A 72,089-nucleotide genomic window follows, 5' to 3' on the forward strand; every position below is an offset into this window, starting at 1 on the left:
ATCAATAACACATGCCTTTTCATTTAATCAGATAGTAACTTGTCAAAAGGAAACATCCCCAAAATTAGTCTTGGGGAAAGGTTTCTGTTTTTGTCTTTTAGGAGAATGAAGTTTAAGGAATCTGAAGAACACTGGACAAATGAGACAACTGAAGAAAAGGGACAAATCATCTATCCCAAGAAACAGAATGAAATGGTGTATGGGTATATATTATCTAAAAAATTTTATGTCTTCCTAAATGTTTTTTTCTGCTTTTCTCTAAAGATTTAACACTATTTGTCTTCTAATAGTCCCAGTTCAATTAAAATTTAAAGCTGACTTTGGAGTTGGAGAATGGCTCTCTCCTTCTTTAAACTCAAGCATGTTGTTAAAAGGAAAATGCAAACTCCCTGTATCATGCCAGAATGAAAGAGCCATCTTCTGCTATGGTACAGGACAAAAGCCAAATTAATTAAGGGACTATTCTATTACTAATCTCAACTCTTTGATTCTATTCTGATTCTTTAAACTTTTCTTAAAGTATGAATTTTATATCAAAATTTACAAGATTAACATATATAGATATACAGATATATATACATTTTAAACTTTGTTAAGATATGAATGGTCATATAGAGTACTAACCAATTCTAGAAAAAAAAGGCTTCAATTAGCTGCATATATATGTCTTTGTGTTCGAGTCTCTTATCAGTTTTCTTCAGGAAATCACGGTCAGGCCTAACATCAACTGAAGTCTCCAGAAAGAAGATGGGGCCCCACAACAACAACAATTCCACGTGGACAATAATAATATCATTAAGCTGACAAACATCATCCACAGATCAGCTTTGAACTACAAGGTGCTCAGAGCAATTTTGAGATGACTAGCTGAGATGATCCAGTCACAAAGACTATTTGAATAAGGACTTGAGATAAACCCTGAACTTTGGCATTATACACAGACTGGATAATGAAGGATATAGTTACCTTTCCTAGAATTTGACAATTAACCTAAAATTTTTCTTTCAGGATAAAGAAAACTTCGTCCATACCCAGCAGGAAGCAATTTTAAGAATATGACGCCCACATTCCCAAAGAGGTGGTGTGGGGTGGGTGGTTTTTTGGTCTTTTTAATGGGTTTTGGGTCTGGGATAGTTTTCAGTGTTTAGGGGGTTGGTTACAAGTTATTGTCAAGGGTTAGGAAAAAGCCTAAGCAAAGGAGATTAGATTTAAGGTTCTTATTAATAAAAAAAAAGAAAGAAAGAAAGAAAGAAAAGAAAAAGACAATTACTAGTTTTAAATACTTTACATTGGATTGGATTGTTTTATATTGTATACAAATTTGAAACTGATATTGTTAGAAAATGCTATATGTATATTTCTAATTGTATTTATACCATTCATTTAACAATGTAATGCAATTTTCTGATCCCTGAATGTTATTATTACCAACAATTAGGATAAAAAGAAATGAAAGTTAGTAGTTAGACATTACAATAGAACTTGTAGTCATATTAGATATGTTTTAAAAATTGAGCAGAGATGTTTTAGACAGGTCATCTTCAAACCCTTCAGAGATCTACAGAATATGGCATTTAAAATGTTTTAATAACTTAGAAAATTTTTCTTTTTTGATACATGTCGGCTCCTGGCAGTACCTACCTACTTCAGAGAAAATATGGGCATTGAAGAAACTGCATATGGAGTCAATTTTCATTGTGGCAAAAGTTAGCCACTGGACAACAAAGTATCCTCGAATCAACAGGACAAAATGGACAGACAGAACATGAAACAAAGGACTACTGATTCTTGCCAAAACAAGTGTGGTTATGGCTTTATCAAAAGGCATCTTCTGAGGCCAGGACAATATGGCCCCATCCCTGAAGTGACCTTCACAATCCGGAAAAGGTACAGTGCCCTTTTCTTCGAAGGCAGCTTAACAGGCAGAGGGCCGATGGCTTCTGTTGTGCAATGGAACAGCAGCTGAAAGCTCATGCCTCTCGAAAGTAGACTGGCATTTAATAGAGGGATGTAGAGAAGAAGGGGATGCTGAGATGAAGCCATATATACACAGCCAAGAAGAATGGACAGCTGAATTAAAAAACTGTCAACAATTTCCAGAATTTAAAATCCTGAATCATGACAGGACACTAGTGGAATTCAGGTGTTTCTGGTACATGGACTGCTCTCACCCAATGTGAGGTTGAACTGTTGACCTTGTGTACATCCTACTTCACAAATGAGTATGCCAGATACACTAAAACTATAGGCTGAAGATGATGCCCCAACACTGCGGATAAACCTCAGGTGACTGCCCAGGTAGCTGGCTGTTTCTGTCAACTCACAAATTTTTTGGAAGTTGCTTGCATGCACTTCCTGTTTTTATTTTTGTTAGCTAATATTATTCCCTTCTTGGGTCTCTGAGGGAGTTGAACATTAGTTAGTTATGGTTGAAGATTAGTTAGTTATAGTTGAAAATTAATTAGGATAGAAAGTGCATTAGATACATCTTGGATTTACCAAAATAGGATAGATAATGGAATTATTTTCTCTGATTTGTCAAATACCTGTTTAGGTATTTATTACTTGTATATATTGTATATAGTTATTGTACTTTTGTATATAGTTTTTCTTTTGTTAGTTATAACCTTTTGCTTTTTTTTCTTTTTATTAAAATAGAAAAGGGGAAATGTAGTGGTATTCTAATTGTACTAAAATGTGATTTTGATTGTATGTTAATAAATAAAGTTGCCTGGGGGTCAGAGCTATTAGAGCCATAGACATAGTGTGGCGGTGGTGGCACACGCCTTTAATCCCATAGATCTCTGTGTGTTCAGGGATACAGCCAGCATTGGAGACATATGCCTTTAAGATCTAGGGGGCTGTACATTCAGACAGTGACGAGGCAGTCACGTGTTTGGGTTTACAACCAATGAGAAGGCAGAATGACTAGAAAAATGACTTACACACAGGAAATAGCTCTCTTTCGAGAAGCTGGGACACAGCAGGAGGAAGGGTGAGATTTTAGCTCTGAGCTCTGACCTCTTGGCTTTCTCTTTTACATTGTTTCTGTGTTTCTTATTTAATAAGACGGTTGGTTACATCTACACTCGCTAACTTCCTGTGTTGGTTGAGCTGTGGCAGGTCTGCTCATGTCCTCTTGACCTTTCTGGGATGTCTTCTGTCTAGGTAACTCCCCTGTGACCACCCTGTCTTTCCCTCTGAGTGACACCAGGAGGGAAGGGACTGTCAGGAGGTAAAGTAGCATCCTCAGAGACATGGAAAGAAGATGGAATGTTAGAGTAGGCTTGTGGGAAGAACCTCTAGGTGTTTGGACTGGTTGGAATCAGGTGTCTCAGTTAGCTTTCTATTGCTATGACCATGACAAAAGTAACTTGGGTAGGAGAGGGTTTCTTTTGTCTTATGGTATAGAGTCCTATGATGGGAAGTCATAGAAGGAACTGAAACAGAGGCCATGGAGGACTGAGACCACCTGATCAGGGGTGGCATTCCTCACAGTGGGCTGGGCCCTTCCACATCTATTATTAATTAAGAAAATGTTCCACAGACTTAACTACAGGCTGTGGGGATCTCTGCAAACACCATGGCCCACAGAGTAATGAACAATGTGAAGCAAGAAGGAAATCCTGTTCAATAGGACTCAGGAGCCTGTGTTGGTTCAGACTTCAGAATTCTGGCCCCAGGAAGATTATTTGAGACTGTTTAAACATAGTACAATCTGGAAAAAAAGTTTCCTGGTGTATCATAATTTCATATGCACAAGGAGACATAATTACATTGAAACTCTTTTCAAAGCACATGTCACTCACAGAGATCTTCCTGCCTCTGCCTCCCGAGTGCTGGGATTAAAGGCGTGCACCACCACCGCTAGGCCTCCCCTTTGTTTTAACTAGAAAAGAGGAACTTCTAGCCCCACAGTAGAAAAGTCATTTTCTCCTCCGCCAATCCTATGCTTAAATCTACCAGAAGTTCCTGGTATTAAAAAAAAGAACCTCTGGCTCTCCATCCTCTTCAAAATTTATGAGTGATAAGTCTTATATATTATTTTGTACATGTTTACAAGTTTCTATTTTTTATACTGGTGACATTTATTAACCATCTTATGTTTTTTATATTAGACAGAGTGTTCTCTTATTATTCTCTCCATTAAAAGACTGTCAGTTCAAAAGTGTTAGCTACTATTGGTATTGTTGGAGGCACATGGCTGGGAAAACTCCTATAGAAAGTTCTAAATATATCCTGCAAAACAATGTGCCAACCCAAAAACTGCACCATGGAGTTTGGGTATACCCTCTTTAAGATACACAGAAAGTGGATGGTGGTGGCCCACACCTTTAATTCCAGCACTCGGGAGGCAGAGCCAGGCAGATCTGAATGCGTTTATGGCTAGCCTTGTCTACAGAGCAAGTTCTAGGACAGCCAGAATTGTTACCCAGAAAATCTCTGTCTTGAACCCCCCCCCCAAAAAAAAAAAACCCGACATGTCCATTTTTATCATGTGGTAATAGAGCCCATATTGAAGTCTCTTCTGAGTCTCCCAATTCCATGATCCATTAGGAATACAGAAGATGAAATTAAAATGGAAAAGTTGGAAGAGGAAGACTGGGATGTGTATCTGACTGCCTGTGGCACAGAAAGTCCTAGGAGTGCAGTGATCCTCTGAGGGCTCTCAATACTGGAAACCATTTCAATAGTCACTAACCAAGATAATGGCCAAGTCACATGGTCACCTCTATCTTGATGAAGTCACCAGCCAAGATGGCAACAAAGTCACTTGTTTTCTTTCTGTGTGGTGAGGTCAGCTCATGATAAATGAGCCCACACTTCACAAGGGCATGAGTCCATGGGGAATATAGAAATGTGGGCGGCCACTGCTTTATTTCTCAAACAATGGATCTCAAGCATGGATATAACAGAAGAAAGTACCCAGAATACAGGTGTGTGGGCCCCAAAGAACAAAGTAAAGACACAGAGGAGGGACCGCCATGATCTTGATCCAAGACAGGGTATCCATATATGTCAGCACAGAGGTAATTATGAATGCAAAGTGGTCTAATTTTGATTTTCCTTTGATCTCACTGAGCTCCTAGGTAGAAACTAGGATCCACAAGGCCCTCTGTAGGACTTTACTTAGTGGTCACTGCTCTGTGTTTGTGTACACGCCCTGCCTGTCCCTCTATGCCTGTGTATGTGGGTGGTGATAGTGTTGGTGGTGATGGTAGTGATGGTGGTGGTTGGTGGTTTGCTGGCATGTATGTCTGTACTTTGTGTATATGTCCGGTACACCCTGGGGAGAGAAGATGGTATCAGATCCCCTGACACCACAGTTACAAAAGGTTTTTAGCTGTGTGGTTGATGGGGATCTGAGTCCTCTGGAAGAGCAGCCATGTGCTTATATCCACCAAACCACCTCTCCAGCTTCTATCCGTGGCATCCTTTGAGTTGCTCGAATGTATGAAGTCAGGTGGGAACAGGCATCTAGTCTTCCTGGTCAACTAGGTTCTTTCATGATGCACCCTTTTCAGTCACTACTCTCCTGTCACAGCAGTGGGGCAGAGGTGTACAGGGAGACAGATGCAATTAGAACAGAGGGCCCCACAGAGCTAATTGTTGACAAGAACAGGAAATGTGAGCAAGAGAGGAATCTGGAGTATGTGATAGGACACTGGATATTCCCCAGTAGGAGAAGGAGCTAGTTTCGGGGAGCTAAGGAGACAGTAGTGTGTGGGAGGAAGACCTGAGAACAGAGTGGGCAAATGTCAAGGAGTGCTTTATGTGCTTGCTGAAGGCTTGGCCACTTAGCTTTGTGGGACTAGAGAACAAGTCACAGCTGAGAGGTGAAATAGAATCCCAAACAGACACGAATGGGAGATAGTGTCTCTCCATCATGGAACTGCAGCTGTGACCAACCAAGACAGTTCCTGTTTGCAGGACCTTGGATTTCATGACCCACCATGTGTACAGCAAAAATCCCATGTCAGGAAATAGGTACAGAGTGGCTGCCACTGGACTCCTAGAACTGTACACCAGCCACTCTACATTGTCATCCTTCTGAGGGCAGAGATCGCATGCCAGGAACCTGCACACATCGTCACCTAACTGTCAGAGGACTTTCCCCAGTGGAGGTCATCCCCTACCACAGCCCATTTTTCTCTGCCAAAGCCAGTTTTCTGGTCACTACTCAGCTGGCTTCATGGCTACAGTGGACTTTGTAAACCTCTCTTGCTCTGTGGTCTAAAGGGTGCAATCCCTCACCAGCAATCCCTTCCTGCTAGCCACCGGCTACCCAATCCATTATCTGCCTTTTCTCTGCTGACTCTGAAGGCTGGGGTTGCAGGATTGTGTCCTTTGGGGCCTCTCCTCCCCTTTCCCCCATAGCGAGGGGCAGGAGACTGGGAATACATGAGCAGCAGCTAATGGCACAGGTCCCATTGCTGTGTTTTTACTTCAGAAGACAGTTGCTGTTGCTGGTGGAGATGGGAAGACTGAAGTTATAGATTTGGGTTGCAGGACATTTTTCTTCAGTAAATAATATGAAGCTCCATCCACCTGAAAAGTATGATCATACAGTCAGTCTCAAGACAGAGAGAGATACAGAAACAGAGACAGACAGAGACAGACAGACAGAACATGGGTGCATCTCAAAGGACAACTTGCAGGAGGGGTCTATCCTTTCACCTAAAGGTTTGGGGAATGAACTTAGGTGTCAATTTGTAAACTGCACTTTACACACTAACCCATGTCTTCTGCCCTAATCCTGGTTTGTGTGTGTGTGTGTGTGTGTGTGTGTGTGTGTGTGTGTGTGTGTGTTGGTGTGAACCAGCTCTCATGTAGCCCAGGGAGTCCCCATGTTCTCCAGGGACCAAGTGCTGTGACCACAGGTGTGCTCCACTGTGATTCTGTGGATCAAACCTAGTCCAGGGGCAGCCATGCAAGCACTCTAGCAATAGGACTACATTTCCAGGCTTTAAATTCTCTAAGTGACCATCTCAATTGCTAAGAAGAATATAGGTTACTATGTGGCTGGAGCCTTCTGGAAAGGAACAGAGACACACAATAGTCCCCTCCTTTATAGTCAACCCACATGGTCTGTTTGTCCTGCACAGAACAACATCTCATGAAGGCCTCCTGTGCCAGAGACTTTAGAAGACAGCACCCGGCCCACTTTAACATGCAGCCCGTGGTCCTGGCCATTGTCTACTCTCGCTCCTTGAGAGCCTTTCATCTGCAGTGGCCCTTTGGCCAATGTCCACCCTCACTGTTGAGCATGCCTCTGTGGTGATATTGTATTCCCTAATATATCGTGCACCCTAATAAATTTATCTGGGGTCAGAGAACAGAACAGCCACTGGACAGACATAGAGGCCAGAAAATGTTGGCACTCACACCTTTAATCCTAGTCTTCTAGAGGCAGAGATCCATCTGGGTCTCTGTGAGTTCAAAGCCACACTGGAAACAGCCAGGCATGGTGACTCATGCCTTTAATCACAGGAAGTAAGCCTTTAATCCCAGTAACTGATGTCAGAAAGCAGAAAGGTATTTAAGGCATGAGGACCAGGAACTAGAGCTGGTTAAGCTTTCAAGGTTTTGAGCAGCAGTTCAGTTAAGATCCATTTGGATGAGGACATAGCGGCTTCCAGGCTGAGGAAACAGGATCACCTGAGGAATTGGCAAGGTGAGGTGGCAGTGGCTTGTTCTCCTTCTCTGATCGTCCAGCATTCACCCCAATACCTGGCTCCAGGTTTATTTTCATTAATAAGATATTTTAAGATTCATGCTACATGCCTCCATCATTCTATAAGAAACCTGCCAGTCTCCTACATGATAGGATGCCTCTTGTCTGAATCCATCTGCCAGACTACAAGGGACTAGGATGCTGGGCAGAGGAGGGAGTGAGATCCCAGAGCCTGCACTTCTGACTGGTTGGAATGGAGTCTTTCCTTTGAAGGCCAGAGCAGGTTCAGATGAGAAGAGACAAGGGAGAGGGGTGTGGCCCTTCCTCCTTTGGATCTGTGCTGGGAACTACACAGGGGTTAGCTCACCCCACCTGTAACCTCTTTTTTAGTGGGCAGAATTTGGGTGAGCAGGCTAAGGGTAGGAGAGATGCAGCTTCTCATCTGATGCAGGAGGAACTAAGGACACACAGTTGTGGCTCTGAGTGTCCCCATCTCTCCAGAGACAATTGAGAGGAAGCAGACAGTGAAAGTGGCAGTGCTTACCTCATTAGGAGAGTTGTCATGTGACCTGGGGAAACAAGAGAAGAGTCACCAGATCATGGAAGTGCAAAGCTCAGCTAAGACTTGTGATTTGTAGATGAATGAGGCTGCAGGAGGTGGTTGCAGATGTGGGGTGGGAGTTGAGGGGGGTGATGCCCAAGTCCAGTTAGAGATTTTGCATCCTCCGGAGTCTGTTTCACAGACTTAGCTTATTAGGACCAGAGGAGAGGTAACAAGAACAGAGACCTGAGTTATTCAGTTCAGGAGTTCTGCAAGTTCACAAAGCCTTGATTATTCTTTCCTCAGTGATACTTGTGACTGACTTTTTCCTATGACAAGGAGGAGCACAGTGATCCATGGCACCCAGAGCAAACACCACACACAGAGCAGAGCATCTCCCTAAGGGAGAATGAATTCCCACAACCTTCACAGATATCAGGGAAGGCATTAATGTGAGAAACTTGCTCTTGGCTGGAAAGGGGATGAGGACCTACAGCACCTGAGGGCTGGTGGGTGCTGTGCAATATTTGTATAACTATGTAAAGACATGTTGCTGTTTTAGCTTGCCTGCCTAAGGCACCTGACTTTTCTAAGAAAAAGCTGAATGTCTAATAGCAAGGGAGGAGGTGTATGTGGGACATCTGGGTAGGAAGAGTAAGTCGGAGGAGATATTTAGCTCAAAAAAGAAAGAAAAAAAAGAAGCCATGGAGACACCAGGGGCCAGACAGACAGACAGCGAGGAAGCAGGAAAATAGGATATACAGAATGAAAGAAAGGTAAAAAGGCCTGAGGGGAAAAATAGATGATCAGAAACAGTTTAAATTAAGTTAAAGGAGCTAGTGGGACAAGAGTAAGCTAAGGCTGAGCATTCATAATTAATAATAAGTCTCCGTGTCTTTATTTCGGAGCTGCTCGGCAGCATAAAGGAAATGCCAGCCAGGGGTTGAGAACAGAAGATCTGCTCTGTAAGTCAGTCAGGAGACAGTGGCTGGTGTCCAGGATGCTGTGGAAGGATGGACAGGTGGTGGGACCTTTGATTCCTGAGGGTCAGTGCCTTTACTTACTGAGGGTGGACAGGTCCAGTTGTCCTCACTGAGCATGCTCTTACTTCTTGCCCTAAAGAAATGGCAGACACTGTTACTGTTGTTTGGTTCCTCAGTTGGGAAGGACCCTGGGAGCCAATGTTTCCTGGGAGCTGCCTGGTGTCCTTGCTGTGCATTCACACCATGGCTGCCACTGCCTTTCTTGGTGCTGCCTCCTTTTCCAATCTAACCAGCCCCTCCTAGCCTTTGCTCCTTTTACCCCATCATATTAGCTGTTTTCTAACTGGTGCTGGGGATGGTACTTTGGTTAAGTGGCACATCGCAGGCCCAAAGATCTGTTCTTTTCAGTGCTTTGCACATTCGGTCTTCACAACCACACACCCTTTGTCTCCCACTGGTGGGTTCTTTTTTCACTTGTCAAGGGGACCCTGATTTTTCTGCCTCCACTATGCTATCTCAGTCCCTCCCTCCATCCCTGCTGCTGTGACAACAAAATAGAGAATTTACTTTTGACTTCTTTTTCTTTTGATGTTTCATATCTGAGGCTTCTTTTGAGGTTGTATTGAGGTTGGATGGCTCATTGGGGTTGGATGGCTCATTGGGATTGGTTGGCTCATCGTCCACTTGTTTAATATCGTTCTCAATTTGTGGCTCCCTGGTGAAAGATGAAGTCAATTTACCTCCAAACTTCATGGGGAAAGGAAGGCAGTGATATGAGGAACACATCACACACATAGCAAAGAGAAGAAGATGGAGTCCAGACACAAAGGGAAGGAAGCCTCTTCCCTTTCCCAAGCATGGAGGGAATGGAAGAGTAGGTGGAAGGGTGTAAGACACTTCACCTGCCACGATGGCTGCGCCACAGGAAAACCAGTACAAATATTACTGCAATCAGCCCCATCAGACATTGGGCAACAATGCCAATGATACCCTTTAATGAGGGTACATGTATTGGTTTTGGAGGTTGACCTGTTATGGACAGAAAAGAGAAGAAGCATCACCATAAATTCATCCTCACCGAGCAAGTGGACAAGAACTCTGTGATTGTGTGTGACATCTGTTTGTTCCTTTGGGGAGTGTACTTCCTGTGAGAATGTAGATTAGGAGAGGTGAGGCAATAAGCAGGGTATTCTCTCCTAGTACTCCTGTAAGTACTATGTTTCTAGGCTGGACATGTGTCTTCCTTCAAGTCCTTGCCTGTGGCGGGTGGGGAGAGTGTGTGCTTTAGGCTGCAGTCTAATTCATATCCACTCTGGCAGTGCTTGGAAGGATCTGAAGATGGGAGAAAGTCATATATAAATTTTTACATTAACATTACAGTTGTTTTTAATGATCACATCTTTTTCTCATTGTCCTAATTGTGGTAGATGTAAATATTCACCTCTCTGGTTCCTGTGGCTAGGAGTTAACTGAAATTATGTTGAGGCTGAGTGTACTCTAAATGGCCACTTTTTCCTCACAGGGACTCTGTCTTAGAATCTGTGTTGAGGTAATAAAACACCACAATCCAGGGCCACAACCTTAGGGTGGCTGTACCCCCAAAGAGCTAGACCCACCCACACCAATCATCGTTCTAGAAAATGTCCCATAAGATTTCCTACAGGTCAATCTGGTAGAAGGGAGGCATTTTCTCAACAGGAGTTTCATCTTTCCAAATGAGTTAGTTTGAGTCAAGTTGATATAAAACTAGCCAGCATAGACCCCCAACTCTCAGAGCTCTCAGCCAAGGGTATGAAGACAAACATTCTTTGGTGACACACAGTTGTAATATAGCAGGTGACTCTCTTTCAATAACCCAGTCTCCACCTAGCATAGACTGTTAGGCCTGTACTGCAGCCAAAAGCACACTCCCTTCTCCCACTACAGGCATCAGCACTGTGGACACAATGCTGGGGCCCTCTAGGTTCCTCCTACCATCAAACAATCAGTAAATGGATATGCAATTTAAAAAAAGAGAAATATGGTGCCATCTGTGGGGTGTCATGCCTATAATCCCAGTAGTTGAAGGATGGGGACAAGAGGTTGCCATGGGCTCAGGATCAGGCTAGACTACCAAGTGAGTTCCAAGCCAGACAGGGCTACATAGTAACACCCCATCACTGTGGGATGTCTTTCTTTGTGCTGTGAATATGTGTTGCTCTGAATGGTTGATAAATAAAGCTGCTTTGGCCTATGGCAGGGCAGGATGGAGCCAGGCAGGCAAATCAGAGAGAGAGAGAGAGAGAGAGAGAGAGAGAGAGAGAGAGAGAGAGAGAGAGAGAGAAGAAAGGAGAATAGGGCAGATGCTGCTAGCCACCACCAGGAGAAGCAAGAAGTAAAAGTACTGGTAACCCACAAGCCATGTAGCAAAGTATAGATTCATAGAAATGGGTTAATTTAAGATGTAAGAGCTAGCTAGTGAGAAGCCTGAGCCATTAGGCCATATAGTTTGAAAATAACATAAGTCTCTGTTTGTTCATTTGAGATCAAGTGGCTGTGGGATGTGGATGGGAGGGATTCGTCCAGACTGCAGGGCCTAGGCAGGACACAGGAAAACTTCTGACTATACCCATCTCAAAAACAACCAAAACAACCACCTGCAGCAAAACCTACCACAGCCACAACCAGAAAGAGCACCAAGTCAGACCATCCCTCTGATCAGTCCTACCCTGTGGCCAAATGATCTTTGACAAGTGTGCTAAGAGTTGAGCAGTACAGAGGATGCTCAGGTAGAGGGTTGTTCCATGCCCAGGTCCTGTTTCTTAATTCCTTATACAAACATTGACTCTAAGTGGATCAATACCTAAATGCAATAACAAAGCTTATAAAACATTTAGAAGAGAATCTGTGATGTACGCTCAGTGACATTGGATTTGGCAGTGATACTCTTGACCATGACACAAAAGCAGAGGTGACAATAACAACTAAACAACAAATCAAGCCTCACAAAAACTGCAAATTTCTGTGCATCAAAGGCATTGTCAGCTGTGTGATCCAGCGGTCCCACTCTGGGGTGTGTAAAACACAGGGACTCATGATCTGTTGAAGACAGAGCAAAGATCTATATTATTCCTTGCTTTGTCACTCGAAAAGCAAGAATGGAAAATTAAGGACTCATCCATCAGTGGATGACTGGATAAAGAAAATGTGATATATGAACACACTGTAATACAGCTGAGCTTTATGAAAAGTAAATTCTGTGTTTTGAGAACATGGATGGACCTGGGGGGTAATACGCTAAGTGAACCAAGTTTTGTACAGGAAAATAAACACTGCTTGTTCTCGGTTTCATGTGGAATGATATTGTGTGGCTTTTCCTGAGAGGTGGGAAGACATGGCTTTCACCACTGTCCTACTTCAGGTTTTGATGGCTGTGAAGAGACACCATGACTACTGCAACTCTTATAAAGAACACATTTAGTTGTCGTGGCTTGTTTACAGTTTCAGAGGTTCAGTTCATTATCACCATGATGGGGAACATGGCAGAGTGAAGGCAGGTGTGGCACTGGGGCTGAGAGTGCTACATCTTGCAGGAAATAGGAAATCAACTGAGACAATTAGTGGTATCCTGAGCATAGGAAACCCCAAATGGCACCCCCACAGCGACACACTTCTTCCAGGAAGGCCATATCCACTCCAACAAAGCCACACCTCCTAATAGTTCCACTCCCTCTGACATTATGGGGGCCAACTACATTCAAACCACCACAACCACACAGGTGGCAACTATGAGATAGACCAATGAAACAGTTAAAGCCTAGTCTAGCTTAGTGAACCTTAGTGAGAATAATAGTGTGGGTGACTCAAAGGCAGCTGCATCACTGTGAAGCCCATCTTAGAATGTGTTACAACTCATGAAAGTCCCTAGAGCCCTATATCAGATCCTAGGGCCTGACAGTCTCTTTCTTAACATTCCTATGAATATAGTCTTGTCTGACCTTGTTTTTAAAAAAACAGTTTGTAGCTGGAGAGCTTCTCTCCAGGTCCCACCAAACCCCAGCAGTCCTGTAGCCCACTTATAAAATAAACACAGAGACTCTTATATTACTTATAAATTGTATGGCCATGGCAGGCTTCTTGTTATCTACTTCTTCTATGTTAAATTAACCCATTTCTATTAACCTATACTTTGCCACGTGGCTCGTGGCTTACCGGTACCTTACATCTCCCTTGTCATGGTGGTGGTTGTGCTGTCCCCTCCTCAGCCTTCCACTTCCTCTAATTCTCTTCTCTGTTTCTCCCACCTATCCTTCCTGCCTGGCTACTGGCCAATCAGTGTTTTATTTACTAACCAATCAGAGCAACACATTTGTCATACAGAACATCTGAAAGCACTTCCCCTTTTCTTTATTTTTTTGTCAAAAAGGAAGGTTTTAACTTTTACATAGTAAAATTACATATAACAAAAAAATTATCAAGCAAGTATTACAGCTGCAATATTTAGTCTATTTATAATATCTTGTCTATTTGTACTTGGTAACATAAAGAAGATATCCTATCTATCTTATATTTGTGAGTCTAAGGTTTAATATATAACTTATCTTTTATCATAACTAAGGAACATTATATCTAGTTTCAACTACATCAAAGACCTCAGAAGGATATAATATTACCTGAGAAAGAAGAGAAGGATGCAAGCAACTTTTGGGAGTCTTGAAGGGTAGACAGAGACAGCTGGTAGCCTGGACAGTCACCTAATATTCCTTTGTAAAGTTGGGGCATCTGTCTTCAGCCCACAGGGCTAGAGTCTCTCAGTCATTTCTCTCTGTGTCCTGTAGAATGTCTGGCAGTTTCCTCTGTGAAGCGGGAACCGGAAGGACCATTTCACCAAGCAAAGTTCAGTGGTCACCTTTCTATGGGTCCTACATGTCCAGTCGATCAAGCAGTCCAGGCAAGAACAGTTTCTTGCCCAAATGGCTATTTTTGCCAAGAAGATAAACTCCATAATGGAGTGTCTTCAATGCCCATCCTCCTCTGTGAAGTAAATCGGTGCTGCCAGGAGCAGACATGTATCACTGTCCAGAAAGTCTAAATTTTTAAAATATTTTAAATGCCATATTCTGTAGGTCTTTGAAGTATTTGAAGATTACCTATGAATCTGAAATATATCTATGAATACCTAGAAGACTTAACTAACATGGCTACGAGTATGATTTTCATAGATGACTAATTATTAATCTATTTTTTAATTATCCATTACAATTTTAAATGAGCTGTACAAACATAATACCTTAAACAAGAGTAGAAATATACACACAGTATAACAAAGTTAACTTTAAATTTATATCAATAAACTAAAATTTATACCAACGTAAAACATTTCAAACAAGTTGTTGTTCTTTAAAAGTAGGTTCAGCAATTTACCCTTTTATCCTAACATATCTATATCATATCCCCTTTTCTTCTTTAGAAAACAGGTTGCATTTATGATCAACCTGTTTTAAATAAAAATATTGGATTTTATCTGTCCCATACCAGAGGGCTCTTCTGATTTGGGACACAAGAATCTCTTAAACTTTTATTTTAGCAATATGCCTGGGTTTAGAGAAGGAGTGAGCTAATTTCATCTCCAAATGGAGATGGAATTGATATATTTGGTAATTTGGATGTAGTTTCTCTTACTACTTCCTACTGGAGGGGAGCGCTGTATCTTTTGGGGACACAAAGACAATTTTAGGATTATGGAGTAGTCCATGAGGGTGTATCATCTGAGCCAGTTGCCTTGAAACTGTTTTGGATGTTGGATCATCTGGGCCATGGTGTCATTTGAGACCTTTCAGGGGGTCTTGGCTGGTCAAACCTGATGCATCTTAATCCAGAACAAATCCATAGCCTCTGGCTTTCTGTGGAAACAAAAGCAGAGCCTCTTTTCCAAAGCAACATATCCTCATATCCTTGAAGTCAAGGTACCTTTAAAATTTACATATTTAACTCAACAGCTTTTACTATCAAATGTTTTTCTGAAGTTAAAAGTCCCAAAGACAACACAATGCAGATTCTCTGGGTAATATCCATCTTTACGTGGCTTATTTTTTAGACTACCTTTACTGTCTCTTTAAAGACTTTATTTTTAAAAACTATATATTTCTTTATATAACTGTATATATTCCTTTTTCTCTCTCTCTTCCAAGCCTACATACATTTTTACACACATTGTAAAGCATTTATAGTCTTGTTCCATCTGAATCTGCCTTATTGTGAACCTATTGCTTTAAACTGCCGCATTTCTAAGACTGAAACTTCTGCTGTGGCTGCTGGCTCTGCCCACCTCAACTTCCCAACATGGTGGTGGTACAGTTTACCACCAGCTCTGGGTCTGGAGCCATGTGTACCATCAACTATCAGAAGCAGTTCTAGTAAAGCAACATGTAGCCCAGAAATCCCTTTTTTTTTAAACTAGCAAAAACTATATCTAACACACAGCATAGTGCGCAGCTTGGAAACACCTCTGTGTAACATGGTGTGTAGGTCAAGCCCACATGCAGGCATGCCACGAACCCGCCATAGAGTAGCTCAAACACGCAGGCTGCTGCTAACTTGAGAGAGACAACTAGGAAGCTGTTTTTAGCTCCATTTTGAATTGCTTATTAAATATTGTCAGGTTTAAGGTGGAAACTCGAGGCATTGTGCACCGTTTGTAGCTGGAGAGCTTCACTCCAGGTCCCGCTAAACCCCAGCAGTCCCGTAGCCCACTTATAAAATAAACACATAGACTCTTTTAATACTTATAAACTGTATGGCCATGGCAGGCTTCTTGTTATCTACTTCTTCTATCTTAAATTAACCCATTTCTATTAATCTATACTTTGCCATGTGGCTCATGGCTTATCGGCACCTTACATCTCCCTTGTCATGGTGGTGGCTGGCAGTCATCCCTCCACAACCTTCCACTTCCTCTGATTCTCTTCTCTGTTTCTCCCACCTATCCTTCCTGCCTGGCTACTGGCCAATCAGTGCTTTATTTACTAACCAATCAGAGCAACACATTTGACATACAGAACATCCCACAGCAATAGTTTTCCCAGTGATGTCTGTCTGTCCTTCCTGTATTGTCTTCCAGGTTCTAATATTGATGGGTGATGTTAATAGTTTCCCTAAAAGCTCATATCAGCCAGTCAATCCCAGCCTGATTTCTGTCCTTCAGGTTATAGAGCCTTTGTCTCAGGATGGGTGGGCAATTATATTGCTCAGTGTAGCTGCCAGATGAAACCATTACCTATTTTGTTCTAGAATAATAAAAACCCAGGATTCAGAAACTGAGATAAAGACCTAAAAATTCCAGGGAAAGGGGAGCAATTGGCTGACCCTCTCTCTATATTCTCTGTAAACTCCAGCACCACAAGTTTCCCTGAACTTCTCCCAAGTCTCTTCCTGTCCTCTCTAGCTGCCCCGCAAAGTCCTCCAAGAACTTTATGGCTAATCCTGGTCAGTCAAATGCTGACTCCATTCTATATTCAAGGTTGCTTTATTGGCACAGTCTATAATCTGTACAGATAAGTCTCTTCCAACATTTCTCCCTTTTCTCTAAGTAAAAAGGAAAGGTTTTAATTCTAACAATGCAAAGCTGTATACAATAAAAGCAATTACCAAGTATGAAATACATTTACAATGTCCAGTCCATTAATATTTGGTAAATTTAGAAAAAATATTTCATTATATATCCTCTCTTGAAGAGTCCAAAGTTTTGTACCTAATGTACTTTCTATTATTTCTAAGGGAAACAAATATACCTATCTAGTCTTCAACTCCATCAGAGACCCAAGAAGTATATAATTTACCTGAGTAAGCAGGAAGTGCAGAGGAAGCAACTTCCAAAACTATAGAAACAAGAGTCACCTGGCTACCTGGACAGTCACCCAAGGTTCCTCTGCAACATTGGCACATCCATCTTTGGTCTCCAGAGTTAGAATATCTGACAGACGTTACTGTGAAGTGGGAATTTTTGAAGGACTGTCCTACCTTGTCTTGGCAAAGTTTGACAGTCAACTTCTTTCATGTCCTGCTTGTCCAGTTTGGACAACATACCATCAGCAGCATTCAGGAGGCAGAGATCCTTCTGGATCTCTGAGTTCAAGGCCACACTAGAAACAGCCAGGTGTGGTAACAAGAGCCTTTAATCCCAGCAAATGATGGCAGAAAGCAGAAAGGTATATAAGGTGTGAGGACTAGGAACTAAAGCCTGGTTAATCTTTCAGGCTTTCGAGAAGCAGTTCAGCTGAGATCCATTTGGATAAGGACTCAGAGGCTTCCAGTCTGAGGGAAAAGGATCAACTGAGATACTGGCAAGGTGAGGTGGCTGTGGCTTGTTCTGTTTCTCTGATCTTCCAGCATTCACCCCAATACCTGGCCCTGGGTTTGTTTTTATTAATAAGACCCTTTAAGATTCATGCTACAGAGAGTCAGTAACTGTATTAAGAGTTTCTGGAAAATCTATAATACCACGAGAATAGCATATAATTCGGATTTTTGAATGGATTCATAAGGGTTTTGAGCTACTTTATTTAAATTTCCTGACTTATAATCTGCTGTTCCTAATTTATTTGCATCAGTACAGAATGTTGGGGCTCCAGAAATAGGTGTTCCTCACATAGTGTGAGGAAGAATCCAATTAGTTCTTCTTATAAACTGAAGTCTCTTGCTTTGGAGATATTTGTTGCTAATTTATATCAAGAAATTACTGCAAGCTCTTTGCCAAGGTTCATTTTCTATCCATGATGATAAAATTTCAGCATTAGTAAAAGGTACTACAATTTCTGTTGTGTCCATTCCTGTTAATTGACGAAGTCTCAATTTTCCTTTTAGATTCAATTCAGAAACCTTTTCTACATAGAACTTTAATTTTTCACTCTGTTTATCTTCTCTCTGCATAAGAATTTCTGTAGGATAATGTGTGGAGGATAGTATGACCAGGATACAGTCAAGTTCTGGATCCAAGCGATCCACATGTACATTCTGTAATTCCTTTTCTACCAAAGCCAATTCTTTCTCAATCTTAGCTGATAGTTTTCTTGGACTATTTAAGTCCTTATCACCTTGTAAGGTTTAAAATAAATTACTTAGTTCTTAATTTTTCAATACAAATGTAGGCTATAGCCAGTTAATATCTCCCAGCAATTCTTGAAATCATTAAGAGTTCCTAATTATCTCTCCTGATTTGTGCTTTTTGTGGTTCAAGTTTTTGTAAACCTATCTTACATCCTAGATAATTAATGGAATCTCCTCTTTGTATTTTTTCAGGAGGAATTTGTAGTCTCCAAGAAGGCAAAATTTTCTTTGTTTCTTTAAACCTTTTTCTAAGATATTTGCATCTAAATCAGCTAGTAAGATATCATCCATATAATGATAAATTGCAGATTCAGGAAACTGTTTCTGACTATTTCCAATGGCTGTTGTCCAAAATATTGACATAAGGTGAGGCTGTTTAACATCTCTTTTGGAAGAATTTTCCATTGCAGCTTTTTAACAGGCTGGGAATTATAAATAGGCCCTGTGGAAGCTAATTTTCCTCTCTCCTGTTCTTGTAAAGGTATAGTAAAAAAGCAGTCTTTCAAATCAATCACTATAATAGAGCATCCTTTAGCTAATAGAGAGGGCAAGGGAATTCCAGGCTGTAAAGAGTCCATCAGTTGAATTTATGGCTCTTAAATCTGTTAACATTCTCCATTTTCCAGATTTCTTTTTAATGACAAATATAGGAGAATTCCAAGGACTGGTGATTCTTCAATATGTTGAGCATTTAGCTGTTCCTGTACCAGCTGTTCTAAGGCCTGTAATCTTTCTGATGTCAGAGGCCATTGTTCCATCCACACAGGTTTGTCAGTTAACCATTTTAAGGGTAGAGCTGTTGGTCCCTTGGAAGGCCAACAGCTGTTGTGCCCTGTTTATGTACAACTTGAACAGTCTGTGACTGTTCTTGATAATACCTTTTAATATTTCTGTCAGAAGCAATTTTTATTTTACAATTTGTTTCTGAGATTGGGGGAATGTTAATCTGTCTTTTCCATTACTGCAACAAATCCCCATAAATTCATGGCTATATTAGCCATACATGGCTTTAATTTTCCTATCTGTCCTTGTGGCCCTATACACTCAACCCATCTTCTACTTTGTTTTACCTGAGATAGAGTTCCAATCCCTAGGAGCTGAATATTGACCTCCTGAAGAGGCAAATTTGGATGCCAAGATTTCAGTGAAATTATTGTTACAATTATACCTGTGTCTTTCAAACCCTCAGTTTCAATGCCATTTTATTTCTTGTATTTTAAACTTTGGTCTATGATCATTTATGGAAGTTTGCCAAAATACTTGTTTTATGGTCTCTCTTGAAAATTTTGTTTTATTGAATTTATCTATTGAAGCTGTTTTGTCATACATATGGCTTTTGGCAACAGGAATTAGGTTCTTAATTACTCTGTGGAGGAGTTCCCTCCATGATAACAGGGAATTATTGAACCAAGTTTGATATTGGGACCTGTGAGAGGCCCCCAAGTTGTTTCCTGCTGGAAAAGGGTTACCTTGTCTGTATCTTTGATCTGCTTTCATTAGTCCAGTGTCAGCCTTTGCCACACCTTCTACATACTCCAGAAGGCTGGGGCCTTCTCTTTGCATTATCTCTAGAAAAAGCATTGTTTTAAGGAATAACTTGCCTACGATCCCTGTTTAGTTGACCTTGGTTACAACAATTAAAACATCTGACATTTTGATTTTTCTTAGAATTTCTAGAAATTACTTCTCCTATCAAAATAGCGTCATAATCATGAGATCCAATATCAGATGTATTTTGTCACCATTTATCTATGAGTGCTGATCTTGCATTTAAAGGCCTAATCAACCTTTTTTTTTGCATTCTGAATTTGCACTTTCAAAAGCCAAGGATTCAAATAATATTCGTCTAACTTCTGTGTCTGATATCATTCTATTTACAGGAGTTGGATATTACTAAAATGTGAGACCTCACTATCCATTCTCAAGAATACGAAGAATTTCAAGAGCACTCAGTAGTTATATGCTCATTGTTGAGTGGCCTAGATGCAATGGATAAATTTCTACAAAAACTGGTTCTTTAGAGATGGAATCTAGTCGAATAATCAATAAGATTGAATCAAGAAAAATTTGATAAAATTTCAGAGACATTGATGATAAAAACACTGAAAAAAGTGTTTTTCATGACAGAAAACATGATTGAAGTCCATCTTACTATAACAAAGGCAACACATGGAAACCCACAGCCAATATCATATTAAATGGGGAGACTGGCTCTTTCTCTCTAAGGTCAAGAAGAACACAGGATGCTGCTGTGACCACTTCTGTTCAAGAGACTCTTAAGAATGCTACATAGAGCCATTAGGTTAGACAATGAAATGAACATGCCCAATTATGAGGTGGGAGATAGATAGATAGATGATAGATAGATAGTAGATGACAAGGACTTGTTCATCGAAAATCCTTAGCATTGTACAGAAAGTTCTCAGAACCTAATGAGTAAAACTAACAAAATTGTTGGCTAATGAAAAGAACATGCCCAAGTGAGATGTATTTCTGTATACTAATATTAACCATGAACAATTAGATTTTTGATTTTCCTGGCAGTGGTGGAGCTTGAACCTATGGCCTTGTGCATACCTGGCAAGTGTTCAGCCCCTGAGCAACAGTCCCAGACTTAACAGTGAATAGTTGGAATGGAAATGAAGAAAGTATTTATTTATGAGAGCACCAAAAGAATTAAATCCTTAGAGTTAGCTCCACCAAGAAGATAAAAGACTTGCACTCAGCAAACTCCCAATTAAGAGATGATGAAAGAAGATAAGAAATGACAGCCATTGGGGTTGATGGGTTGGAAGACTTAATCTCATTATTACTGTTGTTCTGCAGTACTGGGATTGAACCCAGGGCTTTGTGCATGGTAAGTAATGCTCTACTATTGAGCTGTATTCTAAGGTCTGCCTTTTAATTTTTATTTAGAAACAGGATGTCACTAAATTAACCAGGCTGGCCTGAATGGTTATGGTGGGCACGCTTAGAACTTTGGTACTCCTGCCTTAGCTTCTTGAGTGGCTGGAATTACAGGCATGAGCTAGCTTGTCTGAAAGACTTTTTTAAAAAAATAGATGACAATATCACTGAATGTAGTCTATCAGTTCTATGCACATCACATCAAAACCCCAGTGGCATTTGCACAGAGATAGAGAAGTCCATTCTAGCTTTCCTGGAACTCACTATATAGATTAGGGTGGCCTCAAACTCCCAGAGATCCACCTGTCTCTGCTCCCAAGAGCTGGGGTTAGAGGCAAGTACCATACCTGGCTTTAAAAGTATGAAGGCTGAGAGAGAGAGACGCCAGCCTGCCATACAGGGAACAGCATTAAAGGCAACAGGTGAAGCCAAGGAACATGTGGTGGCTTACAGATTAATCAGAATGGGTTAATTTAATATATAAGAAATGGATAACAAGGAGCCTGCCATGGCCATATAGTTTATAAGTAATATAAGAATCTGAGTGATTATTTTATAAGTGAGCTTCAGGACTGTAGAGGCTAGGTGGGACCGGGAGAAATACTCTTCAGCTACAAATGGCACCCACTGTGAGGCTCGAACCCATGACCCTGGGATTAAAGGGTAGATGATGTACTCCCAAATATTATTGTTTTGACAATATATTTTAAATGTTAATCATAAAATACTTAATACAGAATATAAGAAACATTAAATATTTCCTGTATGTATTGAAAGAAACCTTTTCATCAATCTGAAAAAGATATATTAATTTAAGTTAATCAGTAATCAACTGTATATTTCACAATATATTTTGATGTACTATATATATATATGTCTATATCTATCTATATCTATATCTATCTATCATCTATCTATCTATCTATCTATCTATCTATCTATCTATCTATCTATATTTGTAGTTCCATGTATCTTCATGTCCTCATCTGTTATCCATTTGGCACAGCAACATCTAAAGGAATTATCCAGTGATTCTACTTTATAATTTTTCTTGGTGTGTGTGTGTGTGTGTGTGTGTGTGTGTGTGTGTGTGTGTGATTTAGGCCAGTCACAAGTGTATAGAATAGAAGACAACTTTATGGGGTCTACTTTTGTCCATCTTCATATGGTGATCCCAAAAAGGTCAAAGCTTTGCACAACACAGAAAATAATAACAGAGCTGTCTCATTGGTGCTCAGATCAGATTAGTTGAAACACTAAATCATTAAAGTATTGTATTGGGGGTAGTAAACATGTTTTCATTGAAATATAATGGAAAATACGAGAAATTGAATAATAAATCTTATTTGCGAATGAAAATGAAAAAAAAAAAGTATCTTGAGTTCGTGCAGAGGCGGTCAAGGCGGTGTAGCTCCATGACCGGTTCCGCCTCGCATGCGCCTCCCACACAGCGGTGCCACGATGCCCAAGAGGAAGGTTAGCGGGGACGGAGCGGCGCGGAGCCCAAGTGGCGCTCGGAGGGTGAGGCTGTCGGCCAAGCCCGCCCCTGCCAAGGTGGACACGAAGCCGAAGAAGGGCGCAGGAAAGGATAAACCATCAGACAAAAAAGTGAAAACAAAAGGGAAGAGGGGAGCAAAGGGCAAACAGGCAGAGGTGGCTGACCAGCAAACCACAGATGTGCCTGCAGAAAATGGAGAGGCTGAGAACCAGAGTCCAGCCTCTGAAGTCGAAGAGAAAGAAGCCAAGTCCGACTAACCATCCATCGTGTCTGTCAGTGTCCCTTCTTGTACAATCCAGAGGAGTATTTTTACCAACTATTTTGTAAATGCGAGTTTTTTAGTAGCTCTAGAAACATTTTTAAAAGGTGGGAGGAAGTCCCGCCTCATCCCATTTTTTAAGTGTAAATGATTTTTTAAGAGGTTAAATCACTTGCTGGTTGTTTATTTTTTAGTACAACCATAAAATAGCAGGATACTGAATCAGGAGAGGCTGTGACTCTCTCGGGGGTCACCATAACATTCTGTAGAGGGGGCTAGTTTTATATCCTACAACACAAAGCATACTGGGAGTCTTGGTCGTGCATTTGTGTCTGGAATATTTTTAGTTATTTCTGGTCTCGTGTTTCTAGTAGAACTGTATCCTAAAAAACCACTCCTCGGTCCTTGCTCTGTCATAACTGTCTCTGGTCATGGCAGTCCATTTTCCTAACAATTGTGATAATGTGCGGTGAAAGATTGAAATTTTGAATATGTACTGTATGTGGCATAAAATTGTGAGTCAGTGGAATTAAGGATTATGAGCATTTGATTGTTATGTAAGGTCTTAGGGAAAACTTGCCAAGTTTAGGATGGAACATCACTGACATAAGTTCAAAGAGAAACAATACATGGCTCTTTTGGGTACGTGAACACAATGTATGACTCTTAGAGTTTGGGTCCATGTTTTAAGAATTGAAATGTCTGTGTACTCAACCAATAAAGTCTCAGTTGTGAAAGAGTTAAAAAAAAAAGAAAAAGGAATAAAATTGCAGGACATCCTACATGATTTCATAATTTTAGTACAAAGCTGCAACAATCAAAATAGTCTACTACTGACATAAAGGCAGACATACAGATCAGTGAAATAGAATCGGAAAGCCCAGAATTGCTCATGCACACTCACCATGATTAAATTAAAGATTAGTTGATATGATCAATATGTGTGTTTATGGGGCACAGTTTTGCATATATGTTATCATGTGTATCACATCTGAGCAGTAGGCATATCCACCATTTCATCTGTCATTTTTTCTGTTTGTTACAAACATTCATTGCTGGCTCTTTTTGAATTACTTGGTGTGAAACAGAGTTGCCCTATTGAGTTACAGAACTTGGAAGGCATTCTTGCTGTCCATCTGACCCTCTGTGACCAGATGAGTTTTAATCTTAGTCTGCTAAGATTGTTCAAGGATGGAGGAATGATCAGTTAAACAAAGGATGTTGGGAAAATGGGATATCCAGGTAAAAGAATGAAGTTAAGCCTTCACCTAACAACATATAAAAATCAACTCTAAATGGATCAAAGACCTAAAATGGATCAGAGCTGAAAGTCATCAGACTTTTAGGAGACCGGATGAAAGCATCTTGACATTGGATTTCGAATGGTGTCTTTGTTATGATGCCAGATGCATCATATGGACCTTTTGGCTGCTTATATGTCTCTGCAGAACATGCCTGTTTGGTACCTGAGGAGGACAGAAGAGGGTGTTGAATTTTTGGACCTTAGTTACAGACAGGAATAAGCTACCATGTGGGTACTGGGATTTGAATGTCTGTCCTTTGGAAGAGCTGCCAGGGCTCTTAAATATTGAGCTATCTCTCCAGTTCCATAAACCATATATATATATATACACACACATATACCACTACACACCACAAAAAACAGTCATCAGAAAAAAAGAGCTTTGTGCAAGGAGGTCATGCTGCAAATGTCAACATGAGGACAAGAATCTAAGTATAAGGGCCACCAAGATGGCTCAGTTGGGAAGAGTGCCTGCCGTACTCCATCTCAGTACCTATTCCCAACAGCTACACAGATATAAATGCACAAACAAATGTGGGCCAGTGAAATGGCTTAGTAGATAAAGGGCTTGCTCACCCACCTGAGTTCAATCCCCTGTCCCTGGATAACTGGCTCCTACAAATTGTCCACTGAACTCCACATATGGCTGTGGGACATGCACACGAATAAATATGCAAACATAGTAAGAAACTTAATACAGGTCCTTTCTATGTATGGATTTGATATTTAGGGACTGAAACCTTGGAAACAAACTACGTGGAAAAGTATCTCTACAGTGAAAAATGTATTGTTTCCTTTTATCATTGTCCATTAACACAATAAGACTATTATCAACTCAGCCCCAGTTAAAAAAAAAGACTAGTGTCTATGCAATATGCATATTAGGTATTGGAAATAATCTAAAGAAGATATAAATGTGTAGGAGGAGGTGTAGAGTAACATGAATATTTTACTGTGTGTCTGACTCAGACCCTAAACTCTTATTCACATTACATTTCTATTTATTTGCTATATTGACATCTATTGTTGTTATTATTGAGAGGGTCTCACAATGTAATCTGGGCTGGCCTTGTACTGATTTTTTTATTAAGAGATTTTCTATTCATTTTACATACCAACCACAGATTCCCCTTTTCCTCTTGCCTCCTGCCCCCAGCCTTCCTTCCCAAACAACCCCCCATTTCCACCTCCTTCAAAGCAAGGTCACCCATGGGGAGTCAGCAGTATCTGATACATTCATTGAGTGGCCTTGTACTTCTATGCCTCCTGCTTCAGGCTCTTTTGAGGTAGGGTCTCACTATGTAGCTCTGGCTGTAACCTGAAACTGGCTACAATGACCAGGGTGGTTGGGAACTCATAGAGATCCAACTGTCTCTGCCTCTGGTGTGCTGGGGTTAAAGGCATGCAGCACTGTGCTCAGCTTGCTTGGTGTGTTATCATGAGATTAACATGCATCCATCACCAGGCTGGCTTGAACCATGTTTTTCTCCTTGTGACTTTGACCCATTCTGTACTCTTTTGATAAAGAAACTGCCCCCACCCCCAACACTATGCAGTAAGGAGGGAACAGAGGTCACTCACGTTTTATGTCCAGCTGGATGGGGTCACTCCTCTTGGAACTGATTTGATTGGATACTTTACACTGATAGTCCCCGGAATCCTCACTCCTCACAGAGTCTATTTGGAGAGTGCTGTTGTTCTGGGACAGCCTTACCCTGTCTGTGAGCTCCACACTCTGGCCTTTGAAAAGCCAATGGATCGAGATATCCGTGTCGTTTGACAAGCAGGTCAGGAAAACAGAGATCATATCTTTGACTGTGGTGTTGGTGACTTGGATGAAGGGTGGAGTCACTGGATCTGTGGATAAATAGTGGAGGGGAACAGCTGAGAGTCCCTCACCCTCAGAGATCTCATCCAGCCCACAGGGCCCATAGAAAGAAGTGGCCCTCTGCAAGATCACGTTTGGGTTCAAGATATGTTCTGTAAGGAGAGAGCTGAATCTTACTCCTACCAAGATCACCCACAGTGACACTGACTCAGGTTGTTTGTGTAGATTCCAAACTGGGAGCCTCTTCACACCACATGTCCAGAAATCTCATGGTGGAGGGAATGTATTTCCCAATGATTTTTGTTGGAATTCTTGCTCACACTTTTGGTAAGTGTGAACAGTCAGGACCCTCTTTTATGAAATAGCCTTCTGTTTGTTTATTATTAAAATAATTTGTCATGGGGTTAAGCCCACGTAATCTTAAAGGTATTAAAGGTTAGACCTCAGGACTGGGAGAAATCCCTTACTAAAGAATTTCTGTTTGTAGGAAAAATGTATTTCCTGCCCCATGGATATGGATTAAATACTACAGAGTAGAAGTGAATAATCACAGTGCTGACCACAGCCTGCCACTCTAATTCTCAGTACTGATATTTTTGAGACAGGGTCTCACTGTACAGTCTTAGCTCACTTGGCACTTGATGCTGAGCTCAAACTCACTATCTACCTGCCTCTCCCTCCTCAGTGCTGGCATCAAAAATGTGTGCCACCACACTCAGCTGACATTTGTTTTTTCAACCTTGAGAAGAGTAAGCAAAAGAACATCATCAACTGTCAGTGACATGGTTCACCCTGACTCAGACCAGTGCTCCCAGGCACATTCTCCACCCACTCTTTCTATCCCATGGAGTCAAAGCTGAGCCAGCCACCACACCCATGAGACAGGAAAAGACCTCTGAGTAGAGGTCTAGTCCCCATCTGTGGGGAATATTCTCAGCCAATTTGGAGAAAAAGAAAGTGAGTACCCTTGAAATCACTGGGTGCTTCTTCTACATCATGGAGGTCATAAAATGAAAATGGAGGGGACAGGAAAGCTTGTGTTAGGCACAGGAAGAAATCTTGATCTTGAGGTTCTCCTAACCATGGAAAGTCCCTCACACAACCAAAGGCTTTCCAAGACTGGGAGAACCTCCTCCTCACATTGCAAGCTCCATCCCTATCAACCAGAAGTCAGAGAACCAGGAGGCCATTAGACATAGGGATGGAGCAGGGGGCTTGAGGGAAGACTGAGTTTTGCTTGTTCGCATAGACATGGGCTGGAAATTCAATGCTTCTGCACCTTCTCAGAACGCCAAAAACTCCACTCCAAACCTGGTGCTGATATTTCAGAGGTCCACTTACTAAGGACTGTAATGTTCTTGACTGTGGTCCAATTCACTCTAGGGAAAAAGTTATAGATGAAGCAGGAATAGGATCTATTATTATTAGTATTGATGTTGGGGATAAGGAGCTCTTGGGAGAATGACTGGAGCTCTCCATTGACAAACCAAGAGTACTGTGCAGGTGGGTTAGCATCTGTGTGGCAGTAGAGGCTGAGGTTTTTCTTTGAATGGAAATGAATATTTGAGTGGGATATGACCGGGACATCTGGACCATCTGGAGCAAACAGAACAAAGCCACACCTGATATCAGCAGAGGGAAAGGGAAATTCTGGTCTGTAGATGGCCATAGTATCTCTTTGAGCTTTTAACCTTAATTAAGCAGATTTCCACCAGAGTTAGCTTGCCGATTAGTGGAAGAGTACTCATTCAACATGCACAAGCCCTGATCTATCTCAAGCAGAACACACAAACATCCCCTCTGCATACTCATATGTGCACTGAGCCTGAGTCTTACATGTCTCCTGTCTCCATCACCATGAGCCTCTCTAGGTAGAAGTCCCTGCAGCTCATTCAAGCTCAATGCTGGGCCTGTCTACATGTGCTTGGGCTGGGCCAGGATGCCCTGGCAGCCTAGGTAGGGTAGGTCTGTATCATGAATCCAAGGGGACCAGGACTGAGTATGGTAGCTGTAGCCCTCTGTATTTAGGTAGTTGGGGCCAGGATGAAACAGAAAATACTTACAGGTAACATTCAGAGAGAATGGGTCACTTGAGGAGGCACTCATTGAGTTCCAGGTCACATTCATAAGGGCCTATATCAGTCCTCACAACACTGAGTAAACTGAGAGTCCTGTTGTCCTCAGACATCTTCAGCCTGTCCTCTTCTGAGAAGCTTTGGTCATTTATCCTCCAAGGTAGATTATGTCATAGGCTCACACATTAATACTACTGAGTCCTCAATCTCCATGGAATTGGAATTGTTGGTTGTGATTTTAGCCTTGGGTATCATTGCTGTGCTAACCACAGAGAGAAGATTGCCCTGTGTAGTACCTCTGATTCTTGCAAGGGTGTCTTTCAACCAAAGATAGTTTCTTATCTCTCCACCAACCCAGATCCTTAGAGAATCAGTCAGGAAGCAAATTACAGGCTGTTGGAGTGGCTGAGTGCTCAGAGATAATGGGGCCTTCTGTGCTGTTTATGTGAGAAGCAAGGGCTTTCTCATGAGTGAACTGGGCTGCATTGTTTGGTGATGGTCAGACTCAAGACTTGGAATCAGAGACCTCATTTTATCTCCTGGTCCTCACTGACCCATTGCCTTCTTTGAGACACAAGGTTCGAGTCCCTCCAGCTGCACTGGACTCCACTACTCAGTGTAGACCAGTGCTCTCCAAGCCTTTGCTGTTCAGGGCTGTCCAACAGATAGGTTATGATTAGTCTTCCAATTGAGCTTCCCTGAGAAACCTGACAGCCTGTCAGAGATCTCACATAGCTCAGGATCTGGCTGACATTTTGGTCAGGCTTGGCCACAGGTGGGCTATTCTTGTCAGGTATTTGATGTTGATTGGCATGAATCTGGGAGCTCTATAAGAATCCTGAGTCTATGAAATGATCAGAAGAGTGAAGGCCACCTAGTAGGTCTCCATGATGGGAACCGAGAGATGTAGAGTTGGACAGATGGCTTGTGCCACTGATGGCCCTTGTGACCCTGACTCAGTGACTGTGTTTCCTGTCTCAGTTTCCCTATAATAGGACACGTGGTAAATGATCATTGCTAGGCATCTAAGATAATCTTAAATGTGAACAATGACCTGACCTCCATCAAGCATTGTCTATTAGTATTTGCCTGCAGGAAATAATCCCTGGACTGGGTATGGAGAGATGGCTCAGGAGTTAGGAGCACTTGCTGCTCTTCTAGAGATCTTGAGTTCAATTCCCAGCAACCACATGGTGGCTTACAACCATGTATAACTAAATATGTTGCCTTTTTCTGGCGTGCATGCAGAACACTGTAAAATAAATAAATAAATAAATAAATAAATAATAAATAAATAAATAAGGCTAAACTGGCTGTGGGAAGGAAACACCAAGGAACTGTCAGTAGGAAGATGTAAATTTCACATCGGAAAGAGGAGCAGGTTTGAAGTAATCCGTCGAAGATTGTAGTCAATGGCAGTTTATTTCAGAGTAGCCAAGACAAATTTCCAATGTCTCACCATAATAAATGGGAGATAAATGGGTTAGTGGATGTGAAATAGTTGACTTAACCATTATGTCTTGTATACAAACATCAAAGATCACACTCTATTTCCCCAGACTATGTACATTTGGGACCCCAGATAAAGCACTATTAACAAGTAAAAGACCATGGATCAACAAAGTGGAAAGATAATTTTCAAGTGCCAAAAAATGTTACATATTGTACATCTGAATGTGGGCCAAAATATATAAAGAACTCTTAAAGTTCAACAATAGTAACAATAAAAACCACAAGCAGCTCAATCCAAAAAGAAGAAAAAGACCTGACATTCCTTTTAAAGAAAGAGGAACAGATGACCAATAAAGATATGCTGCTTAGTTTTTGTCTATCTGACAGACTAAATTCACATGGAAAGAGAAAAGCTTATTTGAGGTATCACCTCCATCACAATGGCCAGCAAAGCATTTTCTTAATTACTATTTGGTGGAGGAGGACCTGGTGTTATCCCCTTGCAGATAGCCCCTTTCTTATGGGCTCCATAAGAAAAGCAGCTGAGCAAGTTGTGGGTGGAAGCCAGGATGCTTTCCCCATGGTTCTTACCTGCACTTCCCTCAATGACACACCCTGACCAAGACATTTAAGCCAAATAAACCCCTAACTGCCAAGTTGGTTTGGGTTGTGGCATTTCATCACAGTAACTGGAAGGCTAAAAGAACAACACATACAATAATTCTATGGGAGCCACGCGGTGGTGGCATATGCCTTTAATCCCAACAGTTGGGAGGCAGAGGCAGGAGGATTTCTGTGAGTTTGAGGCCATCTGGGTCTACAGAGTGAGATCCAGGAAAGGCATCAAAAACTACACAGAGAAACCCTGTCTTGTAAAAACCAACCCCCTCCCAATAAAATTCTATATAGTCATGCATAGTGGCACATTCCTTTAGTCCCAGTACTCAGGATGCAGAGGCAGGTCGATCTCTGTGAGTTCCACACCAGACTAGTCTAGGGTATCAAAATTTATCCTAGGGGCCACTGTTGACTGCTGACCTCACTACATAGAAATCTGATGCTCCTATCTGTGTTAAACAATGGACTTTGAATGCTGAGAGAATTGTAGGTGCTACTTGTCTGGTGGAAGAGTAGCTTAAAGATAGGGCATACAAAGTCTCCCACTAGCCCTTGAGTCACCCCACTATCTGTTGGTTAGAAAAGAATCAGGCTTACAGGCTGTTACAAGACCTTAAAAACTTAAATGAACTTTATTGGAGCCAAGGGAGCTTCACAGCCTTGATTGCCATCTCCCACAGCCACCCCTAGAAATCAAAATATAATCGTCATAGACTTACAAAATTGCTTCTTCAGTATACCTCCTCACCCTAAATAGAGATTGTCAGTATTTCACTTTTAGCTTGCCTTCTAACCTTGACACAATGGATTTCAAAAGCTGACATGCAGAGCAGGAAATATGAGTTCTGTTTATCCAGAACTCATTGATTGAGCTGAGTTCTGCATCATATATTCAGATTAACTATCAGAACTGCCAATTATAGTTTCCTCACAGTCCCTCAGCCCAATAATAATATATATGTTGCTTGTATATTTATAGATATGTACATATACATCGCAATAAATTTATTACATAGGTGATATTATATTTATATCAAAGTATAAAACCTATGAGTTTTATGTTATTGTCTTCTGGGTTCAGGAAATTAAATATTCCAGACCAATTAAACCCTTAAAATATGGGGAAAGAAAGTAATAGACAGGCCTTCTGCAGACAGGTCAAACTACCACAATCCCCCACCAGACCCTGTAACCCCAAAGCCCTACCTCCCCTAAATCCTACACACCCTCTGAGACTGCAACTGTTCCCTGAGACAGAGCCTGCCAGCACCCGATTGGATGAAGAGGTGAGCCTTTATCCTCATACTTGAACACACTAGTCCCTAGGCTTTGATCCAGGGGCACAACCCTGAGCCCCAATACCACCACCCATTGTAGTCCCAGTTTCAGGTCAGGTGGCAGGCAGATCCCCTGCAGACAGGTCAGACTACCTCCATTCCCCACCAGACTCTGTAACCTACAAGCCCCACCCCTCCCAACCCACCCATGCCAAGATTGCAGCTACTCCCTGAGACAGATCCCACAAGCACCAATTGGACAAAGAGCTGCTCCCTGAGACAAAGAGTCCCTCAGCACCTATTGGACCAAGAGCTCCCACAGGACCAAGAGTATCGATCAGATCAAAAGAGGCTCTGTCAGACACAGACACCATTTGCACTGAGTGGAGAAAGAGATGGGTAGACACCAGTACAAAAACACAGTCAACAATATAAAAACCAATATGGCTCTACCAGAACCTATATCAGCAAGACCTGAAAGTCCCAACACAGAAGAAATTGACCTTAAAAATGACCTTAAGAAGATGATAGAGATCTTTAAGGAGGAAATGAAATTCTCTTAAAGAATTCGAGGAAAAGTGAAACAAAAAATTGGAAGAAATCAGTAAATCCCTTAAAGAAAGCCAAGAGAAAGCAATTAAATAAGTGAGGGAAGCAGTTCAAGATTTGAAAAATGAAATTGAGACAATAAAGAATACACAACCTGAGAGAAGGCTGGAAATAGAAAATCTGAGTAAATGAACAGGAACTACAGATGCAAGCATAACCAACAGAATGCATGACATAAAAGAGCAGATCTTTGGCGATGAAGATACAATAGAAGAAATAGATTCATTAGTCAAGAAAACACTAAAGCCAACAAAGTCATGACCCAAAATGTCCATGAAATGTGGGACACCAAGAAAAGACCAAACCTAAGAATAATAATAGAAGAAGAAGAAGAAGAAGAAGAAGAAGAAGAAGAAGAAGAAGAAGAAGAAGAAGACCAACTCAAAGGCACAGAAATTATATTCAACAAAATCGTGGAAGAAAACTTTCCCAACTGAAAGAAGGAAATGCCTATACAGATGCAAGAAGCTTCCAGAACACCAAATAGACTGGATCCCCAAAAAAGTCCCCTCGCCACATAATAATCAAACCTCTAGACATACAGAATAAAGAAAAAAATATTAAGAGCTGCAAAGGAAAAAGGCCAAGTAACATATAAAGACAGACCCATAAGAATAACACCTGACTTCCCAATGGAGACACTAAAAGCCAGAAGGTCCTGGACAGACTTTATGCAGACACTAAGAGACCATGGATGGCAACCTAGACTGTTATACCCAGAAAAACTCTCAATCAACATAGACAGAGTAAACAAAATATTCCATGATTAAACCAGATTTAAACAATATCTCTCCACAAATCCAACCCTATAGAAGGAAAAATCCTACCCAAGGAAGTTAGATACACCCATGAAAACACAGGCAACAAATACCAAACACACCAACAAATACCAAAGAAGGGAAATTTACAACACTACAACCAAAAAATAACAGGAATTAACAATCACTGGTCATTAATATCCATTAATATGAATGGTCTCATTCACCTATAAAAAGACACAGGCTAACAGAATGGATACGAAAAGAAGATAGATCCTTCTGCTGTATACAAGAAACACACCTCAACTTCAAAGACAGACACTACCTCAGAATAAAAGGCTGGGAAAAGACTTTCCAATCAAATGGACTTAAGCAAGCTGGTGTAGTTATCCTAATATCTAATAAAATAGACTTCAAACTAGAATCAATCAAAAGAGATTGGAAAGGACATTACTTTTTTTATTGCAGGGAAAATCCCACAAGATTAAATCTCAATCCTGAATGTTTATGCCCCAAACACAAGAGCGCCCATATTTGTAAAAGAAACATTACTAAAACTTAAATTGCACATCAAACCCCATACACTAGTAGTGGGAGACTTCAACACTCCACTCTCAGCAATGGACAGGTCTGCCAGACAGAAACTTAACAGAGAAATAAGGGAACTAACAGACATTATGATTCAAATGGACTTAATAGATATCTACAGAATATTCCACCCTAACACAACAGAATATACCTTCTTTTCAGCACCCCATGGAACCTTCTTGAAAATAGACCACTTGCTTGGTCACAAAGCAAATCTCAAAAGATACAAAAAAACAAAAAGAAACAAACAAACAAACAAAAAAAAACCCCTGAAATAACCTCCTGTATCTTATCAGACCACGACAGCTGAAAGTTAGATTTCAACAACAACAAAAGTTACAGAAAGCCTACAATCTCATGAAAACTGAATAATGCCCAATGCAATCACCAATGGGTCAAGGATTAAATAAAGAATGAAATTAGAGATTTCCTAGAATTCAATGAAAATGAATGTACAACATACCCAAACTTATGGGACACTATGAAAACAGTGCTAAGAGAAAAATTCATAGCATTAATGCCCACAAAAAGAAGATAGAGAAATCTCACACTAGAGACTTAACAGCACACCTGAAAGCTCTAGAACAAAAAGAAGCAAACTCACCCAGGAGAAAGAGACACCAGCAAATAATCAAATTGAGTGCTGAAATTAATAAATGGAAACAAAGAGAACAATATGAAGAATCAATGAAACAAAGAATTTGTTCTTTGAGAAAATAACAAATAGACAAGCACTTATCCAAACTGACCAAACACCAGAGAGAGAGAGAGAGAGAGAGAGAGAGAGAGAGAGAGAGAGAGAGAGAGAGAGAATCCACATTAACAAAATCAGAAATGAAAAGGGAGACATAAAAACAGACAATGAGATAATCCAAAGAATCATCAGATCATACTTCAAAAACCTGTACTCCACAACATTGGAAAATCTGAAAGAAATTGATGATTTTCTGGATAGTTACCACACACCAAGTTAAATCAAGACCAGATAAACAATTTAAATAGACCAATAACCCCTAAGGATATAGAAACTGTCATTAAAAGTCTCCCAACCAAAAAAGCCCAGGACCAGATATTTTCAGCACAGAATTCTACCAGATCTTCAAAGAAGAGATAATGCCAATACTCTTTAAATTGTTTCACACAATAGAAACAGAAGGAATGTTATCAAACTCCTTCTATGAAGCTACAATTAACCCTGATTCCAAAGCCAAAGAGGCAACAAAGAAAGAGTACTACAGACCACTCTCTTCATGAACATTGATGCAAAAATACTCAATAAAATACTAGCAAACAAACTCCAAGAACATATCAAAACAATTATCCACCATGATCAAGTAGGCTTCATCCCAGGGATGCAAGGGTGGTTCAACATACGAAAATCTGTCAATGTAATACGCCATATAAACAAACTGAAAGAAAAAAACCACATGGCCATCTCACTAGATGCTAAAAAGGCTTTTGACAAAATCCAACACTCCTTCATGATAAAGGTCTTGGAGAGATCAGGAATACAGGGAACATACCTAAACATAATAAAGGCAATTTACAACAAGCCAACAGACAACATCAAAGTAAATGGAGAGGAAATCAAAGCGATTCCACTAAAATCAGGAACAAGACAAGGCTGTTCACTCTCCACATACTTATTAAATATATTACTTGAATTTCTATCCAGAAAATAAGCCAACATAAGGGGATCAAGGGGATACAAATTGGAAAGGAAGAAGTCAAGCTTACACTACTTGCAGATGACATGATAGTATACATAAGTGAACCCGAAAATTTGACGAAAGAACTCATATAACTTATAAACACCTTCAGCAATGTAGCAGAACACAAAATTAACTAAAAAAATCAGTAGCCCTCCTATATACAGATGACAAGGGCCTGAGAAAGAAATCAAATAAACATCATGCTTTACGATAGCCACAAATGATATAAAATACTTTGGGGTAACTCTAACTAAACAAGCAAAGGACCTGTATGAGAAGAATTTTAAGTCTCTGAAGAAAGAAATTGAAGATGTCAGAAAATGGAAAGATCTCCCATGCTCATGGATAGGTAGGATTAACATAGTAAAAATGGCAATCTTACCAAAAGCAATCTACAGATTCAATGCAATCCCCATCAAAATCCCAACACTATTCTTCACAGACCTGGAAAGAACACTACTCAACTTCATATGGAAAAACAGAAAACCCAGGACAGCAAAAGAATCATGTACAATAAAACAACCTCTGGATGCATCACGATCCCTGACTTCAATCTCTACTATAGAACTACAGTAATAAAAACAGCTTGGTACCGGCACAAAAACCAACATGTGGACTGAACTGAAGACTCTGACATTAATCTGCACACCTATGAACATATGATTGTTGACAAAGAAGCCAAAACTGCACAATGGAAAAAAGAAAGCATCTTCAACAAATGATGCTGGCATAACTGGATGTCAACATGTAGAAGACTACAAATAAATCCTTATCTGTCACCATGCACAAAACTTAAGTCCAAGTGGATCAAGGACCTCAACATAAATCCAGTTACTCTGAACCTGATAGAAGAGGAAGTAGGAAGTAGTTTTGAATGCATTGGCACCAGAGATTACTTCCTTAACATAACACCAGTAGCACAGACACTGAGAGAAGCAATTAATAAATGGGACCTCTTGAAACTGAGAACCTTTTGTAGGGCAAAGGACATGGTCAACAAGACAAAGTGATAGCCTACAGAATGGGAAAAGAACTTCACCAACCCCACTTCTGACAGAGGGCTGATATCCACAACATAGAAAGAACTCAAGAAATTAGACATCAAAATACCCAACAGTCGAATTAAAAAATGGGCTATAGAGCTAAACAGAGAATTCTCAACAGAAGAAGCTCAAATGGCTGAAAGACATTTAAGGAATTGCTCAACATCCTTAGTCATTAGGGAAATGGAAATCAAAACGACTCTGAGACACCATCTTACACATGTCAGAATGGCTAAGATCAAAAACACTGAAGACAGCTTATGTTGGAGAGGATGTGGAGCAATGGGAACATGCCTCGACTATTGATGGGAATGCAAACTTGTAAAGCAACTTTGGAAATCAATATGGTGCTTTCTTAGAAAATTGGGAATCAACCTCCCTCAAGACCCAGCTATACCACTCTTGAGCATATACCCAAGGAATGATCAATCAATATTGAGGTGATAATATATAATATATATTATATATTATATATTATATATATTATATATCTGTAGATGACAGGAATTTGTTCATAGAAAATCCTTAACATTGTATAGAAAGTTCTCAGAACTAAATGAGTAAAACTAACAAAATTGTTGGCTAATGAAAAGAACATGCCCAAGTGAGATGTATTTCTGTATACTAATATTGACCACGAACAATTAGATTTTCATTTTTCCTGGCAGTGGTGGAGCTTCAACCTAGGGCCTTGTGCATGCCTGGCAAGGGTTTAGCCCCTGAGCAACAGTGCCAGCCTTAACAGTGAACAATTGGAAAGGAAATGAAGAAAGTATTTAGTTATGAGAGCACCAAAAAGAATAAAATACTTATTATTAACTCTACCAAGGAGATAAAAGACTTGCACTCAGAAAACTACCAAATAAGAGATGATGAAAGAAGACAAGAAATGATAGCCATTGGGGTTGATGGGTTGGAAGACTTAATCTCATTATCACTGTTGTTCTGCAGTACTGGGATTGAACCCAGGGCTTTGTGCATGGTAAGCAATGGTCTACCATTGAGCTGTATTCTAAGGTCTGCTTTTTAATTTTTATTTAGAAACTGGATGTCACTAAATTAACCAGGCTGGCCTGAATGGTTGTGGTAGGCACTTTTTTTTTTTTAAAAAAAATTATAATTTAATTTAAATTTACATATCAGCCACGAATTCCCTTCTTTTCCCCCATCCCCCAACCCGCTTTCCTCCCAGCCCACTCTCCATTCTCATCTCCTCCAGGGCAAAGACTCCCCTGGGGATCGAGTTCAACCTGGTAGTTTCATTCCAGACAGGTCCAGTCCCTTCCTCCCAGGCTGAACCAAGTGTCCCTGTATAAGCCCCAGGTTCCAAACAGCCAGGTCATGCACTGAGGACAGGTCCTGGTCCTAGTGCCTGGATGCCTCCCGAACAGATCAAGCTAATCAACTGTCTCAGTTATCCAGAGGGCCTGATCCAGTTGGGGGCTCCTCAGCTAATGGTTCATAGTTCATGTGTTTCCATTCATTTGGCTAATTGTCCCTGTGCTTTTTCCAATCTTGGTCTCAACAATTCTCGCTCATACAAACCCTCCTCTTTCTTGCCAATTGGACTCCTGGAACTCCACCTGGGGCCTGGTCATGGATCTCTGCATCTGGTTTCCTAAGTCATTGGATGAGGTTTCTAGCATGAGAATTAGGGTGTTTGGCCACCCTATCACCAGAGTAGGTCATTTCGGGCTTTCTCTTGACCATTGCCAGTAGTCTATTACTCCTGCCTCAGCTTCTTGAATGGCTGTAATTTTAGGCATGAGCCAGCTTGTCTGAAAGACTTTTTTAAAAAATAGATGACAATATCACTGAATGTAGTCTATCAGTTCTATGCACATCAGATCAAAACCCAGTGGCATTTTGCACAGAGATAGAGAAGTCCATTCTAGCTTTCCTGGAACTCACTAGATCAGGCTGGCCTCAAACTCCCAGAGATCCACTTGTCTCTGCTTCCAAGAGCTGGGGTTAGAGGCAAGTACCATACCTGGCTTTAAAAGTATCTTGAAAAAGAAAAAGGAATAAAATTGCAGGACATCCTGCATGATTTCATAATTTAAGTACAAAGCTGCAACAATCAAAATAGTCTACTGCTGACATAAAAGGAGACATACAGATCAGTGAAATAGAAGCAGAAAGCCCAGACTGTTCATGCACATTGGCCATGAGTAAATTAAAGATTAGTTGATACGATCAATATATGTGTTTATGGGGCACAGTTTTGCATATATATTATAATGTGTGTCAGATCTGATCAGTAGGCATATCCACCATTTCATCTGTCACTTTTTCTGTTTGTTACAAACATTCATTTCTGCTGGCTCTTTTGAATTACTTGGTATGAAACAGAGTTGTCCTATTGAGTTACGGAACTTGGGAGGCATTCTTGCTGTCCATTTGACCCTCTGTGACCAGATGAGTTTTAATCAGTCTGCTAAGATTGCTCAAGGATGGAGGAATAATCAGTTAAACAAGGGATGTTGGGAAAATGGGATATCCAGGTGAAAGAATGAAGTTAAGCCTTCACCTAACAACAAATAAAAATCAACTCTAAATGGATCAAAGACCTAAAATGGATCAGAGCTGAAAGTCATCAGACTTTTAGGAGACAGGATGAAAGAATCTTGAAATTGGATTTCGAATGGTGTCTTTGTTATAATTCCGGATGCATCATATGGGCCTTTTGGCTGCTTATATGTCTCTGCAAACATGCATGTTTGGTACCTGAGGAGGACAGAAGAGGGTGTTGAATTCCTTGGAACTTAGTTATAGACAGGAATAAGCTGCCATGTGGGTGCTGGGAATTGAATGCCTGTCCTTTGGAAGAGCTGTTAGGGCTCTTAACTATTGAGCTATCTCTCCATTCCCATATGTATATTTGGTTTATGGGACTGGAGAGGTAGCTCAGTAGTTACACATCAAACACACACACACACACACACACACACACACACACACACACACATACTACTACTACTACTACTACTACTACTACTACTACTACTACTCCTGCTAGTACTACACACCACAAATAAACAGTTATTAGAAAAAGAGTCTTGTGCAAGGAGATCATGCTGCAAATGTGAGCATGAGGATAAGAAATATATGGGCCAACAAGAAGGCTCAGTTGGTCAGAGTGCCTGCTGTACTGCTTCCCGTTACCTACCCCCAACTGCCACAAAGAAAAAAAAAATGCACGAGATGACTGGCCACACTATTGGAGGCCCATGAACTGTAGACTGATGACTATGGAGCCCCCACGGGACTGGACTAGGCACTCTGGATAGAGAAGACAGTCGTTTGGCTCAAACTGTTTGGGTGGTACCCGGGCAGGGGGATCGGGATCCATCCCTGGTGCATGGGCAGGCTTTTGGGTTGCGGTGCCTGTGGAGTGATGCCTTGTGCAGCCTTGGTACAGTGGGAAGGGGCTTGGACCTGCCTAGGCTCAGTGTGCCGGGCTCTGCTGACTCCCCATGGGAGTCCTTGATTTGGGGGATGTGCTGGGAGGGGGGAGAAGGGAGGAGGTGGGTTCTGTGGGTGGTATGTAGAGTGAGTAGAAAATTTCTTAATAAAGAAAAATGGGAAAAAAAAAAGAAAAAGAAAAAAAAATGCACAAACAAATGTGGGCCAGTGAAATGGCTTAGCAGATAAAGGGCTGGTTCACCCACCTGAGTTCAATCCCCATCCATGGAGAACTAGCTCCCACAAATTGTCCTCTGACATCCGCACACTAGGTGTGGAACACCCACACAAAATAATAAATATGCAAACATAGTAAGAAACTCAATACAGGTCCTTTCTATCTATGGATTTTATATTTGTGGTTCAAAACCTTGGAAACAAACTACTTGGAAAAGTGTCTCTACAGTGAAAAATGTGTTGATTCATCCTATCATGGTCCAGTACTCAAAATAAGACTAGTGTCTATGCAGTATTCATATTAGATATAGAAAATAATCTAAAGATAATCTGAATGTGTGGAAGGACATATAGAGTAACATGAATATTTTACTAGATTCTGAGGGTTGACTGTGTGACTGACTCAGACCCTAAACTCTTAATCACTTTGCATTTCTATTAGCTACATTGACATCTATTGTTGTTAATATTGACCGGGTCTTACAATGTAATCTGGGTTGGCCTTGTACTTCTTTTTTTTTTTTTTAATTAAGAGATTTTTCTTTTCCTTTTACACACCAACCACAGATTATCCTGTCCTCCCTCCTCCTGCACCCCAGCCTTCCTCCTCATAAGACCCCCCCATTTCCACCTTCTCCAAAGCAAGGTCTCCCATAGGGAGTCAGCAGAGCCTGGTACATTCAGTTGAGTGGCCTTGTACTTCTATGCCTCCTGCTTCATGCTCTCTCTCTCTTTTGAGACAAGGTCTCACTATGTAGCTCTGGCTAACCTGAAACTGGCTACAAAGACCAGGGTGGTTGGAAACTCCTAGAGATCCAACTGTCTCTGCCTCTGGTGTGCTGGGGTTTAAAGGCATGCAGCACTGTGCTCAGCTGGCTTGGTATGTTATCATGAGATTAACATGCATCCATCACCAAGCTGGCTGTATTTGTATCTTGAACCATGCTTTTCTCCTTGTGACTTTGACCCAGTCTGTACTCTGTTGATAAAGAAACTGCCCCCATCCCCAACACTATGGAGTAAGAATGGAGCAGAGATCACTCACCTATTATGTTCAGAGTGATGCGGTCACTCCTCTTGTTAACGAATCCCTTGATTACCTCACACTGATAGTCCCCTGAATCCTCACTCCTGGCAGGGTCTATTTGCAGGGTGCTGTTGTTCAGGGACAGCCTCATCCTATTTGTGATTCTCAGACGCTGAGTGTTGAAGAGCCAATGGATGGAGATCCCAGTGTCATTTGACAAGCAGGTCAGAAATATAGACATCAGGTCTTGGACTGAGGTGTTGGTGACTTGGATGAAGGGTGGAGTCACTGGATCTGTGGATAAATAGTGGAGGGGAACAGCTGAGAGTCCTTCCCCCTCAGAGATCTCATCCAACTCACAGGGCCTATAGAATGAAGTGGCCCTCTGCAAGATCACATGTTTGGGTTCACGATATGTTCTGTAAGGAGAGAGCTGAATCTTACTCCTACCAAGATCACCCACAGTGACCCTAACTCAGGGTATTTGTGTAGATTCCACACTGTGTGCCTCTTCAGCCCACATGTCCAGAAATCTCATGGTTGGTGGTATATATTTCCTAATGATTTTTGTTGGAATTCTTGCTCACACTTTTGGTAAGTGTGAACAGTCAGATCCCTCTTTTATCAAATAGCCTTCTGTTTTTTCTTTTATTAAATAATTTGTCATGGGGTTAAGATGGCCCACATAATCTTAAAGGTGTAAAGGCTAGACCTAGGACTGGGAGAAATCCCTGACTGAAGAATTTCTGTTTGTAGAAAAATTGTATTTCTTGCCCCATGGATATGGATTAAATACTACAGAGAAGTGAATAATCACAGTGCTGACCAAAGCCTGCCACTCTAATCCTCAGTACTGACTTTTTTTGAGACAGGGTCTCAATGTATAGTCCTAGCTTGCTTGGAACTTGCTATGTAGACCAGGGTGGCCTCAAACTCACACTATCTACCCTCCTCTCCCTCCTTAGTGCTGGAATAAAAAATGTGTGCCACCACACTCAGCTGACATTTGTTTTTTCAACCTTGAGAAGAGTAAGCAAAAGAACATCATCAACTGTCAGTGACATGGTTCACCCTGACTCAGAACAGGGCTCCCAGGCACTTTCTCCACCCACTCTTCTCATCCCACGGGGTCAGAACTGAGCCAATCACCGTGAGACAGAAGTAGACCTGGGAGCAGAGGAAAAATTCTGTGGGGAATTTCTCCTCCAATTTGGAGAATAAGAATGTGAGCGCAGTTGAAAGCCCTGTGTTTTTCTTGTAGGTCATGGAGGTCATAAAATAAAAATAGAGGGGACAGGGAAGCTTGTTTTAGGCACAGAAAGAAACCTTGACCTGAGTCTCTCCTAACCATGGAAACTCCCTCATACAACCAAAGGATTTCCAAGACTGGGAGAACCTCCTCCTCACATTGCAAGCTCCATCCCTGTCAGGCAGAAATCAGAGAACCAGGAGGCTTGGAGGAAGACTGAGTTTTGCTTGTTCCCATAGACATGCACTGGAAATGAAATGCTTCTGCATCTTCCCAAAAGCCAAAGGACTCCACTCCAAACCTGGTGATGATATTTCTGAGATCCACTTACTAAGGACTGTAATGTTCTTGACTGTGGTCTTATTGAGGACAGTGACAGTTATAGACTAGGCAGGTATAAGATCTGCTATTATTAGTATTGATGTAGGGAATAAAGTGCTCTTGGAAGGATGACTGGAGCTCTCCATTGACAAACAAGGAGTATTGTGCAGGTGGGTTAGCATCTATGTGGCAGGAGAGGCTGAGGTTTGTCTTTGGATGGAAATTAATATTTGAGATGTATATGATTGGAATAAATGGACCATATTAAAACACACGTGATGTCAACAGAGGTAAGGGGAAATCCTGGTTTGTAGAAAGACATAGTATCTCTTTCACCTGTGCTTAAACCTTAGTTGAGTAGGTCCTACCCAGAGCTTAGGTCAGATTAGTAGAAGAGTTTTCATGCAGCATGCACAATCCCTGATCTATCTCAAGCACAACACACAACACATCCCCTCTGCACACTCATGTGTGCACTGAGCCTGAGTCTGTCATGTTCCCTGTTTATATCACCCTCAACCTCTCTAGGCAGTATAAGTCCCTGCAGCCCATTCAAGCTCTATGCTGCACCTGTCTACATGTGCTTGGGCTGGGCCAGGATGCCCTGACAGCCTTGGTATCTGTATGGTACGTCTGTGTCGTGAACTGAAGGGGACTGGGACTGAGTGTGGTATCTGTAGTCCTCTGTATTTAGGCAGTTGCAGCCAGGATGATAAAGAAAATACTTATAGGTAATGTTCAGAGAGAATGGGTCACATGGGAGTCCCTCACTGGTTTCCAGGTTCACATTCATAGGGTCCTGTGTCAGTCCTCACAACACTGAGTAAAGTGAGAGTCCTGTTGTCCTCAGACAGCTTCAGCCTGTCCTCTCCTGAGAGGCTTTGGTCATTTATCCTCCACAGGTAGGCTGTATTCTGAGTCTTAGGCTCACACATTAATGCTACTGAGTCCTCACCCTCCATGGGATTGGAATTGTTGGTTGTGATGTTGGGCTTGGGTTGAGGTGTTGTGCTGACCACAAAGAGATGATGACTTTGTGTGGTACTTCTGATTCTTTTAAAGCCTCTTACAACCAGAAATATTTTCTTAACTCCCAGGCAACCCAGATCCTTAAAGAATCAGTCAGGAAGCAAATTACAGGCAGATGGATTGGCTGAGTGCTCAGAGATAATGGGGCCTCCTGTGTTGTATATGGTAGAAGCAAGGACTTTCTCATGAGAGAACTGAGCTGCAGTGTTTGGTGATGGTCAGACTCAAGAATGAGAGACCTCATTCTATTTTCTGGTTCTTACTGACCCATTGCCTGCCTTAGGACACAAGGTTCAAGTCCCTCCAGCTACACTGACCTCCCCTGCTGTGTGTAGACCACAGCCCTCCCAGCCTTTGCTGTTCAGGGCTGTCCTACAGATAGGTTATGATTAGTCTTCCAACTGGGCTTCCCTGAGAAACCTGATAGCCTGTCAGAGATCTCACACAGCTCAGGCACTGGCTGACATTTAGGTCAGGCTGGGCCACAGGTGGACTATTCTTGTCAGGAATTTGATATTGATTGACATGAATCTGGGAGCCCTATAAGAATCCTGAGTCTATGAAATGATTGAGAAGATTGAAGGTCATCTAGTAGGTCTCCGTGGTGGGGAGTCTGGAGATATGGTTGTGGCCAGATAGCTTGTGCCAGTGAAGGGCTATTTGACCCTGACTCAATGACTGTGTTTCCTGTCTCAGTTTCCCTATAAAAGAACACATGGTAAATGATCATTGCTATGCCTGGAAGTTATCCTTAAATGTGAATAACAACCTGACCTTCCACCAAGCAGTGTCTGTTCGTGTTTGCCTGCAGGAAATAATCCCTAGGCTGGACCCCAGGAGGGCAAGGAGCTGCCATTTGTACACTTTTTCTTCTATCTCTTTAGGGCTCTTGCCTTCCTGGGAAATCTTAGAAGATCATCAGAATAGTTAGCTGATTGCTTTTCCTACCTCTCTGCCTAGGCTGAGCAAACTGATTCTCAGGAAGAGATGCCCAGGTGACCTACCTCAGACATGGCTCTCAGAGGCTGACTGTCAGGAGGATCCTAGCCTACAATTCACTGTTGTCCCTTGTCAACTCCAACAGGAGGTTAAATTCCAATCCAGTCCAAAAGCTTCCCAGGATTTCTGATCCAGTATAGCACTGGTTTCTTGAGCAAAGCTATCAGGGGTCATCGCTCTGTGAGACTCTCATAGTTTCCTCAACCAGGCCCTGCCTGAGTCCTGAAGGGTCTTTCTCAAGGCCATGTTCATGATGATCATCTAAGACCCTAGGCAAAGTGTGACATGCCTGGGTTCAGTTCCCTCACCCCCTTTTCTCTAAGAGTGGATTCAATTGATTTCACACATTAATGTATGTCCTTTACTGAATGTTTGAACCACAATGTGGGGACCATAACACATAGGCACACCCTGCTGTGGATATCACTCTATATAAATAAAACACTGATGGCCAGTGACCAGGCAGGAAGTATAGGCGGGACAAGGAGAGAGGAGAACTGGGGAAACAGGAAGAAGGAGGGAGAGACACTGCGAGTCACCACCAGGACAAGCAGCTTGTAAAGACGCTGGTAAGCCACAAGCCACGTGGCAAGGTATAGATTTATAGAAATGGGTTAATTTAAGATATAAGAACAGTTAGAAAGAAGCCTGCCACAGCCATACAGTTTATAAGTAATATAAGCATCTGAGTGATTATTTTATACATGGATTGTGGGACTGCGGGGCTTGGTGGAACCTGGAGAGAAGCTCTCCAGCAACAAATGGCGCCCAACAGCTCTAGTTTCCACCTTAAACCTGAGAATATTTAATAACCAATTCTAAACAGAACCAAAAACTGGTTCCTACTTCATGTCTCATACTGGCAGCTAGATGCTGCAAAACGTGGGTTTGAACACTGGTGGTTTCCTGGCATGTGCAAGTATGATGGTAGTGAGGCGTCTGCCATTGGCACATTATGCTCTGTGGTAGATTTAGTCTTTACTAGTATTAAAAAAAAAGGTTTCTGGGCTACACGCTGCTTTGATAAAAGCATAGACCACTATTTCTGAGACTTGATGGCTCACAGAACTGGCGGAAAACATACCACTGCCATGTTGGGAAGCTGAAGTGGGCAGAGCCATCGGCCACAGCGCCGTTTCAGTCTTAGAATGCTGCAGTTTAAAGCAATAGGCTCACAATAAGACTGATTCAGATAAAATAGTTTACAATGTGTGTAAAATATATGTAGGCTTGAAAGAGACAAAAAAATTAATATAAAAAAGCCATGTAAAGATGAATATTACACAGAGAATCTGGATTGTGTTGTCTTTGGGATTTTTAACTACAAAAAAACATTTGATCGGAAAAAAGATGTTGAATTAAACCAATATGTATATTGGTAGCCCAGGCTGGCCTCGAACTCACAGAGATCTGCCTGCCTCTGCCTCCCGAGTGCTGGGATTAAAGGTGTGCGCCACCACCGCCCGGCCAATATGTATATTTTAAAGGTACCTTGACTTCAAAATTTGGATGTAAGGATATGTTGCTTTGGAGAAGAGGCTCTGCTTTTGTTTCCACAGAAAGCCAGAGGCTATGGATTTGTCCCAGATTAAAATACATCAGGTTTCACTAGTTAAGACCCCCCAAAAGGTCTCTGATGACACCATGGCCCAGATAATCTAACATCCAGAATGGTTTCAAGGCAACTGGCTCACACAATACAGCCTCATGGACTACCCCATAAGCCTAAAAATTTTTTGCATCCCTATAAGATACGGCACCCCCCCTCCAGCAGGAAGTAGTAAGAGATGCTATGCCCAAATTTCCAAATATACCAAGCTGGCTTTAGAGGTGGAATTGGCTCACTCCCTCTCTAAACCCAGACATATTGCTTTAAAAAAAAATGGTTAAGAGATTCTTGTGTCCCAAATCAGAAGAGCCCTCTGGTGTGGGACAGAGAAAAACCAATATTTTTATTTAAAACAGGTTGATTATAAATGCGATCTCTTTCTAAAAAAGAAAAGGGGATATGATATAGATATATAAGATATAGAGATGATAAGATAAAAGGGTAGATTAATGAATCTACTTTTAAAGAACAACTTGTTTAAAATGTTTTATATTGGTATAGATTTTAGTTTATGTTTAAAATGTTTTACATTGGTATAAATTTTAGTTTATTGATACAAACTTAAAGTTAATTTTGTTATACTGTATATATATTTCTATTCTTGTTTGAGGTATCATGTTTATGTAACTCATTTAAAATTGTAATGAATAATTAAGAAATAGATTAATAATTAGTCATCCATGATAATCATATTTATAGCCATGTTAGTTAGGTCTTCTAGGTATACATAGATATATTTCAGATAGATAGGTAGTCTTCAAACACTTCAAAGACCTACAGAATATGGCATTTAAGATGTTTTAAAAATTTAGACGTTCTGGACAGTGGACATGTCTGCTCCTGGACAGCACTGGATTTACTTCGGAGAGGAGGATGGGCATTGAAGACACTCCATATGGAGTTTATCTTCACCTTGGCAAAGATAGCCATTCAGGCAAGAAACTGTTCTTGCCTATACCGCTTAATCGACTGGACATGCAAGATCCATGGAAGGATGACCACTGAACTTTGCTTGACAAGATGGTCCTTCAGGTTCCTGCTTCGCAGAGAAAACTGCCAGCCATTCTACAGGACACTGAAAAAAAATGACGGAGAGCCTCTAGCCCTGTGAGCTGAAGACAGGTGCCCCAACTTTACAAAGGAACATTAGGTGACTGTCCAGGCTGTCAGCTGTCTGTCTACCCTGCAAGACTCCCGAAAGTTACATACATCCTTCTCCCATTTCTCAGGTAATATTATATCCTTCTGAGGTCTTTGATGTGGTTGAACACTAGAGATAGTTGTAATTTCCTCAGTTATGATAAGAAATAAGTTAGATATAAAACCTTAAACTCACAAATATAAGATAGATAGGACATCTTCTTTAATATTGTACCCGTAATTCTTGCTCGATAATTGTTTTGTTATATGTAATTTTACTATGTTAAAGTTAAAACCTTCCCTTTTAAAAAAAGAAGAAAAGGGGAAGTACTGTGGATATTGCTCTATATAAATAAAACACTGATGGCCAGTGACCAGGCAGGAAGTATAGGTGGGACAAGGAGAGAGAAGAATTGGGGAAACAGGAAGAAGGAGGGAGAGACACTATGAGCCACCACCAGGACAAACAACATGTAAAGATGCCGGTAAGCCACAAGCCACAAGGCAAGGTATAGATTTATAGAAATGGGTTAATTTAAGATATAAGAACAGTTAGCAAGAAGCCTGCCACGGCCATACAGTTTATAAGTAATATAAGCATCTGAGTGATTATTTTATATGTGGATTGGGGGACTTCTGGGCTTGGTGGAACCTGGCAAGAAGCCCTCCAGCAACACCTATGTATGCAATAGGAATAGCTCCACCCTCGACCCAGAGGTTACAGAGAATTACTTACCGTGTACATATAACTGCAGAGTTGCTCTCTTTTCATCAAAGTCTTCCGTAGTCACAACTAGCAAATAGACTCCCGCATCTTTCTTAGTGACATTTTCGAAGAGTAAGGATCCATCGGTGTGTATTGTCTCTCTATTGCTGTAGAGAGGTCCTCTTTCTATTTTACTTCTGTGTGTTATCAATCGTATAATGCTGTTTGACATATTAAGTCGATCCCCCCTGAACCAGTTAATAAACTTCTGTGACTGTGGTATATTAAGGGCAAGGAAAAGAACGTTGTCCCCTTCACCAGCGTGTGGTGGAACTGCCTCCACAGTGAGTTCTGCAGTGGTGGCAAAGTTCCAGAAGGTTAAAAGCAAGGCTAAGAGGGAAGAGAGAAAAAAAATCTATCAATATTAGGACCTTTGCATTAGGAACTTTGGAATGTGAGTGTCTTCAACTCTCAGTCTTAGTATGTGTGTCCTGTTGGGACGAGGTCAGCAGCAGCATCCCCATTCATCAGTACCCCTGAATCTTTCCACTGTATGGAACTATCTTCTCAGGTATCTACACAGCTCAACCCTCACTGCCCTCAGAACTCTACTCATAATCAGCATCTTTGGTGAGTGTAGACATGTCTTGTCTGTCCTCCTCCTCTAAAGACTCTGTGCCTTCATTTTCTGACCTTTCCATGCTCTGTTTCTTCTGAAGTGATTGTCAACCCCAGGGCCCACCTTTTAGATGTCCTTGCTGCTCTGTCTTCCTGCCCAGTAGTAGTAGGGCTTTTTGAGGAGTACTGGTTTAATTTTGGTTTAAACACCCTGCCTAGAGCAGGCTCAGATACCTGTGAGTAAATGAGTGTCCCAGAGCCTGGGGTTTATTTGAAGATTTCTCAGGGTCCTATGTAATGATACTGTTATTTACTTGCCCACTTTGAGTTTTACTTGGAGAGTCACCCTGATGGAGTTGTCAACTTGAGTCTTCAGGATCCAGTGGCCAGTGCTGATAAATCTACAATGGGGAACAACTGAGTTTTTCCTCCTCCACACCAATTCCCATCCACCATGAGCTTCCTGTTGCACTCAGGCTTCAAGCAGAAGCCAGACATACCTTCTCAGGCTCTTTCCCTCTCCCCAAAGACCTCATTTAGTCTCTGAGTTCTCCTACTCCAGAGGAATGTCTCCTCACCTGTGAGTAGGAGTCCCCTCCAGGAGACCTGTCCTTTGTGGAGAGGGTCTGAGGTGAGCTCCATAGTCTTTGCTGTGGGCTAGGCTCTTCCTCTGGAGAGGAGGTTTGACTCTCAGGCTCCTGGCAAGCTGGGCCCCTCTGGTGTCTGCTCTGATTTTATTCCCACAACTGAGCCTCCTCCCAGAGGAGGGAACCTCCTGGAGTCAGATGGTCAGTGGGTGGAGTCTGTGTGTGTGCATTGCTCTATTCTTCTGTGAGTGCTGCCTCCCATCCTTCTATTCCTTTGTTGTTAGGTGTTCTAGAACATACTTTGAGCCGCATGGCTGAGAAGTGTCCTTTGTCCTGAGAGAACAGCAGCTCACCTCAGGGCCAAGGGTGTATTTCCATGTGACATAAAACCCAGCAGAGCCCAGTCTGCCCTGTGATCTCAATGCTCAGGGAAGGTGGGATTTATTCCCAGCACAGAGTGGCAGTCTACTCTAGGGGCAGGAAAAGGTCTAGCTGAGTGATGACTGGGGTGGGCCCAGATTCATCCTCACTGGTGTCACCTACAGGTGTCTGATCCATGGATACATGCTATCTCAGGGGTTTGTATCCTGGTGTGCAGGATGAGGTGACCTGTGTGTCCTAAAAAGAGTACCATGCGCTCCAGCTTCCTATGGAGGGCACCAGGACCCCAGCTTCCTGTGTTGGCTGAATGTGATTCAGGTCTGCCCATGCCCTCCCTGACCTTTCTGGGATGCCTTTGTTCTCCTTGGTGATTGCCCTATGATATCCCTGTCTTTCCTCATGGATGATAAGAGGAGGGAGAGGACTTCATAAGGTCACCTTGCAGAGTGGGTGTCTCCGTGACACAGGGAATGATTATGTGAGGGAGCTCCAGGTCTGTTGGAACTGGGATGGAAACAAGGCTGCAAGTAGGTTCATTCCTCAAGGAGTTTTCCCTGTTGATTATGGGGTTTATTGTCGCCCCCTGGTGTTCATGAGGAGACCTGCAGCTCATGTCTGGGCTGCTACAAGGATGGTAGCCAAGCTCCAAATGCTGTAATAAAGCTGAACACTAGTTTTCCAGAAAGGTCCCAGTGTGCAGCCACCTCTGAGGATCTAGGTAGATTTTTGCTGGAGACTAAAATAACTGAGGTGAGACTTACTGCCGTTTTGATCTGCAGTTCCATGAAGACTGATGATGTTGAGCCCCGTTTCCCATGTGTGTTTATTAGCTTTTTGTACATCTTGTCAGGGCAGGAATACTGAAGTCCTTTGCTCACTCTAAAATCCTTTTATTCCAACTTTAAATTTTAAAGGAAAGTACATTCATTTACTAAGAGTAACACATATTTTAATTATAACATAAAGAGAAAACTATACCAAACCCTGCAAGCTTTTTACTGTTGGTAACTCTGTTGCTGGTGTGTTAGTGTTTGAGATATAGGGCCAGTAAGTCATCATTCCCAGGACTTTTAAAAAATTTCTCAATTATGATGATTTAAGGATACATTGGACAGCTTTTACTCTCTATAGTTGTTATAGCTGAATTTCTTGTTTAAAGAATAACACACCCTAAGTTGGTAGTACTTACAAGAACTGCAGTGTACAGGGACATTTAAAAGATGAAAAACATAACTTCAAGTTTGGGCTCCCAGTAAGGTGGCAGCACAGAGTTACATGTAGATGTTGCTTTTTAAGCACCTGTTTTGTATCAAATACAATGTTCCATGTTGAGAGAGCATTCAGAGGACCCACACAATGTACAGCATGTATGTGAATTCATTAGGGAGTATTTTGCATCTTTAAAATTACCTTTCATGTTCTCCTTCCTATATGCTGTACTGTGCCTCTACATATTTAATTACATAAGTACACGCATACATTATATAGGCTAGGATCCACACACAAGAAAGAACATGTGGTTTTTCCCTTGAGATTGGTTGATCTTGGCGGGTGGTGGTGGTGCAAGCCTTTAATGCCAGCACTTGGGAGGCAAAGGCAGGTGAATATTTGTGAGTTCAAGGCCAGCCTGGTCTACAGAGTGAGATCCAGGAAAGGCGCAAAGCTACACAGAGAAACCTTGTCTTGAAAAACCAAAGAGAGAGAGAGAGAGAGAGAGAGAGAGAGAGAGAGAGAGAGAGAGAGAGAGAGAGAGGGAGAGAGAGAGAGATTTCATTTAACAGTATACATTCTAAGTCTATCCACTTTCCTGTAAATTTTGTGAATACATTATTCTCTAGAGATGAATACTATTTCATTTGGTATATGCACTAGACTTGCATTATGCATTCATCTGTTGATGGACATCTAGATTGGTTCCATCTCCTTGTTATATTGAATAGAGCAGCAGTAATCATGGGGTTCCAATATCTCTATGGTAGGGTACAGGATCTCTGGGTATATTCCCAGTAAAGTAGCTGAGTTGCGTGGTATTTTCTAATGTTTTGAGGGACTTTCATAAGCTCTATATAATGACTGTATTAATTTTCACACCCACCAACAGTTAATACGTGTTCCTTTTCTCCATATCCTCTGCAACATTTGTTGTCATATGTTTTGATTATAGCCAATCTACCTGGGGTGAGCTGGTATCTGACAGTATTTAATTTCCATTTCTCTGATGACTAGGCATCACTTTTTTCCTGAGTTGTATCAGTTATTTTTTCTGAACACAAAAGCTGTACCGTATAGATGACTTACAAATATGCTTTTCTGTTCTGTAGGTTGTCATTTCAGTTTTTAGTTTTAATTCATAAACTTACCGTCTTAGGGTTACTATTGCTGCAATGAAACACCATGATCAAAAGGAGTTTGGGAAAAGGAAGAGTTTATTTAGCTTACCCTTCCATATCATGGTTCATCATTAAGGAAGTCAGGACAGGAACTCAAACAGAGCAGGAACCTGGAGGTAGGTGCTGATGCAGAGACCCTGGAGGAGTGCTGCTTACTGGATTGCTTCTCATGGCTTACTCAGGCTTCTTTCCTATAGAACCCAGGACCACTGACCCAGGAATGGCTCCACCTACAATGGGAAGTTCCCTCCCCCATTAAGCACTAATTAAGAAAATGCTCTTCAGGCTTGCCTACAGCCCAATCTTTGTTGTTGTTATTAATTTTTTTCATTTATTTTACATACCAACCACAGTTGCCCCTCCTTCCTCACTTCCTATTCCCTCCCCCATCTCCCATCCTCCCTCCCATCCATCCCCTCCTCCTCCATTCAGAAATGGACAGGACTCCCATTGGAGTCAGCAAAGTATGGCATATCAAGCTGAGGCAGGACTAAGTTCCTCCCCTTGCATCAAGACTTCACAAGGAATCCTAGCATGGGGAATAGGTTCTAAAAAGGCAGGGACCCCTGGTCCCACTGCTAGAGGCCCCACAAACAGACTGAGCTACACAACTGTCACCCACATTTAGAGGGCCTAGGTTGGTCCTATGAAGGCCCCCCTAGCGGTTGGTCCAGAGTCTGTGAGCTCCCACTAGCTTGTTTCAGGTGTCTATGTGGGTTTCCACATCATGATCTTGACCTCCTCTGCTCATACAATCCTTCCTCCCTCTCTTCAGCTGGACTCCTGGAGCTTGGCCTGGCCCTTGACTGTGGATCTCTGTATCTCCTTCCATCCTTTATTAGATGCTGGCTCTCTGATGATAATGAGGATAGTAGTCACCACTCTGATTACAGGAGAAGGCCAGTTCAGGCCCCCTCTCCACTATTGCTGGTGTCTTAGCTGGGGTCATCCTTGTGGATTCCCAGGAGTTTCCCTTGCACCAGGTTTCTCTATAACCCCCAAATAGCCCCTTTATCAAGATATCTCTTTCACTACTCTCCCCCTCCATCCCACCCCAGCTCATCCAATCTGATCACTCATGCTCCCATCTCTCCATCCCCTCCCTTCTTGTCCCCCTGCCCCCACCCCCAGTTTATCCAGGAGATCTCATATATTTCCCCCTCCTAGGGAAATCCCTGTGTCCTTCTTATGGTCCTCCTTGTTACTTAGCTTCTCTGGGGCTGTGATGGTAGCCTGGTTATGCTGTGCTTTACATCTAACATCCACTTATGAGTGAGTACATACCATGTTTGTTTTTCAGAATCTGGGTTACCTCATTCAGGATGATTTTTTTTCTAGTTCCGTCCATTTGCCCGAAAATTTCATGATGTTATTCTTTATTACTTTTGAGTATTTCTTTTTTTTTCTTTTTTTGTGAACAATGCGATTGTAAGTCCCCACATACGATTTTAAGTGCGACGGTTCAGTCATGTAGTCTCTTTACACTGTAGTGCTTCTGTCTAGTCTTTCACCTTCAGTTGCTACTGCACAGAAAAGGAACAGTGGACAGGACAATGTGGACTCTGATAGGCGAACTGGCCTATACAGTGAGTAGTTACGGCACTACACTGACTGGAATGATCAAATAATTTGTCATGTTTTAATGGGATAATTAAAATAATCAAAGATTCAAATATAATTTTTTAATATATTAATTTCTTTAAAGTCATCTTCAGGCAAGGTGCTGTTTAAAAAAAAAAACACTATTAGCTCTGTCCACGGACATTAAATTATCAAAAGTTATCCAAGGTAATTTTGATATTGGATGCAGCTTTGAACAAAATTGTATTAGGTCTTCTCAAAGCAAATTATGCAATTAGAGCCCCAATTTGTAAACTAAACATTCTGACACAATGCACAAACTTAAGTTGGCAACATTAAAGAAAGGTCATAAGTGCACGTGGAAATGTAGTGCTTGACGCTGACTAGGAAGTAAACAGTCCTCCTCTGGCCATCAGAGAAGGGGACTCCCACAAACCTCCCAAACCAGTTAGATGAGTAAGGCCCTCCCATCCCACACAGGAAACCAGAAAAGAACAGCTTGTCTCTGGCTTTCTGGCCCCATTCCATCAGTACCAGGGAGGAACAATCAGTCATTGTGTGCAGTGTGTGATATTGTCACACATGCTTACTTTTGAGTATTTCATTGTGTAAATGTACCACAATTTCTTTATCCATTCTTTGGTTGAGGGGCATCAAGGTTGTTTCCAGTATATGGCTATCACACACACACACACACACACACACACACACACACACACACAAAACAAAACAAAACAAAACAACAACAACAACAAAAAAGAAACAAGCACCCCCCCCCCAAAACCCTTCTATGAACATAGTTGAGCAAGTGTCCTTGTGGTATATATACAAATTGATATAACTGTGTCTTGAGGTAGACTGATTCACAATTTTCTGAAAAACTCTCATACTGATTTCCAAAGTTGTAGATGAAATTCTAAACAATGTTAAATAATTCTAAACAATTAAATAAGAAACACAGAGCCAAATGAAGAGTTAAAAGCCCAGAGATCGAGCAGTAGTCAAGAGCTAAGGCTACCTTATCTTACTACTCGCTACTGTCCTTCCCCTGAGAGAGAGACCTTCTTCCTGTGTCCTGTCTTTTTATTGCCTTTCTGTTCTGCCTTCTCATTGGCTATAAACCCAACCACATGACTTCCTCGTCACTGCCTGTCTATACAGACCTCCAGGTCTCTATGGTTGGTACTAGGATTAAAGGCGTGTGCCACCATGCTGGCTGTGTCCTTGAACACACAGAGACTTTGCCTGCCATATGATCAGATTAAGGGCGTGTGCTACCACTACCAGACTTATGCTTAATGGCTCGCTCTTACCTCTGATCCCCAGGCAACTTTATTTATTAACATACAAATAAAATCACATTTCAGCACAAATAAAATATCACCATGCAAAGTGGCTGTACAAGTTTGCATTCCTACCAGCAGTGGGGGAGTTCTTCTCTTATTCCAATTCCTCTCCAACATGGGCAGTCATCGTGTTTTTGATCTTAGCCATTCTGACAGGTGTAAGATGGTATCTCAGAGTCATTTTGATTTGCATTTCCCTAACGGCTAAGGATGTTGAACATTTTCTTAAGTGTTTCTCATCCGTTTCAGATTCCTCTGTTGAGAATTCTCTGTTTAGATTTGTACCCCATTTTAAAATTGGACTGTTTGTTATTCTGAAGTCTAGTTTCTTGACTTCTTTATATGTTTTGGAGATCAGCCCTCTGTCAGATGTGGGGTTGGTGAAGATCTTTTCCCATTCTGTAGGCTGCTGTTTTGTCTTATTGACCATGTGCTTTGCCTTACAGAAGCTTTTCACTTTCAGGATGTCCCATTTATTAATTGTTGATCTCAGTATCTGTGCTACCTGTGTTATATTCAGGGTGTTGTCTCCTGTGCCAATGCATTCAAGGCTACTTCCCACTTTCTCTTCTATTAAGTTCAGTGTCACTGGATTTATGTTGAGGTCTTTGGTCCACTTGGACTTGAGTTTTGTGCAGGGAGATAGATAGAGATCTATTTGCATTTTTCTACATGTGAACATCCAGTTATGCCAGCATCATTTGTTGCAGATGTACAGTCTGATCTTATGGAGGCATTTTCTCAACTGGTGTCCCCTTTGCTCACATAATTCTAGCCTGTGTCAAGTTGACATAAAATTATCCAGCACACATACTAAATCTGAATAAACCATGAAGGTCAATACTCATCACAAAATCAACTTTATCTCTTTATATAAAATTCTTCTAGAATTTAAAGGCAAATTAATTTTTCACATTTGAAATTTTTAAAAAATATTTTATGTCCTTTTAAAAAATTAAAAAATTGTGTGCCTTAGGAGGTAAATCAGTTCTATTCTTTTTTCTTTTTCAAGATTTCAAAGGAAGGGTCAAGAGAGTAAATTTTGTATTCTAAGTATGTTTCTTTTTCTTCAAAGAGTGAAGAAAATTGGCATCACTTGCCTTATTTTTTTCTTTTTTTATTAAGAAAGTGTTTTTTATTCATTTTACACACCAATCAAAGATCCCACTCTTCCCTCCTCTCCCTCTCCAGTCTTCCCCTCCCAACATACCCCCCATTCCCACCCTAAGGAAGTCAAGGCCTTCCATGGGGAGGCACATCAGGTAGAGGCAGGTCCAAGCCCTTCCCCCTGCCTCAAGGCTGCATGAGGGGTCCCATCATAGGTAGTAGGCTCCAAAAAGCCCTCTCATGCACCACAGATGGATTCTGATCCTTCTGTCAGGAACCCCTCACCCCAAGCAGATCAAGCTACACAACTACCTCACCATGCAGAGAGCATAGTCCGGTCCCATGCAGGCTCCACAGCCATTGATCCAACTTTCATGAGTTCCCTCTAGTTTGGTTTGGTTGTCCCTGAATGTTTCCCTATCATGATCCTGATGCACTTGCTCATAGAATCCCTCCTCTCTCTCTTTGACTGGACTCCTGGAGCTCTGCCTGGTGACTGGCTGTGGATCTATGCATCTGCTTCCATCAGTCATTAGAGAAAAGCTCTGTGATGACAGTTAGGGTATTCACCGGTCTGATCTCTGGGGCAAGTCAGTCCAGTTCAGGCACCCTCTCCACTATTGCTAGTAGCCCAGGCTGGGGTCATCCTTGGGAATTCCTGGCAACTTCCCTAGTACTGGGTTTCTCTCTATCCCCATGATATCTCCCTCTATCATGGTCTCTCTTTCGTTACTTTCCCCCTCCCTTGCTGTTCCAGTTCAACCATCCCATTCCCTTATGTTGTCATCCCGCATCCCCTACCCTCCATTACCCAACCTTCACCCACAGTTTACTCATGGAGATCTCATCTATTTCCCCTTCTCACAGCTGTCCATGTGTCCCCTGCAGATGTAACTAATGGTCTTATTAAATAAGAAACACAGAACCAATGTAAAAGAGAAAGCCAAGAGGTCAGAGCTCAGAGCTAAAGCCTTACCCTTCCTCCTGCGGTGGTCCTACCTCTCCAAAAGAGACCTACTTCCTGTGTGTTTATCTTTATATAGTCTTTCTGTTCTGCCTTCTCATTGGTTGTAAACCCAAATACATGACTGCCTTGTCACTGCCTGTAAGTACAGCCCTCCAGGTCTTAAAGGCATGTGTCTCCAATGCTGGCTGTATCCCTGAACACACAGAGACTTACCTAGCTCTGCCTACCAAGTGCTGGGATTATAAGTGTATGCCACCACTGCCACACTCTTGCTATGGCTCTAATAGCTCTGACTCCTGGGCAACTTTATTTATTAACATACAATTAAAATCACATTTCAGTACAAATAAAATACCACCATAGTCCCCCTTTAGGTCTTCTCTATTAGTTAGCTTCTCTGGAGTTATGGATTGCTGCCTGATTATCCTTTGCTTTATATCCAGTATTCACTTATGAGTGGGTACATCCCATGTTTGTCCTTCTGAGTCTGTGTTACCTCACTCAGGATGTTATTTTCTGTTCCATCCATTTGCCTGCAAATTTTATGATGTCATTGTTTTTCTCTAATGAGTAGTACTCCCTTGTGTATATGTACCACATTTTCTTAATCCATTCTTCAGTTGAGGGGCATTTAAGTTGTTTCCAGGTTCTGGTTATTATGAATAATGCTGCTATGAACATAGTTGAGGATGTGTCCTTGTGGTATGATTGAGCATTCCTTGGGTATATGACCAAAGGTTGTATAGCTGGGTGTTGAGGTAGATTGATTCCCAGTTTTGTGAGAAGCCATCATACTGATTTCCAAAGTGGCAGTACCAGTTTGAATTCCCACCAACAGTGGAGGAGTGTTCCTCTTGCACCTCATCCTCTCCAACATAAGCTGTCTGCACTACTTTTGATCTTAGCCATTCTGACAGGTATAAGATGGTGTCTCAGAGTCGTTTTGATTTGCATCTCCCTGATGACTAAAGATGCTGAGCAATTCCTTAAATGTCTTTTGTCCATTTGAAATTCTTCCTTTGAGAATTCTCTGTTTAGTTGTATAGCCCATTTTTAAAATTGGATTTTTTGTTATTTTGATGTCTAGTTTCTTGAATTCTTTATATATTTTGGAGATCAGCCCTCTGTCAGATGTGGGGTTGGTGAAAATCTTTTCCCATTCTGTGGGCTGTCAGTTTTTGTCTTATTTACTGTGTCCTTTGCCTTAGAGAAGCTTCTCAGATTCAGGAGGTCCCATTTATTGATTGTTGTTCTCAATGTCTGTGCTACTGGTATTATCTCCAGTGCCAATGTGTTGAAGACTATTTCCTACTTTTTCTTCTATTAGGTTCAGTGTAACTGGTTTTATATTGAGGTCTTTGATCCACTTGGACTTGAGTTTTGTTTATGGCAATAGATATGGATCTATTTGCATTCTTCTGCATGTTGACATCCAGTTATGCCAGCACCATTTGTTGAAGATGCTTTCTTTTTTCCAGTGTACAGTTTTGGCTTCTTTGTCAAAAATCAGGTATTCATATGTGTGTGGGTTAATGTCAGGGTCTTCAATTCGATTCCATTGGTTCACATGTCAGTTTTTATGCCATTACAAAGCTGTTTTTATTACTATAGCTCTATAGTAGAGCTTGATGTCAGGGATGGTGATACCTCCAGAGGTGGTTTTGCAATACAGGATTCTTTTAGCTAGCCTGGGTTTTCTGTTTTCTAAATGAAGTTGAGTATTGTTCTTTCCAGGTCTGTGAAGAATTGTGTTGGGATTTTGATGGGGATTGTTTTGAATCTGTAGATTGCTTTTGGTAAGATTGCCATTTTTACTATGTTAACTCTACCTATCCATGAGCATGGGAGATCTTTCCATTTTCTGATATCTTCTTCAATTTCTTTTTTCAGAGATTTAAAGTTCTTGTTGTATAGGTCTTTCAATTGGTTAGTTCAAGTAACCCAAAGGTATTTTATATCATTTGTGGCTCTTGTAAAGGGTAATGTTTCTGTGATTTCTTTCTCAGTCCATTTCTCATTTGTATATAGGAGGGCTACTGATTTTTTGAGTTAATCTTGTATCCTGCTACATCGCTGAAGGTGTTTATCAGCTGGAGGAGTTCCCTGGTAGAATTTTTGGGGTCACTTATGTACACTACCATTTTATCTGCAAATAGTGAAAGCTTGACTTCTTCCTTTCCAATTTGTACCCCCTTGATCTCTTTTTGCTCTCTTATTGCTCTAGATAGAACTTCAAGTACTATATTGAATAAATATGGGGAGAGGAGACAGCCTTGTCTGGTTCCTGATTTTAGAGGAATTGCTTGAGTTTCTCTCCATTTATTTCGATGTTGGCTGTTGGCTTGCTTTAAATTGCCTTTATTAAGTTTAGGTAGGTTCCCTGTGTTCCTGATCGCTCCAAGGCCTTTATCATGAAGGGGTGTTGGATTTTTTCAAAGGCCTTTTCAGCCTCCAGTGAGATGATCATATATATTTTTTTCCTTTCAGTTTGTTCATATGGTGTATTATGTTGACAGACTTTCATGTGTTGAACAATCCTTGCATCACTGGGGTGAAACCTCCTTGGTCATGGTGGATTGATGTGTTCTTGGAGTCGTTTTGCCAATATTTTATTGATTATTTTTGCATCAATGTTCATGAGGGAGATGAGTCTGCAATTCCCTTTCTTTGTTGCATCTTTGTGTAGTTTGGGAATCAGAGTAACTGTAGCCTCATAAAAAGAATTTGGTAAAGTTCCTTCTGTTTCTGTTTTGTGAAACAATTTGAAGAGTATTGGTATTCAAAGAAAAGTATAGCTTTTCTTTGAAAATCTGGTAGAATTCTGCAGTTAAACCATCTGGTCCTGGGCTTTTTTGGTGGGAGACTTTTAATGACAGTTTCTATTTCCTTAGGGGTTAATGGTCTATTTAAATAGTTTATCTGGTCTTATTCAACTTTGGTATATGGTACCTATCCAGAAAATTGTCCATTTCCTTTAGGTTTTCCAATGTTGTGGAGTACAGGTTGTTTTTTGAAGTATGACCTGATGGTTCTCTGTATTTCCTCAGTGTTAGTTGTTATGTCTCCCTTTTCATTTCTGATTTTGCTAATTTGGATGCTCTCTCTCTGCCTTTTGGTTAGTCTGGATAAGGGCTTGTCTATCATGTTTATTTTCTCAAAGAACGAACTCTTTGTTTCATTGATTCTTTGTATTCTCTTTGTTTCCATTTTATTGATTTCAGCTCTCAATTTGATTATTTCCTGGCATCTATTTCCCCTGGGTGACTTTGCTTCTTCCTGTTCTAGAGCTTTCAGTTGTGCTGTTAAGCCACTAGTGTGAGATTTTTTCCCCCAACTTCTTTATATGGGCATTAGTGCTATGAATTTTCCTCTTAGCCCTGCTTTCATGGTGTCCCATAAGTTTGTGTATGTAGAACATTCATTTTCATTGAACTCTAGCAAGTCTTTAATTTCTTTCTTTCTTTCTTTTTTTTTTTTTTTGGTTTTTCGAGACAGGGTTTTTCGTGTAGCTTTGCGCCTTTCCTGGGACTCACTTGGTAGCCCAGGCTGGCCTCGAACTCACAGAGATCTGCCTGGCTCTTCCTCCCGAGTGCTGGGATTAAAGGCATGCGCCACCACTGCCCGGCCTTTAATTTCTTTATTTCTTCCTTGACCTGTTGATTATTCAGGTGTGCCTTATTCAGTTTCCATGAGATTTTAGGCTTTCTCTAATTTTTGTTGTTGAAATCTTACTTTAATCCGTGGTGGCTGAAAAGCTAGCCAAAGACTGGGCAAGGGGACATTTGTCAGAAGCATGTAGCTGCCTGACCCCATAGAGACAGTGAACCATGTTAACTGGGCTAGTCCAAATCAGCTTTTACCAACTCTGGAGCTCACAGTCATCTGGAGCAGTGTAGTCAGCAACTGAAGCTTGGAGGTGACTGACAGCCAAGTGAAAATCTGTTGAGGCAAGTTTAAACTAGGAACAGAAGTTAAAATTTATGAACTTATTTGGAACCCTTAGTTCCATACCCTTAGTAATGGGAAAAGTAGTAGTCCCAAGACCAGGAGAGAGAAAAAATATCATCTCTGGGAATACTTATCTGGGGTCCTTTTGACCTCTGTGAAGTGGGTCTAGGTTTTTAATGACTCTTTTGATCCTTTGAGGCCTACTTACAGAATGACATAAAAGTTTTAGATACATTAGTATTACCAATCTGTACTGAATCTATATTGTAGACAAAGCAGGTAATGGGTATCTTGTAAAACAGCAGAAGTGGACTCATACCTTTGAGTCCCAACAAGAACTACAAATTTGGGTTAAAAGCTTGTGTATTTTCCTTCTGTCCAGAAAGCCAGGTATAAATTGGTCAGAGATTTTTGACCTGATGAGAGGCACTTTCAGGTTTACATTTAGATATATTTAGATGACATCTAAAATAAATCTAAAATGCTGAGCTTGTGGTTGAACAGTAAGTAGTCATTGCTCTGCCCGTTTATCAGGGATCCTAAATGTTAAGCTCTGAAACCATAAAACAGGAGAGCAATCTGAAACATATCTCATCCTAAATTATTTTTTTGAGATCCTCAAAGCTTAGAAGCTTTTCTATCCTCAGACCTTTCTTAGACTCATATCTGACCCTTTATGACTTACTTAAACTTTTATATCTTAGAACATTTTCCTAAAAGTGAGCTAATGAGCTAGCTCTGGCCTTGCAGAAGGATGTGGTTGATGCTGCCAGGTTGACAAAGTTAGAGCTAGCTTAGCCATCAGTACTATCAGAAATCTGAGAAGGATAAACTATATCTGAGTACAGACCAAGAAGTTTCCAATCCTATAAATTGCAGGGACCAATCCCTACCCAGGTCTCCATAGCGTTGGAGGCACCAGTTGGAACAGCATCAATCTTCTTTCACCACCCGGCCTATTACGATCCTGTTTCCTGACTTCAGCACCAGTGGCTCTGTCACAAGCTTCCCATCAGCTCCTTCACCAGGCTCTAATGTGAACATCACTTCTCCATCAGGCTGAGGGATGCTTCAGAAGAGACAGTGTTGCTCCCGGATGAACTGTCCAGTCAACTTGATGTCCACATCTGCCTGGCCAACCCTGGTGACACCATCTTTGATGTAGTAGAGAAGACACTCAGACATCAAGGGGTCCTCATTCAGATTTACTAGATGGGGGTCAGTCAGTCTCTCTCTCTTTCTCTCTCTCTCTCTCTCTCTCTCTCTCTCTTTCTCTCTCTCTCTCTCTCTTTCTCTCTGAGAGAATACACCCACAGTACCACCATCCTCTAGGACAGCCACATGCCCATCTCAGCCAGCAATGCTTCTCTCTCCATTTTCAGGGCTTCTGTCTTATGAAGCTTCTCCTCCCAAATCTCATTCAACTTGGCAATAATCTTCTCCATCTCCTGCAGTCTCTCCATGGCCTCCTCAGGCCCAATCTGGGGCTCAGCACTGAGGGAGAAGGAGGGATCCATCTCCCCATTGTGTGGAGGAGGAGACTAGGGTGAAGCTGGAGTGGGAGGAGATGAAGCAGCTGACAGAGCACCTCCAGGACTGCCTTCTTTTACCTTCAGACCTCCTAGAGCAGAGGCTGAGAGTTCCTGAGCCATCAGCAGCTTCCGCAAATTCGCCACCTCCTCCTGCAGCTCTCAGGTAAGCCAGGCATTGGGGCATCTTGCCCTGTGGTCAGCGTTGTCATAATCCAGGCAGAGACGTTGTGGTGCCTCGTACGTAATCTTCTTTGGAGACCTTGGGTTACTGGTAGGATCTGGAAGCCTGTCTGATATAATAAGCTTTTAGATCAACATTCAAATGCCATATTCTGCAGATCTCTGAAGTATGAGGGCTGTCCAGGTATATCTGAATAGAAAAACTTTGTTTCTAATTACTTGTTTCAAGCTCAACCCTGAAAACATATGCAAGGGACTGAGTAAATGAGTAAACTTATCCGTGTAATATTACATCAATACTTATTTATCCTGACTGACTATTTATGTTCTCTAACAGTGTATAATAAGTAGCCTAAAAACAATGTTTTTAAGAACAAACTTAGCAAACACAAGGAGGCTAGACAACATTCTTAAGCCTGAATGTACCTTGGGTAAGGAGAAACATTTTTTTAAGTCATTGGTTTTTAACTATAAAAACTGTTCTTAAAATATTAAGATCTCTCAAATGTCTTCTGTAATATCAACAGTAAAGTATCTTTTTTTTCCTTTAAGGGGGAGAAAACATGGCATCATCACAATCTATATAAAGTAAAACCAAGCTCCAGAGTGCAAACAATACCAAAGTTCAATATCTGGGATTCATTTATAATCCTTTTGGTTCTTTTACTTAGAGGCTTGGATGATTTCTTTGACCCTACCTTTGGCAGCACATACATAGCCTGCCTGCTCCATTTTATTAGGCTGGTGCTTCTGGTGATCATCACCTGACACTGGCATTTTTTTTTAAAACTGCTGAAGTTCACTATTGCAACTAGACTCTTTTTGGAACTCTAGTCCTGTCATACATTTGCAAACCTCAGCTGTCCCCTATGATCCTTTTATGTCTTTAAAACCATTATCATTTTATTACATGGGTAAATCTTAAATTACAAAGTTTAGCTGCCAGAGCAAGGTATATTCCTGTGTATAAAAGCATTGATGTGCAGCTTTAATATTTACTAAGTATATTACTTATTAAACATATGTTGCCATCTATTTAAATTCTCTAGAAACTTGCTGTTGAACACTTGGTAAAGACATAAGTACTCAGGTGTTAACCTAAGTAGATCTTTATAAGCTTAGTAAAAGATGGCTGCCAGCCACATGGCTGCCCATGAGGTCACCAGCCAAGATGGAGGGAGCCACGTGGTTGCTGTTTAAAGCTCCTTTTTCTAAACAATAATTACTTGCACACATACACACAGTTGGATCCAAGTTGCACACATACATATGTACAGTTAAAGCTTGCTTACATTTTTAAGTCACATACCTGTCCCCATACACACATACATAAGCGGTTTGCAGAATCATTAGCCATTTTTAAGATGAAAACCAACCAGAATTAACTTTCAAATTCAGTATTTGCAGGTATAAGAAACCATAACAAACAGTTTATATCACATCCCCTCTGACCTTCTACAACCTTCCATGTACCCTCAGTCCATTCCTTTGATCCCTCAGACATTTACTCTAGACAAATTCTGCTTTTTCTTTTCTTTTAAAACAGAAACTCTTACCAAAGTCTTTCTTGTGATTTCCCTCAGTAATCTAGAATATATTGTAAAGTTACAATATTTTAAACAAGAACAGAAATACATGCATATACCATAACAAGAATAACTCTCAACTTGCATCAGCATGTACCACAGACAAGAAACTGTTGGTTAACCTGAAAACATAGCCGTGGTAGCTTATCAATCATAGGCAGTGACATTCCATTACCCCAAAGAGTGAAAACAAACAACAAAATTATGATGTTCCTATGTGGGCTAGAGTAAAAGAAAATCTAACAACACGCTTTACTAGATACAGTGGGATCCATTCACACAGTATGCACACCATGTCGCATTCAGCAGGAACACAGCAGCAGCAAGCAGGAGGAAGCTCAGAAGCAGCAAGGGGCATTCTGGAGACTATTCCACTCCCCAGGTGCCTCTCCAGCCTTTAGCTTTGCTATTTGGTGAATCAGACTTCATAAACTCCAATGCTGACTGCAGCTCCTCATGACCACTGACAACATTTGAACCCCACAGTGACCCCTCCAGTCTCCTGTGGGTCCTCCCTTCACATCAAGCTGCTTCTCCCCATTTCTTCCCATTACCTGACTGCTTTGCTCCTTCTGGCAGGAAGCATCCACTGGAGCAGCAATTCTCAACCTGTGGGTCTCAACCCCTTTGATGTGGGTTATGAACTACTGCTTGACAGGGGTTACATATCAGATATTCTGCATATCAGATACTTAAGTTATGATTCACAACAGTAGCAAAATTATACTTATTAAAATAATTCTTTGGTTGGGGGTTGACCATAGCATGAGGAACTGTATTAAAGGGCTGCAGCATTAGGAAGGTTGAGAACCACTGCACTAGAAGGCATGCTCAAGCTGTGCCCAGTGTCTCAGACCACTTCCTTTTGCCTGCGGATCAAGATGTACCAGCTCCTTCTCTAGTATCATGTCTGTCTGCACACCGCCATGCTCCCCTCCATGATGATAATAGACTAAAGGTCTGAAACTGTAGCCACCACCTCAATGAAATGTTTTCCTTTATAAGAGTTGCTGTGGTCATGGTGTCTCTTAACAGCAACAGAAACCCTAACTTAGACAGAAGTTGGTACCAGGGACTGGAGTATTGTGATAGGCTGGACCATGTTTTCATTTGGAGTAATGTGGAGTATGGGAGTTTGGATTAGGAAAGCAGTGGAATGCTTTGAGTACTGCTTAGTGGGCCAGACTGGTAGGGGCATGGAAGACATTGGTGTTGAGTTATTTGAACTGTGGGGGCCTGGTCAAGAGATTTCAGAGAAGAATATTAGTATGTGGCCTAGAGATTGTTCTTGCGATATTTTGGTGAAGAATATGGCTGCTTTTTGTTCTTGTCCCAACAGTCTGCCTGAGGCTAAAGTGACGTGTTTTGGATTAATTCCATTGGCAGAGGAAATCTCAAAACAGCCTAGTATAGACTCTGTTGTGTTTTTATGACTGGCCACTCTTGTACAGATTTATATTAAAAAAGAGGAAGCTGAGCAAGGAACAAATACAAAATGTACAATTTGAGGAGAAAGAGCACCAGGAAGTGGAATGGAACTAATTCTTGTATTCAAGGAAATAAACAGATGAAGAAATGGAATAAAGGGAGTGGTGGCCTCAGGGTAAGATCCTAACAAGCTAAGTTCCCAACTTGTGACAAGAAATAAAGAAAAGCTTAAATCAGGGTGTGGTGGTACATGCCTTTAATCCCAATACTGGGAAGGCATAGGCAGGAGGGATCTCTGAGTTTGAAGCCAGCCTGGTCTACAGAGAAAATTTCAGGACAGCCAAGCTTAGGCAGTGAAGGAAACCAACAAAAACAGAAAATTGGTGGAGATGTAATTAAACAAGGGGGTCATGTTCCAGCCCCAGTGAGCAGCAGAATGTGGAAGCTTTGGCCACGTGGTTCTGGATTAAGGACGGAAGAAATGGGCTATGGAATTTGCCTCCTCAACTAAGGAAAACACCGAGGCTAGGCATGTGTCAGGGGTGTCCCTAAATGGAGGACCAGAGAGGCCATTGTGTGAAGCTGTGAAAGAGAAGCTTGGATTGCCTTGGAGACCCCAAGATGTTGGAGATACTTGGGATACTTGCTGAGAAGAGCTGCTAACAGGGAGTGGAAGCAGCCCAAGAGAGAGAAGTGTGTTGTGGTCAACACAGCTGAAAGAAGTTGGAGATCTGAAGAGCAGTTTGAAGTAAGACCTGGAGATGCAGAGTTTGGAGTTTGCCCAGATGATTTTCAGTCTCACTTTGGTCTGTTATTTCTTCATTATGCTCCCTTCCCTATGCTTTGGAAGAGTAATGTATATATGTGCCATTATATGTTGGAAGCATGTGGTTTTTCTATTTTATTTTATAGGAGACTATAGTTAAGAGATTGCATGATTCTCAGAAGAAACTTTGAACTTTGCACTTTTAAACATTGTTGATGTGTGATAGACTATGGAGACTTTTGAAGTTGGAGTAAATATATTTTACATTATGATATTGTTACAAGCTTATGGGGGCCAGGAAGTGGGATGCGGTGGTTTAAATGTAATTGGCCCCCACAAGATAACAGGGAGTGGCACTATTAGGAGGTGTGGTTTTGTTGGAGTAGATATGGCCTTGTTGGAGAAAGTGTGTCACTGTAGGAGCAGGCTTTGAGGTCTCCTATGCTCAAGCCATACCCAGTATCTCAGTTTACTTCCTGTTGCCTCTGGATCAAAATTGTAGAAATCTCAGCTCTTTCTCCAGCACCATGTCTGCCTGCATGCCACCATGTTCCACTGTGATGATAATGGACTGAATCTCTAAGCCAAAGCCCTCCCATGAAATGTTTTCCTTCATAAGAGTTTCCGTGGTCATGGTGTCTTTTCACAGCAATAGAAATCCTAAGACAGTCCTGATTATCAGTCATCCTCCAAGAGGTAGCAGCACTGGGACAGGACCCAATGTCAGACATGCTGTGGCTGCAGATCAGCCCAGGGAATGCCTGAACTTGCTCAGTGAGAAGGTGGTGGCTTGTGTTGTGAGAACCTGAATTATAATGGGAAATGTGAGATTGCTTTTTCTTATTTTAGATTTGCTTTTTTTCACCCTGTCTCTCAGCCTGTGTCATTGTCTCTGGCTCTTTCTCTGTTTGTCTCTCTGTCTCTGTCTCTCTCTCTGTATGTATGTATATATGAAAGTATGCCACGTGTGTGTGGGGTTCCTATTGGAGCTAGAAGAGGGCATCATTGCCCCTGGATATGAAGCTTCAGGCAGCTGTGAACCTCCTGATGTGAGTGCTGGGAACTGAACTCAGGTCTTCCAGAAGAGCAGCAAGTACTCTTAGCTTCTGAGAGTTTTTAAATTTTGTGTTTGGAAGGTTTTAGTTTGCAGGTTCTCTTTCCATGTCACTATCAATCTCTTTCTAACCCATCTGTGACACAAACATCATATTCTACACCATTATGAGGTGGATGGTTGGGCCACCACCAGCCTGTCTTTATCCAGGGACGCTCACTTGTGTCCCTGTTGTGGCAATGTGTTCAGAATAGTTATCTTCTCCAGGGAGTCAGGAATCCACTCCTGCTTTCTAACTGCAGGTCCATCTCCTCTGCTAATCCCAGACCCCTCTCAGCCCCCACAGAATTCTGAGCTGGCCATCTCAGCACCATCCTGTTAACAAGTGTTTCTCCTGGTGCTGGTCAAAGCTTGTATGTCCTCCTAGGAGAAGCAAAGGTGTGCATGCATGCATGTGCATGTGTGTGCACCTGGACACATAAACAATCTCAGGTATGAGAAATTAAGAACCATTCAACAAATATTTATTTAAATGTAAAAATTTGAGGGCTGGCATGTAACTCTGTAGGCAGAGCTTACTTAGTGTTCACAAAGGTCTGGACTTGATCCCCAGGACTTTGTTCAATGATGATACATGAAGGAGGATGAGAAGCTCAAAGTCATCCTTGGTTATGTACTGAGTTTGAAGCTAGCCTGGGTTATGTGAGACACACTTGCAAATAATAAGAAAAAATAGTAAGGAAAAAAATGTAAGAGTAAATAGTGGTCATTGGATGGGTGGTTGACACACTTTTGTTTACTTCCTCCTGAATTTTTTGTCCTTGTCCTTACACCTCCACCTGCCAAAAGTGGAGCATTTGCCCCATGCCACTTCTAACTGGGCATGACCATGAAGCTTGGTCACAGTGGCCAAGGGGGCTTAACACAACCTAACTCTTCCAATCTGACATTCCAAGTGTACCCTATGATTGGCCTGTCTGACTTTTGTGCATCCATGTTACCTACTGTATGTCACAAACCTCAATTTACCTCAAAGTCATGGGCATCATACGTGCAAATGCCCAGAGCTCTGGCCTTCCTGTGGTCTGAGGTGAGTCATGAGCCTGGCTCTTAGGCACATGTCTCCTCTAAAGCTCTACTCCAAATGAAGATTTGCTCACCAAGCCTGTGGCGGCTCTGGCCTCAGAATCTGCATGCTCTGGGTGTCAGGTGTGTGCTCTCTGCTTTTGTGAAGTTCCCACGGGCTGGGCAGAGAGAATGTCTGTAGGAGGTGGGTGTGTTGCTGTCAGGCAGTGTTCTCATGGGTCCCCATTGACCCTGATACTTGACATTTTGTCAAAGACAAAATAATAATTGTGTGAAAGACAGACACTGGCTTCTATTCCTGTGTCTAGAATGAGACTGTCCTTAAAATCAGGACAGGTTCAGAAATTGTGGGGCTGCAATGTACTCTGGAAGAATTACAGGTGGAAAACTTGAGTGAGGTATCTCAAACATAAGGGTTTGTTCAACCCTATCTGCTACCCAGGACCAACACCTATGACTGAGTGAGGCCTGGCTTCTCTAAGTAGCACACACCAGTCCACAGGTGACATGTGTGCACTACTAAGAAAATTAGGCTAACAGTGTAAGTGACTCCATATTGACCTGACTGAGGGTTTAGTGCAAAACCACAGGCTTATCACAGTGTTTAATTTCATGTTTAGTAGATGTCTGTATCATTCCAAATGGTCCCCTTCTTTCATAATCTGTTTCTTTGGTACCTAAATCACAGGAGGGCATGAATCAAAGGCCATTTTCCTATTTTTCAAATGATCATGGTTTTCTGGTTAATGTGTTAACTTTCTAAAAGGCAGTGGTTGATTTTCTTTTTTCATTTTTCTTTATTAAGAAATTTTCTACTCAATTCACATATCACCCACAGACACCCCCCAGCCCTCTCTCCCAAGTAACCCCACATCCCCACATCCCCCAAATCAAGGTCTCCCATGGGTAGTTAGCAGAGCATAGCACACTGAGCCTAGGCAGGTTCAAGGCCCTTCCCACTCACCAAGCCTGTTCAAGGCATCACACCACAGGCACTGGTTTCCCAGAAGCCTGTCCATGCACTAGGGAGAGATCCCGATCCCCCTGCCTGGGTGTCCTCCAAACAGTTCGAGCCAAACATCTGTCTTCCGTATCCAGAGGGCCTAGTCCAGTCCCATGGGGGCTTCACAGTCAGCAGTCCACAGTTAATGGACTTCCACTAGTGTGACCAGTTATTTCTGCATGTCCTCCCATCATGATCTCGATGTCCCTCACCTGCAGAATCCCTCCTCTTACTCATCAGTTGGATTCCTGGAGCTCAGCCTGGTGCCTGGCTGTGGATCTCTGAATCTGCGTCCATCAGTCACTGGACAAAGGCTCTATGATGACAGCTAGGTTATTCGCTAGACCGGTCACCAGAGTAGACCAATCCAGGTACCCTCTGGACCACACTGACAGCAGAACGAGTTGGGGTTGTCCTAGTGGATTCCTGAGAGCCTCCCCAGCACCCTGACTCTTCCTATTCCCATGATGTCCTCATCTATTATGGTATCTTCCTCCCTGCCCTCCCACTCTGTCCCTGTTTGAGCTTGACCCTTCTTTTCCCTATGTTCTCATCCCCCACTCCTCGCCCTCTGTCACCCCTCCACGTCCAGTCTGCTCATGTAGATCTTATTCTTTTCTCCTCTTCAGGGTCATCCATGTGCCCCTCCTAGTGTCTTTCCCTGTTAGCTAGCCTCTCTGGAGTTGTGGGTTGCAGACTGGCCATCCCTTCCCTCACATCTAGTATCCACTTATGAGTGAGTATATACTATGTTTGTCCTTCTGAGTCTGTGTTACTTCACTCAAGATGATTTTTCCTAGTTCCATCCATTTTCTTGTAAATCTCATGATATCATTGTTTTTTTACTGCTCCATTTTACACACTCCATTGTGTATATGTACCACAGTTTCTTTATCCATTCTTCAGTTGACCGGCATCTAGGTTGTTTTCAGGTTCTGGCTATTACAAATAATGCTGCTACGAAAATAGTTGAGCATGTGTCCTTGTGGTAAATTGAGCATTCCTTAGGTATATGCCCAAGACTGGAGAGATGGTTTGTTAGTGAAGTGGTTGATTTTAATTTTAATGTTAAACTCACCCACATTCCTGAAACATAGTCAAGGTTATAATTCTGAAACTGATTTTTGCGGTATTCCATTTAGGGGTTTTCACCTCTCTGAAGGTTTATGGGAATGAGGTTTCACCTCCTCATTTGTTCTGGAAGGTTTTGACATTGTTCCTGAGCACTCAGTTGTCTGGTAGAATTGTGTAAGGAGGGCACGGACTGCTCCTGGATGTTTTGTGTACAGTGGTTTTTTTGTTCACACTCCTTCTCTGGGAAATAACAGGATCACTGCCTGTCTTAGGGTTTCCATTGCTTTGACAAAACACCATGACCAAAAAGGAAGTTGGAGAGGAAAGGGGTTATTTGCCTTATACTTCTACATCGTAGTCCATTACTGAAGAAAGTCAGGACAGCAATGCAAGCTTGGCAGGATCCTGGAGGCAGGAGCTGATGCAGAGTCCATGGAGAGGTGCTGCTTACTGGCTTGGGGCACATGGCTTTCTCGGCCTGCTTTCTTATAGAACCCAGGACCCCAGCCCAAGGATGGCACCACCCACCATGGGCTGGACCCTCCCGCATTGATCACTAATTGAGAAATGCCTTACAGCTGGATCTTACGGAGGCATTTTCACAATTGAGGCTCCCATCTCTTTCATGACTCTAGCTTGTGTCAAATTGATGTACTACTAGCCAGTACACTGCCCCTAATCTTCTGCAAGTGTGCCCCACAACTCACTGCCAGACCCAAACAGAGAATCTTACCTTGTTGTCTTGGGTCAGGTTAGATTGACTGATCTCTTCTTGGTTTAAATTTGGTAGTTTGGGTGAATCTAGAAATTCATCCATTTCTTTTAGATTTTCCAACTTAATGGGGTATAGATTTTTAAAGTAGTCCCTTACAATATCCTGAATTTCCTTAGTATCTGTTATGACGTTTCTTTATTCATTTGTGATTCAGTCACTTTGGGTCCTACCTCTCTTCCTTTTGGTTAGTTGGGCTCAGGGCCTGTCAATCTTGTTTACCCTTTCAAAGACCCAGCTCTCCACATGCCCAGCTGTTGATCTTTTCCAAACAGGCACAGTAGGAGTCCTGAGTATGGGAGCTGTCTGACTCAGAACAGAGCTGCTGGGCAATACCTCCTTATTAAAAGAAAGTCATGTCCACTCTACATGATTAGATTAATATAACAAATTAAGAATGGCTCACATATCCTTTTAATTACCAAGCTTTTTCTGATTCAGGATTAAAGCAACACTCTTTGCTTGGACTTTTATATCCCTTTTCTAACCTGACAGAAAAAAAATGTTCACATTTTAGTAAGCATCTTAGCACATTATCAAAAATGACCTTGATGTGAGGGAATAATCTCTGTATACAACCCAGAAAAGAAGGCACACATATACTGACATGTTAGTTGTTATTACAGATTTAGATCATAGAAGACATTTATTCCCCTTTGTTTTTTTTTTTTTTTTTTTTTTTGGTTTTTTTGAGACAGGGCTTCTTCGTGTAGCTTTGTGCCTTTCCTGGAACTCACTTGGTAGCCCAGGC

At 41.6% G+C, this 72,089-nt stretch overlaps 2 protein-coding genes across 2 annotated transcripts; one reads left to right on the forward strand and one right to left on the reverse strand.

The window, feature by feature from the left end:
* Window positions 1–6,421: 6,421 nt before the first annotated feature.
* LOC114686815 (carcinoembryonic antigen-related cell adhesion molecule 21-like) lies at window positions 6,422–49,380 on the reverse strand. Its single transcript, XM_037201467.1, has 9 exons — window positions 49,129–49,380; window positions 47,963–48,322; window positions 40,898–41,173; window positions 25,832–26,107; window positions 10,102–10,228; window positions 9,767–9,914; window positions 9,281–9,332; window positions 8,220–8,244; window positions 6,422–6,549 (listed from the first exon to the last, which is right to left on the reverse strand). The coding sequence occupies exons 1-7, from the start codon at window positions 49,190–49,192 to the stop codon at window positions 9,321–9,323; spliced, it is 1,263 nt and encodes a 420-aa protein (XP_037057362.1). The 5' UTR covers window positions 49,193–49,380; the 3' UTR covers window positions 6,422–6,549; window positions 8,220–8,244; window positions 9,281–9,320.
* On the forward strand, window positions 22,652–23,124 carry LOC114686820 (non-histone chromosomal protein HMG-14-like). Its single transcript, XM_037201471.1, has one exon. The coding sequence runs from the start codon at window positions 22,652–22,654 to the stop codon at window positions 22,943–22,945; it is 294 nt and encodes a 97-aa protein (XP_037057366.1). The 3' UTR covers window positions 22,946–23,124.
* Window positions 49,381–72,089: the final 22,709 nt, after the last annotated feature.

This window comes from Peromyscus leucopus, chromosome 1 (assembly GCF_004664715.2).
Source record: "Peromyscus leucopus breed LL Stock chromosome 1, UCI_PerLeu_2.1, whole genome shotgun sequence".
Taxonomy (NCBI): Eukaryota; Metazoa; Chordata; class Mammalia; order Rodentia; family Cricetidae; genus Peromyscus; species Peromyscus leucopus.

Bases quoted from the DNA above. Each gene is read 5' to 3' on its own strand.
- LOC114686820 (XM_037201471.1), top strand. From the start codon at position 22,652: ATGCCCAAGAGGAAGGTTAGCGGGGACGGAGCGGCGCGGAGCCCAAGT.
- LOC114686815 (XM_037201467.1), bottom strand. From the start codon at position 49,192: ATGGAGCTCACCTCAGACCCTCTCCACAAAGGACAGGTCTCCTGGAGG. The intron at 26,108-40,897 runs GTGAGTGATCTC...ATTTATCCACAG, and splicing joins CATCACTCTGAACATAATAG to ATCCAGTGACTCCACCCTTC. The intron at 9,915-10,101 runs GTGAAGTGTCTT...ATCTTTCACCAG, and splicing joins TGGCGCAGCCATCGTGGCAG to GGAGCCACAAATTGAGAACG.